The sequence below is a fragment of the Oncorhynchus clarkii genome, unplaced genomic scaffold (assembly GCF_045791955.1).
Source record: "Oncorhynchus clarkii lewisi isolate Uvic-CL-2024 unplaced genomic scaffold, UVic_Ocla_1.0 unplaced_contig_10520_pilon_pilon, whole genome shotgun sequence".
Classification (NCBI taxonomy): domain Eukaryota; kingdom Metazoa; phylum Chordata; class Actinopteri; order Salmoniformes; family Salmonidae; genus Oncorhynchus; species Oncorhynchus clarkii.
In genome coordinates, this window is record NW_027258065.1 from 99,304 (window position 1) to 167,488 (window position 68,185).

At 44.3% G+C, this 68,185-nt stretch overlaps 3 protein-coding genes across 5 annotated transcripts in view; all 3 read left to right on the plus strand.

Annotated features, from left to right (window-relative positions):
• LOC139394713 (bromodomain-containing protein 9-like) overlaps nucleotides 1-10,038 on the plus strand; it is a 16,782-nt gene extending 6,744 nt beyond the window's left edge. Inside the window, exons 8-19 of one of the 2 annotated variants that reach the window (XR_011629844.1) lie at nucleotides 1,211-1,347; nucleotides 2,739-2,871; nucleotides 5,133-5,208; nucleotides 5,476-5,571; nucleotides 6,307-6,439; nucleotides 6,679-6,790; nucleotides 7,150-7,203; nucleotides 7,347-7,452; nucleotides 7,968-8,144; nucleotides 8,609-8,689; nucleotides 8,740-9,089; nucleotides 9,190-10,038. Coding sequence is in view for 1 of the 2 variants with exons in the window: in XM_071142813.1 (XP_070998914.1) it covers nucleotides 1,151-1,347; nucleotides 2,736-2,871; nucleotides 5,133-5,208; nucleotides 5,476-5,571; nucleotides 6,307-6,439; nucleotides 6,679-6,790; nucleotides 7,150-7,203; nucleotides 7,347-7,452; nucleotides 7,968-8,144; nucleotides 8,609-8,709 (1,188 nt within the window). In the remaining variant the exon portion in view is untranslated. The other variant, XM_071142813.1, reaches the window with a different exon arrangement.
• Nucleotides 10,039-13,307: 3,269 nt separating this feature from the next.
• On the plus strand, nucleotides 13,308-29,836 carry LOC139394710 (zinc finger DHHC-type containing 11). Of its 2 annotated transcripts, XM_071142810.1 has the most exons (12): nucleotides 13,308-13,710; nucleotides 13,908-13,941; nucleotides 21,681-21,908; nucleotides 22,833-23,011; nucleotides 23,241-23,342; nucleotides 23,633-23,757; nucleotides 26,906-27,061; nucleotides 27,490-27,608; nucleotides 27,834-27,892; nucleotides 28,240-28,300; nucleotides 28,473-28,551; nucleotides 29,198-29,836. In XM_071142810.1, exons 3-12 carry the CDS (start codon nucleotides 21,681-21,683, stop codon nucleotides 29,290-29,292), a joined length of 1,203 nt encoding a protein of 400 aa, XP_070998911.1. In that variant the 5' UTR covers nucleotides 13,308-13,710; nucleotides 13,908-13,941; the 3' UTR covers nucleotides 29,293-29,836. The 2 variants fall into 2 exon arrangements, with proteins under 2 accessions (XP_070998911.1, XP_070998910.1); XM_071142809.1 differs by having other exon boundaries at nucleotides 13,350-13,941.
• An 11,052-nt stretch (nucleotides 29,837-40,888) lies between these two features.
• LOC139394711 (tubulin polymerization-promoting protein-like) lies at nucleotides 40,889-60,659 on the plus strand. Its single transcript, XM_071142811.1, has 5 exons — nucleotides 40,889-40,914; nucleotides 41,434-41,547; nucleotides 46,634-46,978; nucleotides 58,651-58,804; nucleotides 60,381-60,659. Exons 2-5 carry the CDS (start codon nucleotides 41,501-41,503, stop codon nucleotides 60,657-60,659), a joined length of 825 nt encoding a protein of 274 aa, XP_070998912.1. The 5' UTR covers nucleotides 40,889-40,914; nucleotides 41,434-41,500.
• Nucleotides 60,660-68,185: the final 7,526 nt, after the last annotated feature.

Genomic DNA, 68,185 nt, shown 5'->3' on the forward strand with positions numbered 1-68,185 from the left:
GTGGAGTCCTGTTTCCCCTTGTCTTGTCCTTTCCTGTGCCAGATGTCTTCGCTGGTGGAGTCTTGTCTTGTCCTTTTCTGTTCTCTCTCTGTCGTTTCACATGTTGGTCATTCTTCTTCCTCTCTGGCTTTGTGAAACAGATTTGCCTCTGTGTGGTTTTACTTCAGACACACCACACTGTAACATCCTTGTATATTTCTTTATCGGAGCATTCAGGAGACTGTAGAACAACTAAGCAGATAGAAGGCAGATGTGTGACTCAAGATGTTTGATCAATGTTTTCCCTCCTAACAATCATCACCATCGCAGTTAGACTCACCACCACCATCCCATCCAGCCATCCCACCAGCCATCCCATCCTGACATCCCATTCCGTCACCATCCCACCAGCCATCCCATCCTGACATCCCATTCCATCACCATCCCATCTAGCCATCCCACCAGCAATTCCATCCCACCAGCCATCCCACCACCATGCCATCCCACCAGACAATCCCATCCACCAGCCATCCCACCAGCCATCCCATCCAGGCATCCCACCAGCCATCCCACCACCAGCCATCCCATCCACCAGCCATCCCACCAGCCATCCCACCACCAGGCATCCCACCAGCCATCCCACCACCAGCCATCCCACCACCAGCCATCCCACCAGCCATCCCACCACCAGCCATCCCTCCAGCCATCCCACCAGGCATCCCACCACCATCCCACCAGTCATTCCAACCTGCCATCCCACCAGCCATCCTATCCCACCAGCCATCCCATCCCACCACCATCCCACCAGCCAACCTGTCCTACCAGCCATCCCATCCCACCACCATCCCACCAGTCATCCCATCCTGCCATCCCACCAGCCATCCCATCCCACCAGTCATCCTACCAGCCATCCCATCCCACCAGCCATCCCACGAGCCATCCCGGCATCCCATCCAGCCATCCCATCCCACCAGTCATCCTACCAGCCATCCCACCAGCCATCCCATCCCACCAGCCATCCTATCACTCTCTGGCTGAGTTGTGGCAGATGGAGTATAAAGCAATTCCCTTTGGTTCTCTTTCTGTGGTTCTCTCTCTCTCTCTGGCTCTTTTTCTGTGGTTCTCTCTCTCTCTCTCTGGCTCTTTTTCTGTGGCTCTGCTCTGTTTACAGGAGCGGCTGTTAGCACTGAAGCGCAGCATGTCTTTCATGCAGGACATGGATTTCTCTCAGCAGGCGGCCATTTTAGGGGACGAGGACTTGGCGTCTGAGGAGCCCCCTCCGGAGGTCATCTCCATGCCCGTGGAGTCGGCGTCGGCCAAGAAATCCAAGAAACCCAAAGACATCAAAGATATGAAGGAAGTCATCAGGTAGAATGGACTGGCCTACTCTCTAGTCCAGTGTCTTGACTTCGGTAGATGTTGATCTCATGTACTCCGTGTACTTCATCCCCTTCTGTTATCCCAGGCTTGGTACAATGTGATGGATGAGGCCCATAAACCACTGCTGTATGGTGCTCATTGTAGGACTTGTGTATCCTACATGTTCCATCCAACATGCAACATAACCAGGAACTGTAGAGTAACAGTGTGTATCTCTGTGGTCCCAGCCAGGGCCGGCCCGCTCATTAGGCAGGATTAGGCAGCCGCCTATGAGTTTAGCAATTTCTGAGCTAAACTGACCAAGGCGCATTTACAACAACACATAATTCTGCCCCAAAATAATGACAATTTCTCTCAGCCAGTGTCCTAAGGGCTTTTTAGGTGAGAGCTGATGCCACCCTATGATAAGCAGTGCCCACTTTGACAAAGGAAGAGACTCAAAATATTTATCTTGTCCATTCCTGGCGCGCCTCTCCAGGGTGCTGTCGGAGAGACGCATCGCTGCAGCACACCACCAACATTCTGTCAATAAAGTCATCTACCACCATGTAACAGATATAGATAGAAATAGTAGGTGCCCTTTTCTGTAGCCTACAGGCTGGAGATAAAATGGATGACAATGTAATGAGATGGAAACGTTTTATACCGTACAGGTTTCTCCCATCAAAGAGCCTAAATGATGCCTCGTCAAAATAGAAAGGTGCTGGCATGTTAACGAACAACACATCCTAACAACAGGACAGGTCAAAGTCAAATGGACAATCAGGCTACTCACAACTTTTGTCCAGGAGTTTCATCCCGTGGGCTAAATTGTCATGATCAGTGGTTTCAAGTTTGTATCCATCAATTTTTTTACGAGCTGATCATAGCGAAAACATGAAATACTTGTGCATTTCCCGATGTGTAAACACACTGCAAATAGGCTCAGGATAACAACTCCTCCTGATGGAGTTGAGTAGCTGATATTCAGAGCTTAAAGAGACAAGTTGATTAGTGACAGGAATCAGGATGAATAAAGCCACTGTACCTCAGTAAGCACGGACCGACGCTGACGTCTTTTTTTGATTTGGCCTTGATTTACACGGACGTTGTATTCTAGTCCAATCCGGATCAACTCTGAACCCATCAGACACTTCTGTTTGTTTCAGATTTTGTCCGGTCTGGACTAGCCTTGATTTGGCCCAAAATTATATGTCTATTAATTAAATCATCTTTTCAACTTTTCTTTGCAGAAAAAAATACCTATTTTAGACGTCTTTTCAACGTAATTTTGCTTTCTGGGGCTATTCTTGTAGGGGCGGCAGAATGTGGTCCCAGGAGTTACCTGTATTAACAGGTGATCTGTGGAGTGACCGTGTGCATCTCTGTGGTCCCAGCAGTTACCTGTATGAGCCAGAGGGGAACGCCTGCAGCCTGACTGACAGCACAGCGGAGGAACACGTTCTGGCCCTGGTGGAGCACGCTGCAGATGAAGCACACGACCGCATCAACCGATACATGCCCAACTCCAAGGTATATATATATATATATATATATATAGTACCAGTCAAAAGTTTGGACACATCTACTCATTCCAGGGTTTTTCTTTCTTTCTTTATTTGACTATTTTCTACATTGTAGAATAATAGTGAAGACATAAAAACTATGAAATAACACATATGGAATCATGTAGTAACCAAAAAAGTGTTAAACAAATTGATATTCTTCAAATAGCCACCCTTTACCTTGATGACACTCTTGGCATTCTCTCAACCAGCTTCACCTGGAATGCTTTTCCAACAGTCTTGAAGGAGTTCCCATATATGCTGAGCACTTGTTGGCTGCTTTTCCTTCACTCTGCGGTCCGACTCATCCCAAACCATCTCAATTTAGTTGAGGTCGGGTGATTGTGGAGGTCAGGTCATCTGATGCAGCACTCCATCACTCTCCTTCTTGGTAAAATAGCCCTTACACCGCCTGGAGGTGTGTTGGGTCATTGTCCTGTTGAAAAACAAATGATAGTCCCACTAAGCCCAAACCAGATGGGATGGCGTATCGCTGCAGAATGCTGTGATAGCCATGCTGGTTAAGTGTGCCTTGAATTATAAATAAATCACAGACAGTGTAACCAGAAAAGCACCCCCACACCATAACACCTCCTCCATGCTTTACAGTGGGAAATACACATGCTGAGATCATCAGTTCACCCACACCATAACACCTCCTCCTCCATGCTTTACAGTGGGAAATACACATGCAGATATCATCAGTTCACCCACACCATAACACCTCCTCCTCCATGCTTTACGGTGGGAAATACACATGCTGAGATCATCAGTTCACCCACACGGCGTCTCACAAAGACACAGTGGTTGGAACCAAAAATCTCCAATTTGGACTCCAGACCAAAGGACAAATTTCCACCGGTCTAATGTCCATTGCTCGTGTTTCTTGGCCGAAGCAAGTCTATTCTTCTTATTGGTATCCTTTAGTTGTGATTTCTTTGCAGAAATTCGACCATGAAGGCCTGATACCCACAGTCTCCTCTGAACAGTTGATGTTGAGATGTGTCTGTTACTTGAACTCTGTGAAGCATTTATTTGGGCTGCAATTTCTGATACTGGTAACTCTAATGAACGTATCCTCTGCAGCAGAGGTAACTCTGGGTCTTGCTTTTCTGTGGCGGTCCTCATTAGAGCCAGTTTCATCACAGCGCTTGATGGTTTTTGTGACTGCACTTGAAGAAACGTTCAAAGTTCTTTACATTTTACGTATTGACTGACCTTCGTGTCTTAAAGTAATGATGGACTGTCGTTTCTCTCTGCTTATTTGAGCTGTTCTTGCCTTAATATGGACTTGGTCTTTTACTAAATAGGGATATCTTCTGTATAGCCCCCCCACCTTGTCACAACACAACTGATTGCCTCAAACACATTAAGAAGGAAATAAATTCCACAAATTAACTTTTAAGAAGCGGCACCTGTTAATTGAAATACATTCCAGGTGACTACCTCATGAAGCTGGTTGAGAGAATGCCAAGGGTGTGCAAAACTGTCATCATGGCAAAGGGTAGCTACTTTGAAGAATCTCAAATATAAAATATATGTTGATTTTGTTTAACACTTTTTTTGGGATTACTACATGCTTCCATATGTGTTATTTCATAGTTTTGATGTCTTCACTATTATTCTACAATGTAGAAAATAGTACAAATAAAGACAACCCCTTGAATGAGTAGGTGTCCAAACTTTTGACCGGTAGTGTACACATTACCAAGTTTCTTTATGTGGGTTTGTCTTTATTGTTACTGTTTTCTACATTGTAGAATAATAGTGAAGACATCAAAACTATGAAATAATACACATGGAATCATGTAGTAACCAAAAAAGTGTTAAATCAAAAATAAACACTGTATATAATGATCAGCTGCTATATGCCCAGGTCCAAGGTACTGTACTCAATACAACAGTGTGTTTTAATCAGATACGACTGCTAGCCTAGAGGTTAGAGAAGCGGAGGGTTGCTGGTTCGAATCCCTGGCTTTGAGTCAGGTTTAATAGATGGATATTTAAAGTGGATGCCAGGGTTGATCTATGTTTAGTTATCCCGGTGACCACATGGTTCTAGTGTCCCAGTGACCACATGGTTCTAGTGTCCCGGTGACCACATGGTTCTAGTGCCCCAGTGACCACATGGTTCTAGTGTCCCGGTGACCACATGGTTCTAGTGCCCCAGTGACCACATGGTTCTAGTGTCCCAGTGACCACATGGTTCTTGTGTTCCTGTATTTTCAGATGGGTTACCTGAGGAAAGAGCCTGATGGTAATCTGTTGTACACTGTAGTGAATCAGCTGAATCCAGAAGCAAAAGGTTTGTTCCCTACTTTTCTCGGGTATTATCCAGTGGGAAACTCACAGTCCCAAATGGCAGCCTATTCCCTATATAGTACACTACTTTTGACCAGAGCCCTATGGACCCAATGGACCCTGGTCAAAAGTAGTGCACTACATAGGGAATAGGCTGCCATTTGGGACACAGCTATAGAACCTGTATAGATGTACTGTATCAGATAAATGTCCAAGATGTTCTGTACCATGTGACACAGAGGGAAGTACCTGTTCTGTCTCTGCTTCCCAGAGGAGGAGACCCACCCTGTGGACCTGAGCTCTCTGTCCAATAAGCTCCTTCCTGGATTAACAACACTGGGTTTCAAAGATGACAGGAGACACAAGGGTATGTACAGAAAGTACAAAGCTGCTTAGCGGTTAGCTAACACGTTTGATACATGTCCTAACCATGTAAAAAAGTCAATGTGACCTCCTGCTGCTTAGCGGTTAGCTAACACTTTTGATACATGTCCTGACCATGTAAAAAAGTCAATGTGACCTCCTGCTGCTTAGCGGTTAGCTAACACGTTTGATACGTCCTGACCATGTAAAAAAAGTCAATGTGACCTCCTGCTGCTTAGAGGTTAGCTAACACGTTTGAGACATGTCCTGACCATGTAAAAAAGTCAATGTGACCTCCTGCTGCTTAGCGGTTAGCTAACAGGTTTGAGACATGTTCTGACCATGTAAAAAAGTCAATGTGACCTCCTGCTGCTTAGCGGTTAGCTAACAGGTTTGAGACATGTCCTGACCATGTAAAAAAGTCAATGAGACCTCCTGCTGCTTAGCGGTTAGCTAACAGGTTTGAGACATGTCCTGACCATGTAAAAAAAGTCAATGAGACCTCCTGCTGCTTAGCGGTTAGCTAACAGGTTTGAGACATGTCCTGACCATGTAAAAAAGTCAATGGGACCTCCTGCTGCTTAGACGTTCTAGATTCTGTCTTTCATAATGTTGGCTATGATGAGAGAGAGAGAATTTCTTCCAAGGCTTCCTTCTTCTGCTCGTTGTGTGTGTGTGTGCGCGTGTGTGTGTGTGTGTGTGTGTGTGTGTGTGTGCATGCATGCGTGTGTGTGTGTAGTGACGTTCCTGAGCAGTACCTACAACACCCAGACCCTGCAGAACAACTCCATCTATCCAGACCTGCTGCCTGATGAGATGGACCTGCTCTACTCAGCCTACGGGGATGAGACTGGGGTGCAGTGTGCTCTCAGGTTAGTCGATGCTGTAGCAGCACTGGTATCATTACTGGAGTTCGGGTTCCCATTGGACCGTTCCTGGAATCAGGATGCAATAATAAGGAAATCTAGGAATCCTGGGATTTCTGGGAATTTTGGGGGAAATTTACCACAATTTTGCTACCCTTCCTGCTGTGCACATCTAACGTGCTGTATGAGAAAGCCTTAACGTTGTAGTATATACTGTGTAAATGCTGTCTCCTTCCTCATTCCAGTATTCAGGAGTTTGTTAAAGGTTGTGGGAACGTTACTAAGCGTTTGGTTGACGGTCTGCTGGATAAGATGACTGCAGGGGACCACTCTAAGGCTGTCTACCAGATCAGACAGGTCTGTACCCCATTAACACACTCATACAGGCTGGGCCCCCTATGCCCTATCTAGGACTCTACCTTTGACCCGGGCCATCTGGGAGGGGACACCATCACATATAACTTCCTAATGCACACCGTGTGGGTCCCGTCTGGGGGAGGGGGGGGACAGTCACACATATGACTTCCTAAAGCACACCGTGGGGGTCCCGTCTGGGGGGGACAGTAAGTCCTGTGTTAGAGGGGGCATGTGTTGCGTGGGTATTTACAAATAGATTATTTTTCCTGCTACTTTTATGTTAACTAGTTTTAACTAGTGGTAGAAGCTGGGTTTAACATTATGTTAATGTGGTACTAACATGTCGTCTTGTGTTTCAGAAAAGAAACATGGCGTTACCAGACGAAACCAAGAGCAACATTTACGATATGCAGGTAAAGTATTTTACAGCTGTTCAATTGAATATGCTTACAGTGATTTTGTTTAGTGGTTGGTGTGCGTGCGCGCGCGCGTGTGTGTGTCCATCCTGCTTGCCCAACATGGTTGACCCTCCAGATGTGTGTGTTTATTTGCCCAGATGGCTGATGGGACAGGTCTGGGAGAGGGCAGCTCAGTGCTGGACTTCATGTCCATGAAGAGCTACTCTGACATGTCTCTGGAGATGTCCATGCTCAACTCTTTAGGTGAGAATCCTACCTGCTTGTAAATCAGTAGTATCGCTTCCATTATCTTAACCACCTGTGTGTTTACCACCACCCCTCATACAGACATATAAACACACACACACACACACACACACACACACACACACACACACAGGCACACACAGAAACACACAGAAACAGACACACACACACAGGCACAGACACACACACACAGGCACAGACACACACACACACACACAGAAACACACACACACACACACACACACAGACACACACACACACAGGCACACACAGGTACACACAGACACAGGCACACACAGGTACACACAGACACACACACACACAGGCACACACACAGGCACACACACAGGCACACACACACAGACACACATAGTCTTTATAGTGATTGTATACCATAGCCCTAAAGTAGTGCACTATACAGGGAATAGGGTGCTGTTCGGTATGCAGACCCTGTCATCTTCACCACTTGTATGACTGTAATGGTCTTCCCCGTGTCCCTCCTCTGCTCTCAGGGAAGTCAGTGAAGAAGGAGCCAGGGCATGAAGACGGGGTCAGCCAGCAGCACTTTGAGGAGGCAGCCAAGCTGCTGCAGGAGTTCCAGGAGGGCCAGGTGGAGAGGGGAGGCTCCAGACCCTCCTCTAACCTCTCCTCCCTGTCAGGGACCTCCGACAGGGACCAGCACCACCTGGGTAAGGACTGCAGGACAACACTGTCTGGAGCTCATCCACTTACCTGGCTGTATCAGTTTGTAAGTCCCAAATGACACCCTATTCCCTATATAGTGCACTACTTTTGACAAGAGCCCATAGAGCTCTGGTCAAAAGTAGTGTGCTATGTATGGAATAGGGTGCCATTTGGGACGTAGAAAGGTGCTCCTCCACCTGCCTCGCTGAGCCAGTGTCAGAAACATGCAGGATTTGGTCTGTCTGTGCCAGTTGCCATTTTGTGCCTTGTTGACACTTACAGGCTCGGTATATCCCATCAGTCACTTAAAACTGTAAGGACAGACGGTCTGGATAAGATCTTCTGCCAAATTCATAAATATCATGTAAAATGTTATGAGACATGAGTTTCAACGTTTCAAAGGCTTTATAGACATGTAATTTATGTGCTTTGTTTCAATGACCGTTGGTTTTTCTATGTTCCTCCTCAGGGAGTCCCTCACACCTGGGTGTTGGTGACCAGTCTGAGATGGTTCATGACCCCTATGAGTTCCTCCAGTCTCCAGAGCCAGGCTCCACATCCAACAGCTGACCTATGAGTTCCTCCAATCTCCTGAAACAGGCTCCGCATCCAACAGCTGACCTATGAGTTCCTCCAGTCTCCAGAGCCAGGCTCCACATCCAACAGCTAACCTATGAGTTCCTCCAGTCTCCAGAGCCAGGCTCCGCATCCAACAGCTGACCTATGAGTTCCTCCTGTCCCCAGACCCAGGCTCCACATTCAACAGCTGACCTATGAGTTCCTCCAGTCTCCAGACCCAGGCTCCACATCCAACAGCTAACCTATGAGTTCCTCCAGTCTCCAGAGCCAGGCTCCACATCCAACAGCTAACCTATGAGTTCCTCCAGTCTCCAGAGCCAGGCTCCACATCCAACAGCTGACCTATGAGTTCCTCCAGTGTCCAGACCCAAGCTCCACATCCAACAGCTGACCTATGAGTTCCTCCAGTCTCCAGAGCCAGGCTCCACATCCAACAGCTGACCTATGAGTTCCTCCAGTCTCCAGAGCCAGGCTCCACATCCAACAGCTGACCTATGAGTTCCTCCAGTCTCCAGAGCCAGGCTCCACATCCAACAGCTGACCTATGAGTTCCTCCAGTCTCCAGAGCCAGGCTCCACATCCAACAGCTGACCTATGAGTTCCTCCAGTCTCCAGAGCCAGGCTCCACATCCAACAGCTGACCTATGAGTTCCTCCAGTCTCCAGAGCCAGGCTCCACATCCAACAGCTGACCTATGAGTTCCTCCAGTCTCCAGAGCCAGGCTCCACATCCAACAGCTGACCTATGAGTTCCTCCAGTCTCCAGAGCCAGGCTCCACATCCAACAGCTAACCCACACACTGACAAGTTGCCTCTAACTGGGGTAGCTCTGGTCACAATACCAGTATCACTATACTATGATACTCAACTTTCCAAGACAAAAAAGGAAACAAAACTGTTTAAACTCTTTAAAAACATGCTTTATCTAAAATATTGTTTTCTGTAGCTTGAAAAACAAACACATGTGTTTTTGATGTATCCAACATTAAGACTTCTGAGTATTGCGATACTGTTATTGAGAAACTACTAGGGAGATGGTAGAAGATGCCTCTAACTACTGGTCTGGGGTCAGACATTGTTTGATGGGTAATCTGATCCTAGATCTGTGGTTTAGAGGAAACTTCTACTCAGAGCTGATCTGACGTCCTGTATTTAACCACACTGGTTGATTTGTTGTCTGACTCTGTGCTCTCAACACACCGGGGACAACGAGAGAGAACCTCAGACATGTTGTGGAAGGTCATCATGATTGTACAGATTATTTGTATGTGTGCTATACTTAAGAGAATAAAGTCGCCACAGGTTGTGTTTTTACACAGTACTGTGTCATCAGGTTGTGTTTTTACACAGTACTGTGTCATCAGGTTGTGTTTTTACACAGTACTGTGTCATCAGGTTGTGTTTTTACACAGTACTGTGTCATCAGGTTGTGTTTTTACACAGTACTGTGTCATCAGGTTGTGTTTTTACACAGTACTGTGTCATCAGGTTGTGTTTTTACACAGTACTGTGTCATCAGGTTGTGTTTTTACACAGTACTGTCATCAGGTTGTGTTTTTACACAGTACTGTGTCATCAGGTTGTGTTTTTACACAGTACTGTGTCATCAGGTTGTGTTTTTACACAGTACTGTGTCATCAGGTTGTGTTTTTACACAGTACTGTGTCATCAAGTTGTGTTTTTACACAGTACTGTGTCATCAAGTTGTGTTTTTACACAGTACTGTGTCATCAGGTTGTGTTTTTACACAGTACTGTGTCATCAGGTTGTGTTTTTACACAGTACTGTGTCATCAGGTTGTGTTTTTACACAGTACTGTGTCATCAGGTTGTGTTTTTACACAGTACTCACAGTCATTCGTTTTCCTTTAAATGGTTTGGGCACTTCAGGGATTGATATGATACAGTGGAGTCTGATCTCGTACTTTTCAAGAGGGCAGATATCAGAGCAGTATAAATGGGCTCCCGGGTGGCTCAGCGGTCTAAGGCATTACTACAGACCCTGGTTCGATCCCGGGCGGTATCACAACCGGCCGTAATTTGGGAGTCCCATAGGACAGTGCACAATTGGCCCAGTGTTGTCCGGCTTAGGGGAGGGTTTGGCCGGGGAAGGCTGTCTTTGTAAATATGGATTTGTTCGTATCTACTTGCCTAGTTAAATAAAGGCCGGGGCGGCAGGGTAGCCTAGTGGTTAGAGCGTTGGACTAGTAACCGGAAGGTTGCGAGTTCAAACCCCCGAGCTGACAAGGTACAAAATCTGTCGTTCTGCCCCTGAACAGGCAGTTAACCCACTGTTCCCAGGCCGTCATTGAAAATAAGAATTTGTTCTTAACTGACTTGCCTGGTTAAATAAAGGTTAAAAAAAAAATAAAATAAAAAAAATAAAAAAGGATAAATAAAGGTTCAAAATAAGCTCAGGGACCATATGTATCAACCATCTCAGTGTAGGAGTGCTGATCTAGGATCAGACTCCCCCTGTCCATGTAATCCTGTTCATTGTTATCTAAATGGCTAAACTGATCCTAAATCAGCAGTCTTTTACTCTGAGACACTTGATATATAATAAGGCCCCAGGAGCCTACCAACTTTCCTCCTTGTGAAGTCCTCCTCTCATAAAGGATGTTATCACGCAGGTTGTGTTGGTCCGCTGTGAAAAGGACCCTGTGTTTACATGGCTGCCCACTGTTAGTGAGAAAAGGACTTGTCCCTGTGTTTACATGGCTGCCCACTGTTAGTGAGAAAAGGACTGGTCCCTGTGTTTACATGGCTGCCCACTGTTAGAGAGAAAAGGACTGGTCCCTGTGTTTACATGGCTGCCCACTGTTAGAGAGAAAAGGACTGGTCCCTGTGTTTACATGGCTGCCCACTGTTAGAGAGAAAAGGACTGGTCCCTGTGTTTACATGGCTGCCCACTGTTAGAGAGAAAAGGACTGGTCCCTGTGTTTACATGGCTGCCCACTGTTAGATAGAAAAGGACTGGTCCCTGTGTTTACATGGCTGCCCACTGTTAGAGAGAAAAGGACTGGTCCCTGTGTTTACATGGCTGCCCACTGTTAGAGAGAAAAGGACTGGTCCCTGTGTTTACATGGCTGCCCACTGTTAGAGAGAAAAGGACTGGTCCCTGTGTTTACATGGCTGCCCACTGTTAGAGAGAAAAGGACTGGTCCCTGTGTTTACATGGCTGCCCACTGTTAGAGAGAAAAGGACTGGTCCCTGTGTTTACATGGCTGCCCACTGTTAGAGAGAAAAGGAACAAGCATGTTGGAGTGGAGTCTCTTACAGGCCACCCAAGAGCTATTGTTCCTAAGCTACATGTCCAACCCACCAGTTTTAGCTGGACTGTGTTCTATTTAAGGACAATTCTAGAATGGACTCTTGTATTCATGGAAAGGTAACACAGTTGTTCCGTCACAATGTTCCGTCTCTTCTCACAGCCACTGTACCTCTGTGGCTGTGAGGAAAGAGACTATGTAATGTTGAGTTTGAAACATCACACTGAAATGAATGTCAATGTTGTTAGTAGGTCTGTGCTGGTTTATGCCCATCAAGTTATGAAAAGGGTTCATTCAGACCATTAGGGACAGGTAAGAAACAGGGTACAAAGGAACAATATACACTATATATACAAAAGTATGTATGTGGACAGCCCATCAAATTAGTGGATTCAGCTATTTCAGCCACACCCATTGCTGACAGGTGTATAAAATCGAGCTCACAGCCATGCAATCTCCATAGACAAACATTGGCAGTAGAATGGCCTTACTGAAGAGCTCAGTGACTTTCAAGGTGGCACCGTCATAGGATGCCACCTTTCCAACAAGTCAGTTTGTCAAATTTCTGCCCTGCTAGAGCTGGCCCGGTCAACTGTAAGAGCTGTTGTGAAGTGGAAACATCTAGTAGCAACAACGGCTCAGCCGCGAAGTCGTAGGCCACACAAGCTCACAGAACGGGACAACCGAGTGCTGAAGTGTGTAGGGCATAAAAATCATCTGTCCTCGGTTGTAAAACTCATTACTAGAGTTTCAAACTGCCCCTGGAAGCAACATCAGCACAAGAACTGTTTGTCAGGAGCTTCAAGAAATGGTTTTCCATGGCCGAGCAGCCGCACACAAGCCTGATATCACCATGCGCAATGCCAAGCATCGGCTGGAGTGGTGTAAAGCTCGCCGCCATTGGACTCTGGAGCAGTGGAAATGCGTTCTCTTGAGTGATGAATCACGCTTCACGATCTGGCAGTCCGACAGACGAATCTGGGTTTGGCGGATGCCAAGGAGAGCCCTACCTGCCCCAATGCATAGTGCCAACTGTAAAGTTTGGTGGAGGAGGAATAATGGCCTGGGGCTGTTTTTCATGGTTCTGGCAAGGCTCCTTAGATCCAGTGAAGGGAAATCTCAACCCCATCGAACACCTTTGGGATGAACTGGAACAGACTTATACTTTAAAGGCTGCATCCCAAATGGGCCCTGGCACAAAGTGCACTATAAAGGGAACAGGGATCCATTTAGGATGCAAGCTTTAAAGTATGTGTAGGAGTCTGTTAAGAAAGCAGAAGTTTCACTGACATAGTATGTCCTACCTGGTTTCAGTTCCCGTTATTCTGTGGAGGCTATAAATGGTGTAGCATAATAACTGTAAAGTCAATTGCTCCAAAAGAAACAAACAAGTCATGGAAAGGAATCTCCCTAATTAGGCTACATGAAGTTGGATGCAATGCCGAGGTCATAGGGCTAGAGTTACACACATATTTCATTTTTATTTTAAAAAGTATAATGTTTTAGGTATGCAAAATACTCAAACTTGGTTGTGCAGTCAGCCTGGTTAAAAGGCATCCTTTTAGAGGGAGTTCTATTATGACCGTGTACGGGGCATGCGCGTTTCTCCAAGGCCAGTTTCCATAGCAGTGGTCGCACCGCGAGATAAGTTCTCCAAGTTATGATGATTGACTGACACGCACCGTGCGAGTTCCTTTGATATGGATCTTACTATGGACTTACGTACGTTACATTTTATATAGCCTAGTAGCCTTCCTAATTGTTGCCTGACCAATTGATTCAGTGCGCTTTTGCGTTTTGGCAAGAGACTGTAGCTGAGACAAAAGTCCGACTGATTGGGTAAAACAAACAATTATGGGCAATCAAGACGGTGAATTATGCTTCTTAATTTGAGCTAATATTTATTTTTGTCATCACAGTGTGCTTTTCGTTTTTGAACGCCATCCGACAAAAGTAAGTAATTTTCTAATAATTTTGAATACACTTTACAGATGTAAAAAGGTACACTTCAATAGCTTATTTGATGTGTTATGATATGTGTATAATCAGTGTATGTATTTTATGTTTGCAGCTGTGCACGTTGGTGTTTTGGAAAATGGTTAGTTCTGATTGTGGTGTTTGCTAGCGTTGTTGAGTGTGTGACTGACAGATGATGAAAACAAAACGCATCATGGAACATTCGCAGTTTAACGTCCGGTTGGTGCATTTTGTTATGGCTTCTATATATTAAAGCCATTTGACTCACTATACATTTTCCTGTCTCGATTTATGTTTCAACTATTGTGGGAACTAGGGCTACATTATTTGCCTAGCAAAACAGTGTAGTCGGAGAAACCATCCGATTGGCAGGAGCGCAAATAAGAAGCCTGGGTCCTATTCATTAGTCCACACCGGAGCAAAACGTTTTGCAACTGCAAACGAAAACGAGGGTTTAGTCCAGACTAGTCTTTCCCAGTTTCAGTACATTTTCTTCCGTATGGCGCTTAATGAATACACCACAGGGATTTATTACTGAATTTGCTAGGCAACTGAATTTCAACCCCTGTCAATGAACTCAGGAGGCAGACAGGATCATACGCCCATGTCAAAGCGCTGGCTCAATGCCCAGGTGTGCCAAATTTAAGATGACGACAAAACGATTAGCTCTACAGCATCATCATTTTTCATGCACTAACATTCTGACAATTGAATTTTGAGAATAAAGAGAAAGGTCATTATGATTTTGACAGCTTAGTGGAGAAGGTAAGACGAGGAAGGGACCATTTTAAGTCAGATATAACGATAGAAACATCGTGGCATAGGAGGTGTTTGTCCGCGTAAATGTCATAGAAAAAGTTCAGCTTTGATTGGGAAAGGTTAAAATGTTGTGCCTGCCTGACTGCTCAAAGCAATATCCTCCTTGTGAAACGAACTTCTGTTTTTAAAAACCCGATAGTCCAAAGAAAAGGAAGTAGATTTGTTTTCATCTTAACCAAAACCGTCCAGAAGGGTTGGATATTATGACCACAGTTGAGTCCGTCCCAAACGGCACCCTGTTCTTTATATAGGGCACTACACTCGACTAGAGCGCTATGGGTCCTGGTCAGAAATAGTGTAATATATAGGGAATCGGGTGCCATTTGGGACGTCGGCCCAGAGTGTTTAGATATTATGCTGAACCGCTATGGACACTGTGAGAAAAGCTGTTAATACAGGATGGTTGTGGGGGATGGTAACGATGCCGTCATGCTCCAACTCAACTAATTTCCCTGGCAAATGTAACCGCAGCCTACCAAGTGTGGCATCATGCATTCTAAAAGAGACACAAAACATCCTTTCACTTTTGGTGTGATGATGGAAGGGGGGGGGAATGAAGAACTTTGGATCCTAGTCATCATAGACTATAACCAGGGTCCTAGTTATCATAGTCTATAACCAAACCAGGGTCCTAGTCAATATAGTCTATAACCAGGGTCCTAGTCATCATAGTCTATAACCAGGGTCCTAGTCATCATAGTCTATAACCAGGGTCCTAGTCATTATAGTCTATAACCAGGGTCCTAGTCATTATAGTCTATAACCAGGGTCCTAGTCATTATAGTCTATAACCAGGGTCCTAGTCATTATAGTCTATAACCAGGGTCCTAGTCATCATAGACTATAACCAGGGTCCTAGTTATCATAGTCTATAACCAAACCAGGGTCCTAGTCAATATAGTCTATAACCAGGGTCCTAGTCATCATAGTCTATAACCAGGGTCCTAGTCATCATAGTCTATAACCAGGGTCCTAGTCATTATAGTTTATAACCAGGGTCCTAGTCAGCATAGTCTATAACCAGGGTCCTAGTCATCATAGTCTATAACCAGGGTCCTAGTCATCATAGACTATAACCAGGGTCCTAGTCATCATAGTCTATAACCAAACCAGGGTCCTAGTCAATATAGTCTATAACCAGGGTCCTAGTCATCATAGTCTATAACCAGGGTCCTAGTCAGCATAGTCTATAACCAGGGTCCAAGTCATCATAGTCTATAACCAAACCAGGGTCCTAGTCATCATAGTCTATAACCAGGGTCCTAGTCAGCATAGTCTATAACCAGGGTCCTAGTCATCATAGTCTATAACCAGGGTCCAAGTCATCATAGTCTATAACCAAACCAGGGTCCTAGTCAATATAGTCTATAACCAGGGTCCTAGTCATCATAGTCTATAACCAGGGTCCTAGTCAGCATAGTCTATAACCAGGGTCCTAGTCATCATAGTCTATAACCAGGGTCCTAGTCATCATAGTCTATAACCAGGGTCCTAGTCATCATAGTCTATAACCAGGGTCCTAGTCATCATAGACTATAACCAGGGTCCTAGTCATCATAGTCTATAACCAAACCAGGGTCCTAGTCAATATAGTCTATAACCAGGGTCCTAGTCATCATAGTCTATAACCAGGGTCCTAGTCAGCATAGTCTATAACCAGGGTCCAAGTCATCATAGTCTATAACCAAACCAGGGTCCTAGTCAATATAGTCTATAACCAGGGTCCTAGTCATCATAGTCTATAACCAGGGTCCTAGTCATCATAGTCTATAACCAGGGTCCTAGTCATTATAGTTTATAACCAGGGTCCTAGTCATTATAGTCTATAACCAGGGTCCTAGTCATTATAGTCTATAACCAGGATCCTAGTCATTATAGTCTATAACCAGGGTCCTAGTCATCATAGACTATAACCAGGGTCCTAGTCATCATAGTCTATAACCAAACCAGGGTCCTAGTCAATATAGTCTATAACCAGGGTCCTAGTCATCATAGTCTATAACCAGTGTCCTAGTCAGCACAGTCTATAACCAGGGTCCTAGTCATCATAGTCTATAACCAAACCAGGGTCCTAGTCAATATAGTCTATAACCAGGGTCCTAGTCATCATAGTCTATAACCAGGGTCCTAGTCATCATAGTCTATAACCAGGGTCCTAGTCATCATAGACTATAACCAGGGTTGTAGCCTATAACCAGGGTTGTAGTCTATAACCAGGGTTCTAGTCTATAACCAGGGTCCTAGTCATCATAGACTATAACCAGGGTTGTAGCCTATAACCAGGGTTGTAGTATAACCAGGGTTGTAGTCTATAACCAGGGTCCTAGTCAGCATAGTCAAAACCAGGGTCCTAGTCAGCATAGTCTATAACCAGGGTCCTAGTCATCATAGTCTATAACCAGGGTCCTAGTTATCATAGACTGTAACCAGGGTCCTAGTTATCATAGTCTATAACCAAACCAGGGTCCTAGTCAATATAGTCTATAACCAGGGTCCTAGTCATCATAGTCTATAACCAGGGTCCTAGTCATCATAGTCTATAACCAGGGTCCTAGTCATTATAGTTTATAACCAGGGTCCTAGTCATTATAGTCTATAACCAGGGTCCTAGTCATTATAGTCTATAACCAGGGTCCTAGTCATCATAGACTATAACCAGGGTCCTAGTCATCATAGTCTATAACCAAACCAGGGTCCTAGTCAATATAGTCTATAACCAGGGTCCTAGTCATCATAGTCTATAACCAGGGTCCTAGTCAGCACAGTCTATAACCAGGGTCCTAGTCATCATAGTCTATAACCAGGGTCCAAGTCATCATAGTCTATAACCAAACCAGGGTCCTAGTCAATATAGTCTATAACCAGGGTCCTAGTCATCATAGTCTATAACCAGGGTCCTAGTCAATATAGTCTATAACCAGGGTCCTAGTCAGCACAGTCTATAACCAGGGTCCTAGTCATCATAGTCTATAACCAGGGTCCAAGTCATCATAGTCTATAACCAAACCAGGGTCCTAGTCAATATAGTCTATAACCAGGGTCCTAGTCATCATAGTCTATAACCAGGGTCCTAGTCATCATAGTCTATAACCAGGGTCCTAGTCATCATAGACTATAACCAGGGTTGTAGCCTATAACCAGGGTTGTAGTCTATAACCAGGGTTCTAGTCTATAACCAGGGTCCCAGTCATCATAGACTATAACCAGGGTTGTAGCCTATAACCAGGGTTGTAGTATAACCAGGGTTGTAGTCTATAACCAGGGTCCTAGTCAGCATAGTCAAAACCAGGGTCCTAGTCAGCATAGTCTATAACCAGGGTCCTAGTCATCATAGTCTATAACCAGGGTCCTAGTTATCATAGACTATAACCAGGGTCCTAGTTATCATAGTCTATAACCAAACCAGGGTCCTAGTCAATATAGTCTATAACCAGGGTCCTAGTCATCATAGTCTATAACCAGGGTCCTAGTCATCATAGTCTATAACCAGGGTCCTAGTCATTATAGTTTATAACCAGGGTCCTAGTCATTATAGTCTATAACCAGGGTCCTAGTCATTATAGTCTATAACCAGGGTTCTAGTCATCATAGACTATAACCAGGGTCCTAGTCATCATAGTCTATAACCAAACCAGGGTCCTAGTCAATATAGTCTATAACCAGGGTCCTAGTCATCATAGTCTATAACCAGGGTCCTAGTCAGCATAGTCTATAACCAGGGTCCTAGTCATCATAGTCTATAACCAGGGTGCAAGTCATCATAGTCTATAACCAAACCAGGGTCCTAGTCAATATAGTCTATAACCAGGGTCCTAGTCATCATAGTCTATAACCAGGGTCCTAGTCAGCATAGTCTATAACCAGGGTCCTAGTCATCATAGTCTATACCCAGGGTCCTAGTCATCATAGTCTATAACCAGGGTCCTAGTCATCATAGTCTATAACCAGGGTCCTAGTCATCATAGACTATAACCAGGGTCCTAGTCATCATAGTCTATAACCAAACCAGGGTCCTAGTCAATATAGTCTATAACCAGGGTCCTAGTCATCATAGTCTATAACCAGGGTCCTAGTCAGCATAGTCTATAACCAGGGTCCAAGTCATCATAGTCTATAACCAAACCAGGGTCCTAGTCATTAGAGTCTATAACCAGGGTCCTAGTCAGCATAGTCTATAACCAGGGTCCTAGTCATCATAGTCTATAACCAGGGTCCAAGTCATCATAGTCTATAACCAAACCAGGGTCCTAGTCAATATAGTCTATAACCAGGGTCCTAGTCATCATAGTCTATAACCAGGGTCCTAGTCAGCATAGTCTATAACCAGGGTCCTAGTCATCATAGTCTATAACCAGGGTCCTAGTCATCATAGTCTATAACCAGGGTCCTAGTCATCATAGTCTATAACCAGGGTCCTAGTCATCATAGACTATAACCAGGGTCCTAGTCATCATAGTCTATAACCAAACCAGGGTCCTAGTCAATATAGTCTATAACCAGGGTCCTAGTCATCATAGTCTATAACCAGGGTCCTAGTCAGCATAGTCTATAACCAGGGTCCAAGTCATCATAGTCTATAACCAAACCAGGGTCCTAGTCAATATAGTCTATAACCAGGGTCCTAGTCATCATAGTCTATAACCAGGGTCCTAGTCATCATAGTCTATAACCAGGGTCCTAGTCATTATAGTTTATAACCAGGGTCCTAGTCATTATAGTCTATAACCAGGGTCCTAGTCATTATAGTCTATAACCAGGGTCCTAGTCATTATAGTCTATAACCAGGGTCCTAGTCATCATAGACTATAACCAGGGTCCTAGTCATCATAGTCTATAACCAAACCAGGGTCCTAGTCAATATAGTCTATAACCAGGGTCCTAGTCATCATAGTCTATAACCAGGGTCCTAGTCAGCACAGTCTATAACCAGGGTCCTAGTCATCATAGTCTATAACCAGGGTCCAAGTCATCATAGTCTATAACCAAACCAGGGTCCTAGTCAATATAGTCTATAACCAGGGTCCTAGTCATCATAGTCTATAACCAGGGTCCTAGTCATCATAGTCTATAACCAGGGTCCTAGTCATCATAGACTATAACCAGGGTTGTAGCCTATAACCAGGGTTGTAGTCTATAACCAGGGTTCTAGTCTATAACCAGGGTCCTAGTCATCATAGACTATAACCAGGGTTGTAGCCTATAACCAGGGTTGTAGTATAACCAGGGTTGTAGTCTATAACCAGGGTCCTAGTCAGCATAGTCAAAACCAGGGTCCTAGTCAGCATAGTCTATAACCAGGGTCCTAGTCATCATAGTCTATAACCAGGGTCCTAGTTATCATAGACTGTAACCAGGGTCCTAGTTATCATAGTCTATAACCAAACCAGGGTCCTAGTCAATATAGTCTATAACCAGGGTCCTAGTCATCATAGTCTATAACCAGGGTCCTAGTCATCATAGTCTATAACCAGGGTCCTAGTCATTATAGTTTATAACCAGGGTCCTAGTCATTATAGTCTATAACCAGGGTCCTAGTCATTATAGTCTATAACCAGGGTTCTAGTCATCATAGACTATAACCAGGGTCCTAGTCATCATAGTCAATAACCAAACCAGGGTCCTAGTCAATATAGTCTATAACCAGGGTCCTTGTCATCATAGTCTATAACCAGGGTCCAAGTCATCATAGTCTATAACCAAACCAGGGTCCTAGTCAATATAGTCTATAACCAGGGTCCTAGTCATCATAGTCTATAACCAGGGTCCTAGTCAGCATAGTCTATAACCAGGGTCCTAGTCATCATAGTCTATAACCAGGGTCCTAGTCATCATAGTCTATAACCAGGGTCCTAGTCATCATAGTCTATAACCAGGGTCCTAGTCATCATAGACTATAACCAGGGTCCTAGTCATCATAGTCTATAACCAAACCAGGGTCCTAGTCAATATAGTCTATAACCAGGGTCCTAGTCATCATAGTCTATAACCAGGGTCCTAGTCAGCATAGTCTATAACCAGGGTCCAAGTCATCATAGTCTATAACCAAACCAGGGTCCTAGTCAATATAGTCTATAACCAGGGTCCTAGTCATCATAGTCTATAACCAGGGTCCTAGTCATCATAGTCTATAACCAGGGTCCTAGTCATCATAGACTATAACCAGGGTTGTAGCCTATAACCAGGGTTGTAGTCTATAACCAGGGTTCTAGTCTATAACCAGGGTCCTAGTCATCATAGACTATAACCAGGGTTGTAGCCTATAACCAGGGTTGTAGTCTATAACCAGGGTCCTAGTCAGCATAGTCAAAACCAGGGTCCTAGTCAGCATAGTCTATAACCAGTGTCCTAGTCATCATAGTCTATAACCAGGGTCCTAGTCATCATAGTCTATAACCAGGGTCCTAGTCAGCATAGTCAAAACCAGGGTCCTAGTCAGCATAGTCTATAACCAGGGTCCTAGTCATCATAGTCTATAACCAGGGTCTATAACCAGGGTCCTAGTCATCATAGTCTATAACCAGGGTCCTAGGCACCATAGTCTATAACCAGGGTCCTAGTCATCATAGTCTATAACCAGGGTCCTAGTCATCATAGTCTATTACCAGGGTCCTAATCATCATAGACTATAACCAGGGTCCTAGGCACCATAGTCTATAACCAGAGGTTTTCCTGGTCAGGTATTGTGTTCAGGAGAAATGCCTGGGATGTGTCCCAAATGGCACACTTGTCTCTATATAGTGCACTACAGACAGAGCACTATGGGTCCTGGTTTAAAGTAGTGCACTGAATGGGGCGGCAGGGTAGCCTAGTGGTTAGAGCGTTGGACTAGTAACCGGAAGGTTGCAAGTTCAAACATAGGACCTTGATCCTATGTGTCGCTGTCTTCTGTGTTCCAGATGAGCTGTTTTGGGCGGGGGCTGAGGCGGACGGCCCCTGCACGCGGCAGCAGCAGGAATGAGCTGGTGACCCCCTCGACAGCATCTCTCTCCAGGGTTAACGGCTGGGCCTGTCCCCCTCACTCCTTCCAGCTGGTGGGATGGACAATATACAGCTACATGGCTGTAGTTGGCTTCGGGATCTATATCCCACTACTACCTTCACCCTGGAGCCACATGGCCTACTCTGTAACCTTTACTCAAGGAGTCAAGGACTCTGGGTCGAAAGCAGAGGTTGAAGAGGTTTCAAGGGGGCCTGGGGTCAAACACTTTCAAATACTTGGGCTGCACTCAATTTACTTTGCCTGGTACAAGTAGAACCAATAAAATTAGTTTTCCAGGTACAAGTAGAACCATTTGATTTAGTTTTCCAGTTTTCCAATAGAATAGTACCAAAAGTCATTCTCAACTCAAATAAGTGTAAATATTTGACCGAGGGGTTCAGGTCAGATGTTTTCTGCGAGATGTCTTGCTTGGTTTCAGTTCCTGAAATATTTCTGCTTTGAGTGAAGAGCAAGACCTATAAATTGCCCAGAAGGCTTTGGTGTTGCCTTGCGTCCCAAAATGGCACCCTATTCCCTACACAGTACACAACTTTTGACCTAAAGTAGTGCACTATGTAGGGAATAGGGTGCCATTTGGGATGTAAGCCACTGTCATCACAGCTCTTTTGTCTTGATTTGACTGCAGTATGATGTCAGCTGCACCTCTTGTTTAAAGACTAGCAGGTTGATGGCAGAAACAGAAAGGGTAGATTTATTCAGACTTGGCACTACTACTCCTCCTCACATAGAGAAGCTTTTGTGTACCTCGATGGCTCTCCTAAAGGCCCCGTTTCTTATGTGTGGCTCCTCCACACACAATGGAATCTTCTGTGAGAAGATCATGAATGAGTTGAATGTTATATTATTCACTAGTATACCGTATAGTCATTTGAAGTCACTGTGAGGTCTGTGAAAATGACATCTGGACTGAGAGTGGACACTATGTCATACGTCGATACTGAATCAGATATTCAAGCTGGTTTGGATTCTAATATGGTTCATGCTGTGGCTATTTGATCAATCGTATCAATATTTCCCTTGTTAGTCCCTTGACCTTTCCACTATGCAGCTGACTGGTATAGCCTTCATTGTGCACCTGGTCAGCCATCTAGCTGCCGTGTCTATAGACCCAGCAGAGGCAGGCGTCCGTGCCAAGAAGAGCTACTCCAACCCACTGCCTGTCTTCGACAAGAAGAAACAACCACATGTTATCCACAACCTACACTGCTACCTGTGTAAAATCAATGTGTATGTATCTCACACAAGTCTCGTTAAAAAGGGCAATCTGGAATTGGTCAAATGTTTTCATTCACTTTTAAAAGTGGCGGCCGGACATTTGGTTCTGGTTTGAATTCAGGATTACCCCTTTAAAAGTATATATTTCTGGCCTGTTGCATTATACTATAAAATATTATACTGTTTTTTTTCTCATTGAAGAAATCAACAAGGTTGATGTGGTGTCTGTGTCTTTCTCTAGGGACCCGAAAGTGAAACACTGTGGTGTGTGCAACAAGTGTATTGAAGACTTTGACCACCACTGTAAATGGCTGAACAACTGTGTGGGGGGGCAGAACTACTGGTAAGAGGAAGCATGGGAGGATGGGAGGATGGGAGGATGGGAGGATGGGAGGATGGCCCATTTCAGTCAACGTTGACTACTAAGAGTTTGAGGAAATATTGTTTTGAGTATCGTTCTTTTTAAATGTAGTTTATTTCAGCCACTTTGCTTTAGCTTCTGCTTTGCTTGCTCTTTGGGGTCTGGGCCGGGTAACTGGAAAGCACTTTGTGGCTCATATAAAAAGGACAAGGTTAAATCCAATACATTTGATTGAGATCAAAGCCACATTTCTCTATGTTTCTCCTCCTCAGGTACTTCTTTGTGACGGTGTTGTCTGCTACACTGGGCGTCCTTGTGCTTCTCATGGTCGTCCTGTTCATCTTCATCCAGCATTATATGGACCCTGCCAGTCTCCGCACCGCACCACAGTTTACCAGTGAGTTTATCTCCGCACCGCACCACAGTTTACCAGTGAGTTTATCTCATCATCGCACCACAGTTTACCAGTGAGTTTATCTCAGCACCACAGTTTACCAGTGAGTTTATCTCCGCACCACAGTTTACCAGTGAGTTTATCTCCGCACCGCACCACAGTTTACCAGTGAGTTTATCTCTGCACCGCACCACAGTTTACCAGTGAGTTTATCTCTGCACCGCACCACAGTTTACCAGTGAGTTTATCTCTGCACCGCACCACAGTTTACCAGTGAGTTTATCTCTGCACCACAGTTTACCAGTGAGTTTATCTCCGCACCACAGTTTACCAGTGAGTTTATCTCCACACCACAGTTTACCAGTGAGTTTATCTCCGCACCGCACCACAGTTTACCAGTGAGTTCATCTCCACACCACAGTTTACCAGTGAGTTTATCTCCGCACAACAGTTTACCAGTGAGTTTATCTCCGCACCTCAGTTTACCAGTGAGTTTATCTCCGCACCGCACCACAGTTTACCAGGGAGTTCATCTCCGCACCACAGTTTACCAGTGAGTTTATCTCCGCACCGCACCACAGTTTACCAGGGAGTTCATCTCCGCACCACAGTTTACCAGTGAGTTTATCTCCACACCACAGTTTACCAGGGAGTTCATCTCCGCACCACAGTTTACCAGTGAGTTTATCTCCGCACCACAGTTTACCAGTGAGTTTATCTCTGCACCACAGTTTACCAGTGAGTTTATCTCCACACCACAGTTTACCAGTGAGTTTATCTCCGCACCACAGTTTACCAGTGAGTTTATCTCCGCACCACAGTTTACCAGTGAGTTTATCTCCACACCACAGTTTACCAGGGAGTTCACCTCCACACCACAGTTTACCAGTGAGTTTATCTCCGCACCGCACCACAGTTTACCAGTGAGTTTATCTCCGCACCGCACCACAGTTTACCAGTGAGTTTATCTCCGCACCGGACCACAGTTTACCAGTGAGTTTATCTCCACACCACAGTTTACCAGTGAGTTTATCTCCGCACAACAGTTTACCAGTGAGTTTATCTCCGCACCGCACCACAGTTTACCAGTGAGTTTATCTCCACACCACAGTTTACCAGTGAGTTTATCTCCGCACAACAGTTTACCAGTGAGTTTATCTCCGCATCACAGTTTACCAGGGAGTTTATCTCCGCACCACAGTTTACCAGTGAGTTTATCTCCGCACCGCACCACAGTTTACCAGTGAGTTTATCTCCGCATCGCACCACAGTTTACCAGTGAGTTTATCTCCACACCACAGTTTACCAGTGAGTTTATCGCCGCATCACAGTTTACCAGTGAGTTTATCTCCACATCACAGTTTACCAGTGAGTTTATCTCCGCATCACAGTTTACCAGTGAGTTCATCTCCACACCACAGTTTACCAGTGAGTTTATCTCCGCACCGCACCACAGTTTACCAGTGAGTTCATCTCCACACCGCACCACAGTTTACCAGTGAGTTTATCTCCACACCACAGTTTACCAGTGAGTTTATCTCCACACCACAGTTTACCAGTGAGTTTATCTCCACACCACAGTTTACCAGTGAGTTTATCTCCGCACCACAGTTTACCAGTGAGTTTATCTCCGCACCACAGTTTACCAGTGAGTTTATCTCCACACCACAGTTTACCAGTGAGTTTATCTCCGCACCGCACCACAGTTTACCAGTGAGTTTATCTCCGCACCACAGTTTACCAGTGAGTTTATCTCCGCACCGCACCACAGTTTACCAGTGAGTTTAATTCCGCACCACAGTTTACCAGTGAGTTTATCTCCACACCACAGTTTACCAGTGAGTTCATCTCCACACCGCACCACAGTTTACCAGTGAGTTTATCTCCGCACCGCACCACAGTTTACCAGTGAGTTTATCTCCGCACCACAGTTTACCAGTGAGTTTATCTCCGCATCGCACCACAGTTTACCAGTGAGTTTATCTCTGCACCACAGTTTACCAGTGAGTTTATCTCTGCACCGCAGCACAGTTTACCAGTGAATTTATCTCCGCACCGCACCACAGTTTACCAGTGAGTTTATCTCTGCACCACAGTTTACAAGTGAGTTTATCTCCACACCACAGTTTACCAGTGAGTTTATCTCCACACCAGAGTTTACCAGTGAGTTTATCTCCGCACCACAGTTTACCAGTGAGTTTATCTCCGCACCGCACCACAGTTTACCAGTGAGTTTATCTCCACACCACAGTTTACCAGTGAGTTTATCTCTGCACCACAGTTTACCAGTGAGTTTATCTCTGCACCACAGTTTACCAGTGAGTTTATCTCCGCACCACAGTTTACCAGTGAGTTTATCTCCACACCACAGTTTACCAGGGAGTTTATCTCAGCACCACAGTTTACCAGTGAGTTTATCTCCGCACCACAGTTTACCAGTGAGTTTATCTCCACACCACAGTTTACCAGTGAGTTTATCTCCACACTACAGTTTACCAGTGAGTTCATCTCCACACCACAGTTTACCAGGGAGTTCACCTCCACACCACAGTTTACCAGGGAGTTCACCTCCACACCACAGTTTACCAGGGAGTTCACCTCCACACCACAGTTTACCAGGGAGTTCACCTCCACACCACAGTTTACCAGGGAGTTCACCTCCACACCACAGTTTACCAGGGAGTTCACCTCCACACCACAGTTTACCAGGGAGTTCACCTCCACATCACAGTTTACCAGGGAGTTCACCTCCACACCACAGTTTACCAGGGAGTTCATCTCCACACCACAGTTTACCAGTGAGTTCATCTCCACACCACAGTTTACCAGTGAGTTCATCTCCACACCACAGTTGTGTGATGAGTAACGGGATGGGGCTGGTCTTCCTGTCTGTAGGTGTGTTGAGTAACGGGACGTTGCTGGTCTTCCTGTCTGTAGGTGTGTTGAGTAACGGGACGTTGCTGGTCTTCCTGTCTGTAGGTGTGATGAGTAATGGGACGTTGCTGGTCTTCCTGTCTGTATGTGTGATGAGTAACGGGATGTGGCTGGTCTTCCTGTCTGTCTGTAGGTGTGATGAGTAACGGGACGTTGCTGGTCTTCCTGTCTGTAGGTGTGATGAGTAACGGGACGTTGCTGGTCTTCCTGTCTGTAGGTGTGATGAGTAACGGGACGTGGCTGGTCTTCCTGCCCCTGGCACCCATGGAGACAGGGTCAGGGAGTCTCCTGGTTGTCGCCTTCCTCACGGTCATGTTGGCTACTGGCTCTCTACTGCTGCTGGTTCACCTCCTGGGCTTCCACATCTATCTCTGTGAGTTACAAACTGGTCCAAGGGCTGTATGTATCAAGTGTCTCAGAGTAAAAGTGCTGATCTAGGATCAGGTTCCCCCCTGTCCATATAAGCGTTGTCATTATGATCTGAAAGGCAAAACTGATCCTCGATCAGCAGTTCTGTTCTGAGACTTTGTGAATACGGGCCCAGACCTGGTTAGAATATTGTACATATGTGAAAATACTTTTGAATACCTTCCAAATACTAGATGTTATCTTGATTTAGTACAGTGGAACCGATGCAATAGTGTATCTGTGTGTGAGTTGGCATGACAACACTTAATGTTTCTCTCTGAGGATGTTTGTCTTGCAGTGTTCTAACACTACACAAGGTCATCACAACCAGACGCTACATACTGCATGTCTTCCTTCCTTCATTACTGTCTTCTCTTCCTCTGGTCTCTGCAGTGTTCAACAAAATGAGCACGTATGACTACATTATAACAAGACGTCGTAAACAGGCCAGCCAGCAGGACATAGAGATGGGTTTTCCCCAGTCATCTGACAGCAACGGCAACGCAGGACAGGTCAGATCCTTTGTTTCACTACTCCTATCTGGCCGTGGTGATTAACCAACCAGGATTTCTGGAAAAACTTGGCATTTTGGGAAAGTTACTGGAATTTTGCAACTCTAATTCCAATAGTTGCATGCAAACTGTTTTTTTTCAATCCCACAGCCATGAGTTTGGTACAAGTGAGACTACACAATCATGTATTCTCAGGATCGATATGTTGATTTGATTGTTTTTTAGAATCATCCGCAAATGGAGCCCTCCATCGATTGTGATGCGTTGTTGTCAGACAGTGTCAGGTAGGTAATCCCACTAGGAAATCATGATACCGATGCATTTGGTTTGGCATACAGACACAGGTGCTGGAAGTTCTGCTATGCAGCTGTGAAATTGTAATCTTCCAAAGTGTAAAAGTTATCTCAAAGATAGACTTGTAGAATCACACATTATTGTAGTTATCGCAAAGATAGACTTGTAGAATCACACATTATTGTAGTTATCTCAAAGATAGACTTGTAGAATCACACATTATTGTAGTTATCTCAAAGATAGACTTGTAGAATCACACATTATTGTAGTTATCTCAAAGATAGACTTGTAGAATCACACATTCTGCATGGCACCTCCTTGTTTTTTCCTGTGGTAGCTGCAAGAATCAGGAAACGGGAACTATTGCAAGTCGACCTTCTGGATCTTTCTGTACTGAGGTCAGTTACCCTAACCAAATGAAAGGTTATCACTAAACTACTTTCGTCATCGTATTCTAAAGTAATATTTGGGGTATTGTCTGTATGGAGGTCTTTTGTTTCAGAACTATCAGTTAGGACCATTTTGCAAGAAAATATTATAATAAAATAAGTCAATATGTTCTTGTTCTAGTTGGACAACTTTACTAAATCATCAGAAAAGGAAAATGGCTTTTACTATGGCACAGAGCTACCCACCCAGATTATACCAGGTGAGTTTACCCACCCAGATTATACCAGGTGAGTAAACCCACCCAGATTATACCAGGTGAGTTTACCCACCCAGATTATACCAGGTGAGTAAACCCACCCAGATTATACCAGGTGAGTTTACCCACCCAGATTATACCAGGTGAGTAAACCCACCCAGATTATACCAGGTGAGTAAACCCACCCAGATTATACCAGGTGAGTAAACCCACCCAGATTATACCAGGTGAGTAAACCCACCCAGATTATACCAGGTGAGTTTACCCACCCAGAGTATACCAGGTCAGTATACCCACCCAGATTATACACGGGGAGTTTACCCACCCAGATTATACCCGGGGAGTTTACCCACCCAGATTATACCCGGGGAGTTTACCCACCCAGATTATACCCGGGGAGTTTGAGCAGACATTTTCAATTCAGCATGAACTTTTTTTAAACGGGTCTTTCCTATTTAGCAAGAGCTGTGTCCCAAATGACACTCTGTTCCCTATTTAGTTCACCACCTTTGACCAGCCCCCAGTGAATATGGGTCCTGGTCAAAAGTAGTGCACTGCATAGGGAATATGGTGCAATTTGGGACACAGCCCTAGGTGATTATGGCTGTGATTTTCCTCACTGACATGTTTTAAATGTTCTGTCTGGAAGGTGAAGTGGTGATGGATGACCCCTTGGGCTGGAGGTTGGGTGGAGGTGGAGAGGGCCCCAGAGCAGGCCCGTGTGAGGGGGGTCCCTTGCACTGACAGAGCTCATCAGTAGCTGGTCTCTGATGCTCTGCAGGTGGCCACACACATTACCTGAGGAACTAAAGGCATTGACACGCCATAGTGACTGTCGGCCGTGTGCAGTACAGTAGATCACCTACTGGATGTTGACTAACTGCGGTCGATACAACATGTCAAATCTTTGGGAAATGAACAAACAATGACAGTTGATGTTGTCTGGTCAGAAGCCATGGAATCGTCCACCGGCAGCAGTATTGACCCAGCACAACACTGGGGAACAAATAGAATGTTCATGCTGGACTGAAACCATTGTGATGCGTCCTGCTGTTGCCTATGACGATCACCACTTGAAACTGGAAATGGACATTCATAATTGACTATTTTAATCGGATGTTTACACTGAGTGACGGGAAGGACATTTATATTGCAGCAATTGTATGTATTTTATCTGGGGATTTAAATAATTGTTTTACCTGTGTTGTATGAGTTAATTTAGCCATATCAGATCATAATGTTCTTGCCTGAATTTAAAAAAATTAAATGTGTAAACATACCGTACAAACTCTTGACTGAAATGTTCCATTCCCTAGTTAACCACACAGTGGCGCTACTGAGACTCCTTGAACTACAATTGAACTACAATAAATCTCATTCATTTATACCCTATGTATTATCCAGGCAAGGAAGTGACAGAGCATTTGTCATTCCTAAGAAACATTTCCTGGAGCTGTAAATTGAGTGTCTTGGATAATCCGTGAGTGCTGTACAGTGGTGGCTGGTAGCACTTTAAATGGGGAGGACACGGATCATAGTAATGGATGAAAAGGAATGAATGTATTTTGTTTGATACCATTCCGTTCACTCCATTCCAGACATTATTATGAGGTGTCCTCCTCTCACCAGCCTCTGGTGCTGTTTCACCACCAGCCTGCCTGGCCCCAGTGGACACTGCGTTATATCATCTCCAGTTCTCCATGTTAAATCATTACCACTAGTTGTATAACCCTTTAAAGAGGTTTATGCCGTGAGTGGACAAGATCAGAGAATTAACCATACCTAGAAATCAAATGACCCACAGAGGTTAGATGGGGGGCAGAGTGATACAATTACAGAGACGTTGAGACTTTGATTTTCAAGTCCCATGTGTGTTCCAAGCAGAACTGTTGACGTTGAAGGAAGGAGAGGGTTCTGTCCTAATCTCTATCTTTTAGGGAATATCTTATTTCCCTAGAGAGAGGATGCGTCTCAAATGACACCCTATAAGCCCTGGTTAACAGAAGTGCACTAAAGGAATAGGGTGCCATTTGGGATGCAAATTGTATCTTTGAGGAAAATCTTCTTTCCCTAGAGAGAGAATCCCACAGGCCATGTGTTGACCAGCCCACACAAGACATCCTGTACCCGGACTAGAGCCAGGGTGTATTTCCTGGAGAAAATATGTTTTTATTTTCTAATCTTTTTATATACATGTCATGACCTTTGACCTTGGACCTTAGTGTTGTGCTACTGCTTTCTCACTCTGCCTGTACTGTCTCTTTATTGTGGAATACATTTCACTCAGAATGTATATTCTGAAGTATTACATTATTGGATGGGAGTACAATTGATTGATTAGCAGCAGCTACTACAGGTGAAAGTACAATCACCTCACTGGCTGATCTAACATTTGATAGATGGTTTAGAAGCCCCCCCGAATACGCCATACTGCAAAAGAGCATGACAGAACAGAGATTCCCACGGAACGGAAGGAATTCACTTATCCTATTATGGATAAAACAAAACAACGCCCTGCGTCACCTTCATGAGAATAGATTGATGTTTACACGAGTGGTAGGAGTGCTGCAGCCAATCAGTGGCCTGGATTTCTCCCCGCATTTCTTTCTGGGAGGCGAACAGCAAGACAGGCATTTGAGATTCTATATAGCGGGAGAATATAGTGTTGGCAACGCTCTTTCAACCTCCAACATTCCTCGACATGCAGTTATGATTTTGTGGAATTGACAACAAAGAACAGTGGATTGGAGAAGGATTGAGATATCAGGTAAATGGGTTATTTTACAGAGGTGGTAAAATATTTTTGGCAAAAGAACAGCTATTGATGTTGACAGGTTATTTGTTTTGGTGTTCGTTTATTTTGACACTGACACAGTCCGGTTCAATGCCTTTTTATAAATATGCAACTTGATAGCTACAAATGTAAATGTATTTCAATATTTCATTGCACTAAATGATGTTGTGCATTATATGCAGGAAGTCGCTTGATTGTCAAATATGCTTTCGTTTTCCCCTCATTTGAAAGCTTCTGGTCTTTTACGCCGTTTGGTTCTGGAATTATGCCTTGCATAACGGTGTATCGTTTACTGAATTGTAGACGCTGTCAATGGTGTATACGCATATTCAATGTATTGCCAGGTATTGCGTTATGCACTGGCAAGTGGCAATAGAAGAGCGGCGACTGCAGCCTGTGCATGGCCACAATAACAATGGTCACGTGCCACCGTGGACTATTCCAGAGACCACTACTGGAGCATGCATTTCTGCACATTTGCAAGTTTATGTAACCAGTCTCGCGCATGAAACACGCTCATACTGCATTACACAACTTCCGTACTGTCAACTTAAACAAAACCATAGTATAGTCTATGTCGTTTGTTCTCCCGACGTTTTACATGTGTTGTTGTTACCTTCTCCCTACTACCTCAAGGTCCGTGATGACATAGGAGATCCTCTTGAAACTGTAGGACAGATCGTTTGTATCGAACCCTGCGCTGCCTTCTAATGCATGACTATTACATCATGTCGCCTGGACAGCCTAGAAGGGAAATAGTTGAAGGAAGCTTTTTTGGAATTATAATATTATCATACATACAAACTACCGCAAGGATGCATGACGCCCATTTACCCAGTTCTCTTCCTTATTCTGTTTCTGTACTCTTTAGGCGTACGTCGATTTTATTGCGTCAAAGATTCTACCTATATCTTGTAACATGATGATGGTATGGTAGTGTAGCTGATGGTATGGTCATGTATGTTAATGGAAATGACAGATGCTTGGCAGGCAGCACTACACGTGTTGTTCTTACATACAGTATCTAGTGTTTCACAGTCAAGAGAGTTAAATGAGAGCATTTGCCAATCAGTCTTTGCTTTTGTCGGACTCAAGCATTATATAAGTAAAGCACTACTGTAATTAAAACGTTGACCTAATTGCAAACGTAGGTCAGATTCTACAAATAAATGGCCCAGTATTTTGTTCATAGCACTTCTGATTTACATGTGCGTTAGCCTTGTTTATCGCCATATGTTGTATTAGGTACGCACGAGGAGAGAATGCAGTCATCCACTGACTATGCCCCAGATTTCTCTCTTGGCTCTAGGTTGCAGTGCACTCTGGTCCGGAGAGCCACTGGATCCAGTCATAAACGATTACCGTCACGATGTAAATTAGTCTGTTTTGTTTTTCCATTCGTTCATATTCAGGACAGTGTGGTGTTATGAACGGTTATGTTTTTGGTAAAAAGCCACCTTATGAAAGTGTGTTGTCTGCATGGTCAGTGAAAAAAGCCAAAGAGGTGGTCTAGTAGTCAAAGCTTTAAGCCGCCTCCTCAGATGCACATGTACGATGTACCGCTGTCAACATGGGTTTGAACCCGGACGACTGCTCTTTAAGCCGCCTCCTCAGGAGCACATGTACGATGTACCGCTGTCAACATGGGTTTGAACCCGGACGACTGCTCTTTAAGCCTCCTCCTCAGGTGCACATGTACGATGTACCGCTGTCAACATGGGTTTGAACCCGGACGACTGCTCTTTAAGCCTCCTCCTCAGGAGCACATGTACGATGTACCGCTGTCAACATGGGTTTGAACCCGGAAGACTGCTCTTTAAGCCTCCTCCTCAGGAGCACATGTACGATGTACCGCTGTCAACATGGGTTTGAACCCGGAAGACTGCTCTTTAAGCCTCCTCCTCAGGAGCACATGTACGATGTACCGCTGTCAACATGGGTTTGAACCCGGAAGACTGCTCTTTAAGCCTCCTCCTCAGGAGCACATGTACGATGTACCGCTGTCAACATGGGTTTGAACCCGGACGACTGCTCTTTAAGCCGGCTCTCTCCTACCTTTCACCACTATCCAACGTGGAAAAAAACTCCCCACTCTTTTTCCCCACAAAAATGTTTTTAAAAAGCCAGAGAAATTCAGCTCTTGTAGTCCTCTTAAATCATTCAGGTAATTGTTGGTGTCACTGATGATGAGTAATTAGAGGACGCTGTCTGTTTCTAATCAGCACGCTACATTTTGAAATGTTTTAGTTTTTTAAATGTTAAACTTTGCCTCTCCCAGCCGAGTGATATCAATGAAAACACGTGGTTCCAGTTTCCACAATTGACTGGTGTGTACAGTAGAATGTCAAAGGGAACCCACTTTGTTCTGCATTCCTGTTGAAGTTCAACACCTTCCACTCAGCGCTGTCGGATGAACACATCCCAAATGGCACCCTATTCCCTATATAGTGCACTACTCTTGACCAGAGCCCATGTCGTGTACTGCATAGGGAATAAGGTAGCATTTGAGCCACAGCCCAGGCCTCTCTCCGTGACAGACAGGACCACTGCTGCTCTCATTGGGATCATTCAGCCAATGGGGTTGAATAAGGATCCTCTCTTTCATTACTCTGCCTTGTATCTTAATATGGCTTGTTGTTATGACCACAATAAGAACTGAGCAGAGATATAGTGTGACATATTGTTTCTGAAGCACAATACATTTGTGTCTGACACCAGAGGGGGGGATGGAGGGAGGGAGGGATGGAGATGTAACAGTATAACTTTAGACCGTCCCCTCGCCCATACCCGGGCACGAACCAGGGACCCTCTGCACACATCAACAACAGTCACCCACGAAGCATCGTTACCCATCACTCCACAAAAGCCGTGGCCCTTGCAGAGCAAGGGGAACAACTACTTCAAGGTCTCAGAGCAAGTGACGTCACCGATTGAAACGCTATTTAGCGCGCACCACCGCTAACTAAGCTAGCCGTTTCACATCCGTTACAGAGACACACAAACTCTAGTGATGGGGGAAGAAATCAATAGTTACACTTCGCAATATTATTCTTAGACGATATTATATCGATATTTGACTCCAAGTATCGATTTGTAAAACATATTTACTTTAGTTTAGAACTGTAGGTTGCGTTAGCTAGCGCTAGTCAGCTGTACCTGAGCCAAAACTCCAGTATTTTTACTCTTATAGCTTGTTCTCCATCTTCTTCTTAAATAGTGAACATGTTTTCAGCACTTTAATTTCCCTAACTGATCAAAACTACTTTTCTCATGGCTCTCTCTTGTCTCTCTGCAGCAGACATGCAGTGAGGGGGAAAGTATTTGATCCCCTGCTGATTTTGTAGGTTTGCCCACTGACAAAGAAATGATCCGTCTATAATTTTAATGGTAGGTTTATTTGAACAGTGAGAGACAGAATAACAACAAAAAAATCCAGAAAAACGCATGTCATAAATTGATTTGCATTTTAATGAGGGAAATAAGTATTTGACCCCCTTTCAATCAGAAAGATTTCTGTCTCCCAGGTGTCTTTTATACGGGTAACGAGCTGAGATTAGGAGCACACTCTTAAAGGGAGGGCTCCTAATCTCAGTTTGTTACCTGTATGACAGACACCTGTCCACAGAAACAATCAATCAATCAGTTTCCAAACTCTCCACCATGGTCAAGACCAAAGAGCTCTCAGAGGATGTCAGGGACAAGATTGTAGACCTAGACAAGGCTGGAATGGGCTACAAGACCATCGCCAAGCAGCTTGGTGAGAAGGTGACAACAGTTGGTGCGATTATTCGCAAATGGAAGAAACACAAAAGAAATGTAAAGAGGAGTGGGACAAAATCCCTCCTGAGATGTGTGCAAACCTGGTGGCCAACTACAAGAAACGTCTGACCTCTGTGATTGCCAACAAGGGTTTTGCCACCAAGTACTAAGTCATGTTTTGCAAAGGGGTCAAATACTTATTTCCCTCATTAAAATGCAAATCAATTTATAACATTTTTGACATGTTTTTCTGGATTTTTTTGTTGTTATTCTGTCTCTCTTTTTAAATAAACCTACCATTAAAATTATAGACTGATCATTTCTTTGTCAGTGGGCAAATGAACAAAATCAGCAGGGGATCAAATACTTTTTTCCCTCACTGTATGGTGAGCAATATGTTTGGAACATCAAATCGCAGTATAGAATCCCAATATGTTATGTAATCATGAGAATGCAGTCGGCACCTAAGTATGGTGATAAAATCATATTGTGAGGTCCCTGGCATTTCCCCAGCCCTAACAAACTGCAGCAAGAGACACAGACCAACAACAGTGAGTGACTTCAGACCCATGGGGCAGTAGGGTGATGGTGTAATGCACTCTGGGATAGCTGGATGGATGGAGGGGAGGGGGTTTATGCGCCTAAATATTTTGATGTGTGACCTGGAATTTTAATTTAGGAAAATGAAGGATTCTAGTTTTATTACATCATATTTGTGTGAGCATACATTTAGGTTGCACACATGCTCCTTGTAAAAAAGGTTAGTGTAGAGCCCTGGGCAAGACTGGGTGACTAAGAGTGTCACCATGGTAGACAGACTACTTTGATGTGGTAGAGAGGTTTGGTAGAGCTGTATACACAGGGAAGAGTTGGTCTGACTGGTGGACTCGGTTCAGTGATTAGTGGTACAATGGCGGACTGGGACCCAGATCGATATTGCTTTATGTATGGGATTGGCAGTGCTAGTTAGAGCTGGGACCAGGCTACCCCATAATGATCTGGGACCAGGCTACTGTAACGGATGTGAAATGGCTAGCTAGTTAGCGGTGTTCGCGCTAAATAGCGTTTCAATCGGTGACGTCACTTGCTCCGAGTCCTTGAAATAGTAGTTCCCCTTGCTCTGCAAGGGCCGCGGCTTTTGTGAAGCGATGGGTAACGATGCTTCGTGGGTGACTGTTGTTGATGTGTGCAGAGGGTCCCTGGTTCGCGCCCGGGTATGAGCGAGGGGACGGTCTAAAGTTATACTGTTACATTGATGCTGTTGACCCGGATCACTGGTGGTATAGAACTGGGTAGACTAGGGGTCATAGTGGTATAGAACTGGGTAGACTAGGGGTCATGATGGTATAGAACTGGGTAGACTAGGGGTCATAGTGGTATAGAACTGGGTAGACTAGGGGTCATAGTGGTATAGAACTGGGTAAACTAGGGGTCATAGTGGTATAGAACTGGGTAGACTAGGGGTCATGATGGTATAGAACTGGGTAGACTAGGGGTCATGGTGGTATAGAACTGGGTAGACTAGGGGTCATGATGGTATAGAACTGGGTAGACTAGGGGTCATGATAGTATAGAACTGGGTATAGAACTGGGTAGACTAGGGGTCATGATGGTATAGAACTGGGTAGACTAGGGGTCATGGTGGTATAGAACTGGGTATAGAACTGGGTAGACTAGGGGTCATGATGGTATAGAACTGGGTAGACTAGGGCTCATGGTGGCATTGTACCACACATTCTGTTCTGATTGGCTGACAAGGCCACATTCAAGAGCAGTTGGCTGGGACTGATCTAGATGGAGAGCAGATGGGTTCACCACGGCATGCCCAGTGACACAAACACACATACAGGCACTCATACGAATGCTTGAATGAACGAACACACGAGTGCTCGCTCACAAGCAAACATGTACTCATTCATTCACTCACTCACTCACACACACACACACACACACACACACACACACACACACACACCTCAAGTTGTTAAGTGTGTGGTATTCTCATCATTTTTACGATTGGCTGTCTGCTTATTGTCTTGTGCTGACTATTCCCCCTCTCTGAAGAACAGATAGAATGTTCTTACCATGGCGTGTTGTGTTGCTATAAATACCAGAGTTCAAAATGGGCCCATTTCTATAGTAAAGCAGTCATCTGTGAGCAGCAATGCATGGCCAGAAGGAGAGTATATGTAAGCAGGCCGTCATCCAGTACAGGTTTATCTCTTGAGATCTGGACTTAACCAAATGGCTTTTGTCCTTTGTAGTGGGACAGGAAACAGGCCTAAGACAGTCTGTAGTACGGTCTTCTCTCTGTCTATCTGGCCAATGTGTCAGCACGGACTATACTCCACACTGTTGGGGGTTACTATGCCCAGTGCCTGGTTAATGCCATGGTAATTAACCTTTCATATGCATATGAGATCCAAGCCACACCAACTGTCATTTCTGACAGTTATAATTGATGTAATATATTCATCACTGTAATCCACTCATCATCAATCACATGATCATCCAATCATGTTTACTAAAATGTAAGGTAATAATTTATTCTGTATTCATGGACTAAATGAGACCTAAACCTGCAATATGTTCCTTTTTTTTTTTGTTGACCTGACCAAATTCACATAGAAATGTGTGCTATAGATCTGTCATGCTTATTGAAAGCAAGTCTAATACGCGGTAGATTTGTTCTATGTGAGCTTCACCTTCTTAACTTTTAGTTTTTGAGTCTTTTACTTTGGGTTTTGTACACCAGTTTCAAACAGCTGAAAATACAATATTTTTGCTTATTGAAAATACATTTCACAGTGGTTTAGATGTTACAATGATTCTCTACACTAGCTTGTTTTGCCACATAAACTGAAATTAGGTGAGCTATTAGAATTGTAGCAACCAGGAAATGGCAGAGCGGTTTGTGCATATTGCACCTTCAATAGACACAATGCTTGGAAACACTCCCCATGTAAAAGTACTAACATAGTTTCTCTGCTTATATTTTCCACACCATCCAGTCTTAATTGTTAACATGAGGGTTTTGTTGACTGAATTAACTCTTGGGTGTGTTTCCCCAATGGCACCCTATTCCCTACATAGTGCACTACTTTAGACCAGAATCCAATAAGTAGTGCACTATATAGGGTGTCAGTTGGGATGCATCCTCTCTCGCTAGCCTCTCTATTATCCTTAGTCTTGAACGTGATGGGTTTTTGAGGAGTCTGGCTGTATAGAGACTGGCAGTTGAACACTTGAGACTTCACTGTCTATAAGACTAGAGAGTGAAAAGACTCCTTTGTTCCAGATGGATTCTGCTGTAGTCATCAGGGCACACAGGGTGTCACAGAGCACTCTATCGTAGGGATGAGGGTGTCACAGAGCACTCTATCGTAGGGATGAGGGTGTCACAGAGCACTCTATCGTAGGGATGAGGGTGTCACAGAGCACTCTATCGTAGAGATGAGGGTGTCACAGAACACTCTATCGTAGGGATGAGGGTGTCACAGAGCACTCTATCGTAGAGATGAGGGTGTCACAGAGCACTCTATCATAGAGATGAGGGTGTCACAGAGCACTCTATCGTAGAGATGAGGGTGTCACAGAGCACTCTATCGTAGAGATGAGGGTGTCACAGAGCACTCTATCGTAGAGATGAGGGTGTCACAGAGCACTCTATCGTAGAGATGAGGGTGTCACAGAGCACTCTATCATAGAGATGAGGGTGTCACAGAGCACTCTATCGTAGAGATGAGGGTGTCACAGAGCACTCTATCATAGAGATGAGGGTGTCACAGAGCACTCTATCGTAGAGATGAGGGTGTCACAGAGCACTCTATCATAGAGATGAGGGTGTCACAGAGCACTCTATCGTAGAGATGAGGGTGTCACAGAGCACTCTATCATAGAGATGAGGGTGTCACAGAGCACTCTATCATAGAGATGAGGGTGTCACGGTAAATAAACAGCCTAAAGGCTTCGCCAAACACCAGTATGTGCACAGAGGGAAGCCAAGTCTGTCTGTCAGTACATGTAGATGGTTCCAGAGAAATTGGAGTGAATTTGCTGGGAAAGTCTTGTTTGGCAGGATGCAAGCTGAAACAAGATTGTGTGAAAGTTTCACATAGATCATCCAAGGTCCTGTACCACCGGTAGCTGGAATGTTGTGATATCAAATCACATTTGATTGGTCATATACACATATTTAGCAGATGTTATTGCGGGTGTAGCGAAATGCTTGGTCATATCACTGTTTTTATTCATTTGCGGAAGAGAGAAGCTGTTAAACTCTATGTGTTCTCTATCACACAGTTGTTTGTTTATTGCTGAAGTTGGGAGTTCAGTAGTTGAATGGTCGGTCACTAGATCTGTTTAGGTTTCAAGGGTAACTGTTTAAATACTTACCAAGTTAGAGCTATAACAGTTAACTTAACAAGTCCCAAAAGTCACCCTATTCCATATATAGTGTACTACTTTTCACCAGGGCCCTATATAGTGCACTACTTTAGACCAGAGCTGTATTGGCCCTAGTCAACACTAAGTCATGCACTATATAGGGAATAGGGTGGAATTTGGGATACTGTATTGGCCAGAGTCCTGGATGACCCATGCCACCACCTCAACCCCCCTAACACCAACGGTAGCACCCAGCGACGTCACCCACCATGTGTGTGTGTGTGTGAAGAGATGGCCATGGGACTCAGAACCAGACAGAGCTGTCACAGTGCTGTCACAATGGCTCCCCAGTGTCCCTCCATCTCAATGACATGATTGATAGACATTAATAAGGGCTTGTTTACCCTGTAAGAATGGACCTGTGAAACATAATGCCTTTACTCAGGGTCCATCTGGGCTTTTCTGTACTTACAGTTCATTTTGTGTGGTTGATTTGTAGCTGTGTCTTGTCAACAAAACCCCTGTTCTGCCACACACGGGGCCGTACCACCCATGTAGTGCTGAAGGGAGCTGGGGGTGCATTGAATGACAGCAACTATCCAGTCTTCACTCCTGTATATTTTAGAGAATCAGAGTGACAGTTGAAATCAGTTGGAGAAGAAGTTTAAGACTGAAATGTTCTGGAATATAAAAGTTGTCTGTCCGTATTCCGGACCTCTAGAGAGATATCAGAACTGCTCTCTGGGAGCAGTCAGAACTGACACGCTGCGTGTGTCGGAGGGGAGGGGGGGCTCTTTGCCGTGGCAACACGGGTTCTGCGAGGCTGCTGAGTGGTTACTGTAGTTCACCATGGGAACGACTTGGTGAGCACAGTCCTTATTTACTTCGGTAGAACAACGTTATCAGTAAGTCATCAGTATCTTCCTAAAACACATCTGATACCTGTCATTGGTTACGCTTTTAAAATCTACACGAGGTATTTAAATGAGACTTGTAAACATGGAATAAAATACCTGTGTGTGTCTTTATTAATGTAGATGTGATCTGTGATCCAGGAGTGTTTTATGCCTTGTTTATCTGAATGCTGCTTGTCTTGCTGTGTGTAGACACAAATGGTGATGACTATGATGTGTTTGAAGAGGGCTCCTGCTCCTCAGACTGACTGAAAGCATCTGGAAGAGGGAGGTTGTGTCCCAAACGGCACCCTGTTCTATATAGTGCATTACTTTTGGGACGTAGCCAGAGAAAGACTGTTGTAAAACAGGTCCTTAACAGGAGAGGGGCTCGGCTATAGCCAGCCTTTAAAAGGGAAGGCAGTCAGGTTTTATCAGTTGGGTTGAAGAAATGAGAAACAGGAGGTAAGACAGCTGTGGCAGGACATGACTTTGTTGTCTGTTAGGGTTTTAACTATAATACTGAACAATACGGTATGTATTTGTTTTTCATCTAAACTAGAAGTATTTATGTTATACTATAAGGTGTTATTCGTATTGACATGCTATTACTAGTTTAGTGCTTTGGATTTGGTGCCAAGTACATAATGAAATATGTCTTCATCCCAAATGGCACCCTATTCTCTAAATAGTGCACTACTTTTGACCAGAGCTTTATGGGTAAGTAGTACCCTATACAGGGAATAGGGTGCCGCTTGGGACGTGGTTGTTATCACTGGATGGGTCATAAATATGAGGACAGTAGAAGAAGGGTGATTAATGAGTCTGAAGGCCTCACAATGTGAAAGTAGGAGCACTCACAGTCCCGGACTTTGCACTTAGTTTTCCGACTTTGATGAACAATGGACTATCACTTTGTCCACTTTCGTTCTTGTTCACACACACACACACACACACACACACACACACACACACACACACACACACACACACACACAGAGAGAGAGAGAAAGACATTACTCACTTACAATGTCCATTGAATCTTTTTCACAGTAGAAAGAAACTAAGAGAGTCACCTACTCCAAGCAGTGTAGAGGGGGAAACCAACTACTGCAGCGCCATGGCTGACCCAATAAAGCTGGCTGACCCAAAGCTGGCTGAACTAAGGTAAGTAGTAACGAATGTCTCTGAATATGCTGTTGTATCAACATCAATGCCCAACATTTCTTCAAGCATTCTGCCTCTCTCTAAACTGTTCTATGACCTCAGGATCACAGTGAAACACAGCGGTTTGAAACAGTAGAAATACTGGCTGTGTGTGTGTGTGTGTGTGTGTGTGTGTGTGTCGGCCTGACTGACTGTCCGTCTGCTCTCCTGGCACAACCATGGCTCTTCTCTTGAATACCAGAGATCTATTAATAACCATCACCTCCATGCCAGAACACTTACGACATCTGCCCATTCACAGTCAGCCTGGGCTCACACCACTGACAACTAGCTGAGCTAAAGCTCTGCCTCCAGCCTCCAGCTAGCACACTGAGTTAGCAGTGAGTGAGAGAGAACCAGAGCCAATGAAACAAGCCTTGTGTTAGAGACAGTGTGTTTTCACAGGGGAACAAGAGGACTCAAGTCAAACCCCTACGGCTGTCTGTACAGCTGTCCTAACATTGTCCCCAGGCTAAGCCCTTGTCCAAAATGGGACCCTATTTTCTACATAGTTCATGACCCGTAGGGTCTGATGAACAAGATTAGATCTGACCCTACAGTCATCTCTTTCACCTACAGTCAACTCCTTCACCTACAGTCATCTCCTTCACCTACAGTCATCTCCTTCGCCTACAGTCATCTCCTTCGCCTACAGTCATCTCCTTCACCTACAGTCATCTCCTTCACCTACAATCATCTCATTCACCTACAGTCATCTCCTTCACCCATTGTCATCTCCTTGACCTACAGTCATCTCCTTGACCTACAGTCATCTCCTTGACCTACAATCATCTCCTTGACCTACAGTCATCTCCTTGACCTACAGTCATCTCCTTGACCTACAGTCATCTCCTTGACCTACAGTCATCTCCTTGACCTACAGTCATCTCTTTCACCTACAGTCAACTCCTTCACCTACAGTCACCTCCTTCGCCTACAGTCACCTCCTTCGCCTACAGTCACCTCCTTCACCTACAGTCACCTCCTTCACCTACAGTCACCTCCTTCGCCTACAGTCACCTCCTTCACCTACAGTCACCTCCTTCACCTACAGTCATCTCCTTCACCTACAGTCATCTCCTTCTCCTTCGCCTACAGTCATCTCCTTCTCCTACAGTCATCTCCTTCGCCTACAGTCATCTCCTTGACCTACAGTCATCTCCTTGACCTACAATCATCTCCTTCACCTACAGTCATCTCCTTGACCTACAGTCATCTCCTTGACCTACAGTCATCTCCTTGACCTACAGTCCTCCTTCGCCTACAGTCATCTCTTTCACCTACAGTCAACTCCTTCACCTACAGTCATCTCCTTCACCTACAGTCATCTCCTTGACCTACAGTCATCTCCTTGACCTACAGTCACCTCCTTCGCCTACAGTCATCTCCTTCTCCTACAGTCATCTCCTTCTCCTACAGTCATCTCCTTCTCCTACAGTCATCTCCTTGACCTACAGTCATCTCCTTGACCTACAGTCATCTCCTTCACCTACAGTCATCTCATTCACCTACAGTCATCTCCTTCACCCATTGTCATCTCCTTGACCTACAGTCATCTCCTTGACCTACAGTCATCTCCTTGACCTACAATCATCTCCTTGACCTACAGTCATCTCCTTGACCTACATTCATCTCCTTGACCTACAGTCATCTCCTTGACCTACAGTCATCTCCTTGACCTACAGTCATCTCCTTCGCCTACAGTCATCTCCTTCGCCTACAGTCATCTCTTTGACCTACAGTCATCTCTTTGACCTACAGTCATCTCCTTGACCTACAGTCATCTCCTTGACCTACAGTCATCTCCTTGACCTACAGTCATCTCCTTGACCTACAGTCATCTCCTTCACCTACAGTCACCTCCTTCACCTACAGTCATCTCCTTCACCTACAGTCATCTCCTTCACCCATTGTCATCTCCTTGACCTACAGTCATCTCCTTGACCTACAGTCATCTCCTTGACCTACAATCATCTCCTTGACCTACAGTCATCTCCTTGACCTACAGTCATCTCCTTGACCTACAGTCATCTCCTTGACCTACAGTCATCTCCTTCGCCTACAGTCATCTCCTTCACCTACAGTCATCTCCTTCATCTCTATCACTGCTAAAGTGAAAGTCATCCTCTCTTGGGGAATGCTGCTTTTTAGTTAGCTTTGCGACAGTATCAAAAAGGAATTTCGGATTGTTCTTATTTTCCTCAATTAAGTTAGAAAAATAGGATGATCGAGCAGCAGTAAGGGCTCTTCGGTACTGCACAGTACTGTCTTTCCAAGCTAGTCGGAAGACTTCCAGTTTGGTGTGGCGCCATTTCCGTTCCAATTTTCTGGAAGCTTGCTTCAGAGCTCTGGTATTTTCTGTGTACCAGGGAGCTAGTTTCTTATGAGAAATGTTTTTTGTTTTTAGGGGTGCAACTGCATCTAGGGTATTGCGCAAGGTTAAATTGAGTTCCTCAGTTAGGTGGTTAACTGATTTTTGTCCTCTGGCGTCCTTGGGTAGACAGAGGGAATCTGGAAGGACATCAAGGAATCTTTGTGCTGTCTGTGAATTTATAGTACGACTTTTGATGATCCTTGGTTGGGGTCTGAGCAGATTATTTGTTGCAATTGCAAACGTAATAAAATGGTGGTCCGATAGTCCAGGATTATGAGGAAAAACATTAAGATCCACAACATTTATTCCATGGGACAAAACTAGGTCCAGCGTATGACTGTGACAGTGAGTGGGTCCAGAGACATGTTGGACAAAACCCACTGAGTCGATGATGGCTCCGAAAGCCTTTTGGAGTGGGTCTGTGGACTTTTCCATGTGAATATTAAAGTCACCAAAGATTAGAATATTATCCGCTATGACTACAAGGTCCGATAGGAATTCAGGGAACTCAGTGAGGAACGCTGTATATGGCCCAGGAGGCCTGTAAACAGTAGCTATAAAAAGTGATTGAGTAGGCTGCATAGATTTCATGACTAGAAGCTCAAAAGACGAAAACGTCATTTTTTTTTTTTGTAAATTGAAATTTGCTATCGTAAATTATCCTAGTGAGATTGCTAAGGCGAACACCGCCATGTTTAGTTTTGCCCAACCTAGGTCGAGGCACAGACACGGTCTCAATGGTGATAGCTGAGCTGACTACACTGACTGTGCTAGTGGCAGACTCCACTATGCTGGCAGGCTGGCTAACAGCCTGCTGCCTGGCCTGCACCCTATTTCATTGTGGAGCTAGAGGAGTTAGAGCCCTGTCTATGTTGGTAGATAAAATGAGAGCACCCCTCCAGCTAGGATGGAGTCCGTCACTCCTCAGCAGGTCAGGCTTGGTCCTGTTTGTGGGTGAGTCCCAGAAAGAGGGCCAATTATCTACAAATTCTATCTTTTGGCAGTCATCTCCTTCGCCTACAGTCACCTCCTTCGCCTACCGTCACCTCCTTCACCTACAGTCATCTCCTTCACCTACAGTCATCTCCTTCACCTACAGTCATCTCCTTCTCCTACAGTCATCTCCTTCACCTACAGTCACCTCCTTCGCCTACAGTCATCTCCTTCTCCTACAGTCATCTCCTTCGCCTACAGTCATCTCCTTGACCTACAGTCATCTCCTTGACCTACAGTCATCTCCTTGACCTACAGTCATCTCCTTGACCTACAGTCATCTCCTTGACCTACCGTCATCTCCTTCTCCTACAGTCATCTCCTTGACCTACAGTCATCTCCTTGACCTACAGTCATCTCATTGACCTACAGTCATCTCCTTCGCCTACAGTCATCTCCTTGACCTACAGTCATCTCCTTGACCTACAGTCATCTCCTTCACCTACAATCATCTCATTCACCTACAGTCATCTCCTTCACCCATTGTCATCTCCTTGACCTACAGTCATCTCCTTGACCTACAATCATCTCTTTCGCCTACAGTCATCTCCTTCACCTACAGTCATCTCCTTCACCTACAGTCATCTCCTTCACCCATTGTCATCTCCTTGACCTACAGTCATCTCCTTGACCTACAATCATCTCCTTCGCCTACAGTCATCTCCTTCACCTACAGTCACCTCCTTCGCCTACAGTCATCTCCTTCTCCTACAGTCATCTCCTTCTCCTACAGTCATCTCCTTCGCCTACAGTCATCTCCTTGACCTACAGTCATCTCCTTGACCTACAGTCATCTCCTTCACCTACAATCATCTCATTCACCTACAGTCATCTCCTTCACCCATTGTCATCTCCTTGACCTACAGTCATCTCCTTGACCTACAGTCATCTCCTTGACCTACAATCATCTCCTTGACCTACAATCATCTCCTTGACCTACAGTCATCTCCTTGACCTACAGTCATCTCCTTGACCTACAGTCATCTCCTTGACCTACAGTCATCTCCTTCGCCTACAGTCATCTCCTTCGCCTTCAGTCATCTCCTTCGCCTACAGTCATCTCCTTCGCCTACAGTCATCTCCTTGACCTACAGTCATCTCTTTGACCTACAGTCATCTCCTTGACCTACAGTCATCTCCTTGACCTACAGTCATCTCCTTGACCTACAGTCATCTCCTTGACCTACAGTCATCTCCTTCGCCTACAGTCATCTCCTTCGCCTTCAGTCATCTCCTTCGCCTACAGTCATCTCCTTCGCCTACAGTCATCTCCTTGACCTACAGTCATCTCCTTCACCTACAGTCATCTCCTTCACCTACAGTCATCTCCTTCACCTACAGTCAGGATCACAGCATGATGCAGTAGAGATGAGAATTCCCCTTTTCTGCTCCAGACCTGTTATGTCCCAGTCCACCTGTACTAACACAGTGGTTTAACACAGGAAACAGAGCTGGTATTATGTCCCAGTTCACCTGTACTAACACAGTGGTTTAACACAGGAGACACAGAGCTGGCATTATGTCCCAGTCCACCTGTACTAACACAGTGGTTTAACACAGGAGATATTATGTCCCACATACTTAACTCATGTACAGTATGTAAATCTGTTTCACATAAACAGGGAAACCACACATCCTGGCTCTTCAGATAATAGTGTCGGTCTCTTTCCTCTTCCTCAGAGACAGCATGGCAGATTTTACAGTTCAGACGGCCAAGCACTCCAACTCTCCAATCTCCTCCACTCCCCTGCGGCCGCCCAGCGAACAGCAGTCCAAGGACCGGGCCTCCAAAAGGCTTTCCTCCGAGTCCAACGGGACCAGCGAGGGTGGGGCAGGGTCGCGGACGCCCGTGGAGATAACCGCACTGGAGGAGTCGTTCCGGCGCTTCGCCATCCACGGCGATACACGTGCCACAGGAAAGGACATGCATGGCAAGAACTGGTCCAAGCTGTGCAAGGACTGTGGCGTCATCGACGGAAAAACTGTCACCCTCACGGACGTGGACATCGTCTTCACTAAAGTCAAGTAAGGAAATCTTTTCTAGTAGGCTGTGTCCCAAATGGCGTAGTAGAAATCTTGCAGCGCCAATGGCACCCCATTCCCTAAATAGTGCACTACTTTTGACGGGAAGGGAGGAGAGTGTAGGGAGGAGAGGAGAGCGAGGAGAGTGTGGGGAGGGGAGGAGAGAGGAGAGGGGAGGAGAGAGGAGAGGGGGGAGAAGAGGAGAGGGGAGGAGAGAGGAGAGGGGGGAGAAGAGGAGAGGGGGGAGAAGAGGAGAGGGGGGAGAAGAGGAGAGGGGGGAGAGGAGAGGAGTGGAGTGGAGTTGAGTTGAGTTATCTTCCTTTCTGTTTCTTTCATCCTCATTGTAATGGTGAAATGCATTTCATTGAATCAACTGTTGTCTCAGTATAAAGGGATGACTGGTAGAGATCCATTAGTAGGACCCTCCTGTTATATAATAGTTATGTAAAGCAGACAGATACAGAGAGATAGTAGGATCCTCCTGTTATATAATAGTTATGTATAGCAGACAGCTACAGAGAGATAGTAGGGTCCTCCTGTTAAATAATAGTTATGTAATGCAGACAGATACAGAGAGATAGTAGGATCCTCCTGTTATATAATAGTTAGTGCCTTGCGAAAGTATTCGGCCCCCTTGAACTTTGCGACCTTTTGCCACATTTCAGGCTTCAAACATAAAGATATAAAACTGTATTTTTTTGTGAAGAATCAACAACAAGTGGGACACAATCATGAAGTGGAACGGCATTTATTGGATATTTCAAACTTTGTTAACAAATCAAAAACTGAAAAATTGGGCGTGCAAAATTATTCAGCCCCTTTACTTTCAGTGCAGCAAACTCTCTCCAGAAGTTCAGTGAGGATCTCTGAATGATCCAATGTTGACCTAAATGACTAATGATGATAAATACAATCCACCTGTGTGTAATCAAGTCTCCGTATAAATGCACCTGCACTGTGATAGTCTCAGAGGTCCGTTAAAAGCGCAGAGAGCATCATGAAGAACAAGGAACACACCAGGCAGGTCCGAGATACTGTTGTGAAGAAGTTTAAAGCCGGATTTGGATACAAAAAGATTTCCCAAGCTTTAAACATCCCAAGGAGCACTGTGCAAGCGATAATATTGAAATGGAAGGAGTATCAGACCACTGCAAATCTACCAAGACCTGGCCGTCCCTCTAAACTTTCAGCTCATACAAGGAGAAGACTGATCAGAGATGCAGCCAAGAGGCCCATGATCACTCTGGATGAACTGCAGAGATCTACAGCTGAGGTGGGAGACTCTGTCCATAGGACAACAATCAGTCGTATATTGCACAAATCTGGCCTTTATGGAATAGTGGCAAGAAGAAAGCCATTTCTTAAAGATATCCATAAAAAGTGTTGTTTAAAGTTTGCCACAAGCCACCTGGGAGACACACCAAACATGTGGAAGAAGGTGCTCTGGTCAGATGAAACCAAAATTGAACTTTTTGGCAACAATGCAAGACGTTATGTTTGGCGTAAAAGCAACACAGCTGAACACACCATCCCCACTGTCAAACATGGTGGTGGCAGCATCATGGTTTGGGCCTGCTTTTCTTCAGCAGGGACAGGGAAGATGGTTAAAATTGATGGGAAGATGGATGGAGCCAAATACAGGACCATTCTGGAAGAACCTGATGGAGTCTGCAAAAGACCTGAGACTGGGACGGAGATTTGTCTTCCAACAAGACAATGATCCAAAACATAAAGCAAAATCTACAATGGAATGGTTCAAAAATAAACATATCCAGGTGTTAGAATGGCCAAGTCAAAGTCCAGACCTGAATCCAATCGAGAATCTGTGGAAAGAACTGAAAACTGCTGTTCACAAATGCTCTCCATCCAACCTCACTGAGCTCGAGCTGTTTTGCAAGGAGGAATGGGAAAAATGTCAGTCTCTCGATGTGCAAAACTGATAGAGACATACCCCAAGCGACTTACAGCTGTAATCGCAGCAAAAGGTGGCGCTACAAAGTATTAACTTAAGGGGGCTGAATAATTTTGCACGCCCAATTTTTCAGTTTTTGATTTGTTAAAAAGGTTTGAAATATCCAATAAATGTCGTTCCACTTCATGATTGTGTCCCACTTGTTGTTGATTCTTCACAAAAAAATACAGTTTTATATCTTTATGTTTGAAGCCTGAAATGTGGCAAAAGGTCGCAAAGTTCAAGGGGGCCGAATACTTTCGCAAGGCACTGTATGTAAAGCAGACAGATACAGAGAGATAGTAGGATCCTCCTGTTATATAATAGTTATGTAAAGCAGACAGATACAGAGAGATAGTAGGATGGATGGTTTGACCTGGGACTGGGAACAAGGGTGCCAGTATCTAGATCAAGCTCAATTTGCTGATCGATGGACTTGGAATTTGAATTACACATACTAACTACTGCTTCCTGACAATATGGCATGTCAGTGTCTGTTGATATAAAACTATCAGCATTGGGACAGATATAGAAATAGATATAGATATGACATTCATAGGTAGGTTCTGTATCCACAGGATACTATGTTACGTGTCTATATTATATTCATGGGACATAGACACTATTCCATTCCAAGAGATAGAATACTATATAAAATACTGTTTTCTAAGAATATACTGTATAAAAGGAAAGAAAGTCTCACTCGATATAGACTCCCAACAGTTGAATAGGAAAACCCCTCAGTAACAGTCATGTTGTGTGGTGTTGTTGCCCTCAGTAACAGTCATGTTGTGTGGTGTTGTTGCCCTCAGTAACAGTCATGTTGTGGGGGGTTGTTGCCCTCAGTAACCGTCATGTTGTGGGAGGTTGTTGCCCTCAGTAACAGTCATGTTGTGTGGTGTTGTTGCCCTCAGTAACAGTCATGTTGTGTGATGTTGTTGCCCTCAGTAACAGTCATGTTGTGGGGGGTTGTTGCCCTCAGTAACCGTCATGTTGTGGGGGGTTGTTGCCCTCAGTAACAGTCATGTTGTGGGGGGTTGTTGCCCTCGGTAACAGTCATGTTGTTGCCCTTGGTAACAGTCATGTTGTAGGGGGTTGTTGCCCTCGGTAACAGTCATGTTGTGGGGGGTTGTTGCCCTCAGTAACAGTCATGTTGTGTGGTGTTGTTGCTCTCAGTAACAGTCATGTTGTGGGGGGTTGTTGCTCTCAGTAACAGTCATGTTGTGTGGGGTTGTTGCCCTCAGTAACAGTCATGTTGTGTGGGGTTGTTGCCCTCAGTAACAGTCATGTTGTGGGGGGTTGTTGCCCACAGTAACAGTCATGTTGTGTGGTGTTGTTGCTCTCAGTAACAGTCATGTTGTGGGGGGTTGTTGCCCTCGGTAACAGTCATGTTGTTGCCCTTGGTAACAGTCATGTTGTAGGGGGTTGTTGCCCTCGGTAACAGTCCGGGGGCAGGATTGTTCACTCTGCTGTTTCCCCAGATGCCTGAGGCAGTCGCCATCCTCTACTGCCACAGGGTCCAGGTCATTTCTAGTAGAATGACCTCAATAACAACCCAACACACACTGACTGAACCGTGCTTGTTGTGGGGTTCTGTGTTCGTATGTTCTGTGTTGGGTATTGAATGGTTAAGGTATATGTTCTGTATGCTTTGAAAGGCATGGGGGTGTATGTCTATCGTGTTGATCATGAGCATTGTGCTCTAAATGCAGGTGAAGGAAGGTGTATCTACAAAGCATGAAGCTAAATGACAGGACAGGGCAGTCTGTTTTACAGACTGTAGCCATATTTGTTTTTTGGGGGGGGGGTTGCTGTTTGCTCCAGTATGAAGCTTTAATGAAGTGATTTGTTTCATCCTGACTGAGCCCTGAGAGTAGAGATGATTCTGCTAGACAGCGTCAGAACAGACCAGTGCTGTAGCTGGAGGGAGGGGAGAGAGCAGTTCATTCACGACCACACTGACAACTGAAAATTCACAAAACAATGAATTCCAGTATTCATTTAGTTTTTTATGTTTCAGCAACAAAGAAACACGGCATCAGCCATTTGCAAAATGTATAAAAATGCAGGAAACTAGCTCCACGGCCGAAATGAAATGTACTTTAAAACTGCAACATTTTCTCTCAGCTACATGGCATAATGTGTACATTTGCAGGAAATTAGCTTTAAAACTGAGAAAAAAAAATTGAAGGCTGCTGTTGTCAGTTGTGTGTTCAGTAGAGCAGTGATGTAGGCCTACAGTAGAATGTGCATATGCTAGAGAGAGAGAGAGAGAGAGAGAGCAGAGTTTTGTGGGGGAGGGAATGTGTTCTGAGCTGTTTCTGAGGCATGAGCAGAGCTGAGCTGGGGAGGCGTGCGTGCCACCATGCCAGACATGATGTAGATGGAGCCTTTCTTTTAATCAGAGAGTCAGAGCTCACACAGCGCTAGCAAGGACATGAAGAATTCAACGGCTTTATGGCCACTGTCTGATGACTATATGGCTTCGTTAAATCCACATTTATTCAGGGGGGAAGTTGTCTACTGTACCCCTGGGTTTCTCTGCCATGCTATAGCCTATGTAACGAGTCTCTGTTGTCGTGCCATTTCATGCTATAGCCTATGTAACGAGTCTCTGTTGTCGTGCCATTTCATGCTATAGCCTATGTAACGAGTCTCTGTTGTCGTGCCATTTCATGCTATAGCCTATGTAACGAGTCTCTGTTGTCGTGCCATTTCATGCTATAGCCTATGTAACGAGTCTCTGTTGTCGTGCCATTTCATGCTATAGCCTATGTAACGAATCTCTGTTGTCATGCCATTTCATGCCAGTGATGATCCTTCCCTCTCACTGACTAGACAACCTGGACTCAGAGCATTTTGTATTATTCTGTACGTAAAGCCGAGACACTCCATTTAATATGATGTTTCATTTCGTATGGTATTTATTATTTGTGGATGTCCATCACCCATTTCATATGATACACTACAGTACATGACCAAAATAATGTTGACACCTGCTTGTCGAATTATCTCATTCCAAAATCATGGGCATTAATATGGAGTTGGTTCCCCCTTTGCTGCTATAACAGCCTCCACTCTTCTGGGAAGGCTTTCCACTAGAAGTTGGAACATTGCTGCAGGGACTTGCTTCCATTCAGCCACAAAAGCATTAGTGAGGTCGGGCGCAGATGTTGGGCGATTAGTCCTGGCCTGCAGTCAGCGTTCCAATTCATCCCAAAGGTGTTGGATGGAGTTGAGGTCAGGGCTCTGTGTAGGCCAATCAAGTTCTTCCACACCATCTCAACAAACCACTTTGGGCTAGGTGGCATTAACATGCTGAAACAGGAAAGGCCCTTCCCCGAACTGTTGCCACTAAGTTGGAAGCACAGAATCATCTAGAATGTCATTGTATGCTATAACATTAAGATTTCACTTCACTGGAACTAAGGGGCCTATCCTGAACCCTTATTCCTCCTCATCTAAACGTTACAGTTGGCACTATGCATTAGGGGAGGTAGCGTCTCGTTTCTTTGCATTGGATATATTTACCATATCATATGGAGACAGAAACAGAAACCTTTTACTGTATCATAAATAGACATCATTGCAAATGATTAAATCCTTCTAATGGAAAACATATATATATATATATATATATATATATATATATATATATATAATTTAGTTACGAATTGAACTTTAATTAAATGAGTTGACTCTTCACATGATATGATTTCACTGAACAACAAAAGAAAGGGAATATCTAATGATCCCCAATAATCCATCTCATCTCCCAGAAATGTTTTCAACATATATCTGTAAAATGATAGTCTAGAAACTAAAGCTTTGGTTGTCTTCCTCTCAGGCTTCCATGTCTTCTCCCTGGACCTCCTCAATGTCCACCTCTTGAACATCAGACTCATCTCCACTGTCACTTTCCAACCTTGTTGAGGATGGCTAGTTGTCAGGCTCAAAAAGCCTCACATTTGCCCGGATGGCCACCAATTTTTCAACCCTTGTATTGGTCAGCCTGTTGCGTGCTTTGGTGAGTGTGTTCCCAAACACAAGGACAAATTGCGCTCTAAGGCGGCTGATGTTGGTGGAATTTGGAGGATGATGGAGGCAACAGGGGAAAGGGTCTCAGATCCACAAAGTCCCTTCCACCAGGTGGCTGATGAGATATGTTGGCACGACTGCCATATTGCATCTCCATCCCAAAGCCCTTGCTTGAAAGTGTACTTCACCAGACTACCAAGAACCTTGCCCTCCTCCAGGCCAAGGTGGTGAGACACAGTAGTGATGACACCATAGGCCTTGTTGATCTCTGCATCAGACAGGATGCTCTTGCCAGCAGACTTGAGGTCCAACATCTACGCTGCGGCGTGTATGGGCTTCAGGCAGGAGTCTTCACGCTTTTTGATGTATTTCAGACTGCAGTTTCCTCTGCTTGGAGCAACAGTGAAGTGGGCAGGGCAGTACGGATTTCTTCTCGAACATCTGCAAGCAGAGTCTGAACATCAGACAGGATGACATTGTCTCTCTCAATCAGTGCAATGGCTACTGCTACAGGTTTCAGGAGTTTCAGGCTGCTTACCACTCTCTCCTAAAATACACCATCCAGGAGGATCCTCTTGATGGGGCTGTCCTTAGCGGCAGACTGTGATATGGCCATTTCTTGGAGAGACTCCTTCCCCTCCAGGAGACTGTCAAACATGATGACAACACCACTCCAACGGGTGTTGCTGGGCAGCTTCAATCTGGTGGTCTTATTCTTACACTTTGCTTGGTGAGGTAGATGGCTGCTATAACTTGATGACCCTTCACATACCTAACCATTTCCTTGGCTCTCTTGTAGAGTGTATCCATTGTTTTCAGTGCCATGATGTCCTTGAGGAGCAGATTCAATGCATGAGCAGCACAGCCAATGGGTGTGATGTGAGGGTAGGACTTCTCCACTTTAGACCAAGCAGCCTTCATATTTCGCAGTATTGTCTGTCACCAGTGCAAATACCTTCTGTGGTCCAAGGTCATTGATGAAATCTGAAATGTAGAGACTGGTGTGTCTATCATCCCTTGTGTCTGTGCTCTTGTAGAATACTGGTTGAGGGGTGGATATGATGTAGTTAATTATTCCTTGCCCATGAACATTCAACCACCCATCAGAGATAGTGGAATAGTCTGCTTTCTCTATGATTTGCATGACCATCAATTGAACTCTGTTGAACTCTGCATCCAGCAAATTAGTAGATAATGCATGTCTGGTTGGAGGGGTGTATGCTGGGAGAAGAACATTCAGAAATCTCTTCTAACACACATTGCCAGTGAGCATCAGAGGTGAACCAGTTTGCATACACAGCTCGAGTAAGATATTCATCAGCATTTCTCTGAGTCATTGAGTCAACAAAACTTCTAATTCCAGGAGGACCATGAGCTGTTGCTATCGATAAGGTGTCTGATTCATAATTTTCACCTCAAATAGAAGTAGAGGGACTTTTGTCAGATGTTGCTTGTTGTGAGCGCTGAGGGAACTTTATGCACTTGGCCAGATGATTCTGCATCTTTGTTGCATTCTTTACATATGATTTGGCACAGTATTTGCAAATGTACACAGCTTTTCCTTCTACATTAGCTGCAGTGAAATGTCTCCACACATCAGATGTGGCATTTCCCTGTAAAATAAAACAAAAATAAAATTCCATGAAGAGATAAATAGTTAAGCAGTTAGATTAAACAACTCCTTTGTAAGATAAATGATTATGGAAACAGGCGAATTAACACTCCTTAGTTAGCAGGCTCAAGCAAGCTAAAACCCACATGGTAGCAAAAACTAACTAGCAGAAATGGTTAACAAGTTAGAAATGATTTAAACACACTTTGCTGTAGGCTACTATTTACTAGCTAACAAAAAAAATAATGTATGTCATATAAAATATATTCACCCCACCCAGTATTGCAATCTAAACTTACCAGAAAGCATGTAGTCCTTGGCTCAGACAGTGTAGTAGTGTGGGCTCATTAGCATCTCATTAGTGTGCGAGATCTTGAGAATCAGCTGTACAGAATGCGCTGTGCATGCAGAGGGTTGCAATTCCATTGAATTGGGGATAGTTTAACCAAAATATGCCACAAGACCTAGATTTGCCGTTTGTGTATCCCACAAAAAAAGGTTCACTGTTATAAGCTAACTTTTTTGATGAATTTAAACAAAATTCCTGGGCTTGACTTCCCATGGAAAATTTCCGGAAAGTTTCCGACCCTTTGCAGCCCTACTTAACCAATGATTTTTACGCTCTACGCACTTCAGCGGTCCTGTTCTTCGAGCTTGTGTGGCCTACCACTTCGCAGCTGAGCCGTTGCTGCTCCTAGACGTTTCCACTTCACAATAACAGCACTTACAGTTGACCGTTGCAGCTCTAGCAGTGCAGAAATTTGACAAACTGATTTGTTGGAAAGGTGGCATCCTATGACGGCGCCATGTTGAATGTCACTGAGCTCTTCAGTAAGGCCATTCTACTGCCCATGTTTGTATATGGAGATTGCATGGCTGTGTGCTTGATTTTATACACTTGTCTGCAACGGGTGTGGCTGAAATATCCGAATCCAATCATTTGAAGGGGTGTCCACATACCTTTGGCCGTGTAGTGTATGTTACAATTCTTATTATATGTTACAAATGTGCAAAGTGTACAATATGTTATCGAATTTGCAAAACGTAGGATGTGCTACGAATTCTAGATAGGTGGCTAACTTTAGCTAGCTGGCTAACATTAGCTCGGCTAGGGATTAGGGTTAAAGTTAGGTTAAAGGGTTAAGGTTAGGGGAAGGGTTAGCTAACATGCTAAGTAGTTGCAAAGTAGCAAAAAAGTAGTAAGTCGTTGAAAAGTTGCTAAAGTTATTGGTGATGAGATTCGAACTCGCAACCTTTGGGTTACTAGATGTTCGCGTTATACACCCACCCATCTACCCCGACCAAACCACCCTACTTTCATTTTTGCCTTAAGTAATCATCTGTCTTATGTAACCATACCAAACAACATATCATACTAATTTGAGTGTCACGGATTTACCTTTACTATGTTACGTCTAGTCTATGAGACCAGGCTGGACCTGCTGTAGTTCAGTTCTATGGTGTCTACTGCCTACCCCAACCCCAACCCTACTGTGGTGAGCCAGGCAGCTGGATATATGTTTTTTTCTCCAGTAAAAACATAAGAAAGTAAAAAATTAAGTCCCATCCCATCTTTAACACGGTATAACAACTATATCCGCACAGTCTAGAACCGAAAGGCTTACCAAACGGCTAGCCACTCAATGATTTGTCCCAACCAGCCCCCACCACAGATCCAGAGCTGTGTGTCAAGCTTCACAGTGTAGGAGTGCTGATCTAGGATCAGGTCCCCCCCCTGTCCTTATTTGTTAGAGCAGCTCACAGATCACTGCTCCTGCACATAGCCCATAGCCCATTTGTAAATAGCCCATCCAACTACCTCATCCCCATGGGGCGGCAGGGTAGCCTAGTGGTTAGAGCGTTGGACTAGTAACCGGAAGGTTGCGAGTTCAAACCCCCGAGCTGACAAGGTACAAATCTGTCGTTCTGCCCCTGAACAGGCAGTTAACCCACTGTTCCCAGGCCGTCATTGAAAATAAGAATTTGTTCTTAACTGACTTGCCTGGCTAAATAAAGGTAAAAAAAAAAAAAAAAAAAAAAAAAATACTGTTATTTATTGATTTATTTATTTAGCTCCTTTGCACCCCAGTATCTCTACTTGCACATTCACCTTCTGCACATCTACCATTCCAGTGTTTAAATGCTATATTGTAATTACTTCACCACCTTCGCCTATTTATTGCCTCATCTCCCTTATCCTCCCTCATTTGCACTCACTGTATAAAGACGTTTTCTACTGTATTATTGACTGTATGTTTGTTTATTCCATGTGTAACTCTGTGTTGTTGTTTGTGTCGAACTGCTTTGCTTTATCTTGGCCAGGTCGCAATTGTAAATGAGAACTTGTTCTCAACTTGCCTACCTGGTTAAATAAAGGTGAAATAAATCAAAAAAGGAAGTTATCTAAAAGGCTAAACTGATCCTAAATCGGCACTCCTACGCATTGTAGATGCTGTTTGATATGTCTGATTCCTTAGCAAGCTCCTGACAGGGTCATTTTAATTGGTTTCCAGAGGACACAGAGCCCTCCTCCTCCTCCTCTCCTCAGACACAACGTGCCAGCTGGAAGTCCTATGTCCCATCTGACATTAGACAGCATGGAACAGGCAACGGAGGAATGGAGCTCTCAACTGTTCAACACTGACGGATCGCCCAAACAAAATCAGTCACTGAAGGAGTCAATTTAATAATAAACCCCAAACACGCCTGTTTACTGTAGCTTGTTGCTATGACAACATGTTACCCGGGGAGACTGTTTGGCTTTACAGCCTTTTGTTTAGCAGATTTATCACCACAGCAATGGTTGTTTGTATTTGTGTTACCATGCACGACGACGTCTGAACGGAGAAGCAGAATGGTGTATAGTCAGTTTAAACAGCCGTACGCATGGCCCCTTGGAGGGGTGGATGTGATTGGCTGAGCTATAATAACACCTGACATCATGTTGATGACTACTAGGCTGCGTACCAATTGGACCCTGGTTGAAAGTAATGCATCATTTAGGGAATAGGGTGCTATTTGAGGGTGCCATTTGGGACACAGCCCTAGTAGAAAGCAGAACACGGAACACCAGAAAATCTAAAAACTCTGTAGCCGAGAAGTTCACTTTCACACATAAACACATCGTCTGTCTCTGTCCAGGCAGTGCCTAAGATGCTTCTCCCTGTGTCTGTCTCTGTCCAGGCAGTGCCTAAGATGCCTCTCCCTGTGTCTGTCTGTAGAGCACACCATCACACAGCAGGGCCATCAGATAGCTGATATGTTGATGCTATCACACAGCAGGGCCATCAGATAGCTGATATGTTGATGCTATCACACAGCAGGGCCATCAGATAGCTGACATGTTGATGTTATCACACAGAAGGGCCATCAGATAGCTGATATGTTGATACTATCACACAGCAGGGCCATCAGATAGCTGATATGTTGATACTATCACACAGCAGGGCCATCAGATAGCTGATATGTTGATGCTATCACACAGCAGGGCCATCAGATAGCTGACATGTTGATACTATCACACAGCAGGGCCATCAGATAGCTGACATGTTGATGCTATCACACAGCAGGGCCATCAGATAGCTGACATGTTGATGCTATCACACAGCAGGGCCATCAGATAGCTGATATGTTGATGCTATCACACAGCAGGGCCATCAGATAGCTGACATGTTGATGTTATCACACAGCAGGGCCATCAGATAGCTGACATGTTGATGCTATCACACAGCTGTGCCATCAGATAGCTGACATGTTGATGCTATCTCATGGCTTTGTATACAGTGTGGTCGATTCTCCTTTGACGCTCTCAAACTGTGATGAGGGGCATTAAAATGACAAGCCAAATCATGTCTCGAATGGCACCCTGTTCCTTTTTATAGTGCACTACCTTTGACCAGGATACTCCAATAGGAAAAAGGGTGTGATTTGGCACATCCCCATGTTTATGATGTAACATGGAGACAGAGGTCAACAGCAGTAGAATTCTCTCACTGAGTTCCACAGACTCTTCACTCTGTGACATCGGTAGTTTTGACATTTCTAAGTGGCTGGTTGGTTGTTTCTACATTTCAGGAAGAAATCCTGTCGCACCATCACGTTTGACGAGTTCAAGGCAGCGGTGGGAGAGCTGGCCAGCAAGAGATTCAAGGAGAAAACGGGAGAGGAGGCGGAGGGGGAGGTCTTCAGGATGATTGAGGGGAAGAAACCGGTCATTAAAGGAGTCACGGTAAGGTCCCGAAGCAGCAGGAAATTACATCCAATAGTACTGACGCTAAAACCAGATATGAATGAATACACGTATACAGACTCAGTGCATTCGGAAAGTATTCAGACCCCTGGACTTTTTCCACATTTCGTTACCTTACACTTATTCTAAAATGGATTAAAATAAAATCCTCAATCTACACACAATACCCCATAATGACAAAGCAAAAAACAGGTTTTTAGAAATTTTTGCAAATGTGTGTGTATATATTTGCTATGAGACTTGAAATTGAGCTCCAGTGCATCCTGTTTCCATTGATGATCCTTGAGATGTTTCTACAACTTGATTGGAGTCCATCTGTGGTAAATTCAATTGTTTGGACATGATTTGGAAAAGGCACACACCTGTCTATATATGGTCCCACAGTTGACAGTACATGTCAGAGCAAAATTCAAGCCATGAGGTCGAAGGAATTGTCAATAGAGCTTCCGAGACAGGATTGTGTAGAGGCATAGATCTGGAGAAGGGTACCAAAAAAATTCTGCAGCATTGAATGTCCCCAAGAACACAGTGGCCCCCATCATTCTTAAATGGAAGAAGTTTGGAACCATCAAGACTCTTCCTAGAACTAGACGCCCAGCCAAACTGAGCAATCTGGGAAGAAGGGCCTTGGTCAGGGAAGTGAACAAGAACCAGATGGTTCCTTTGTGGGGATGAGAGAACCTTCCAGAAGGACAACCATCTCTGCAGCACTCCACCAATCAGGCTTTTATGGTAGAATGGCCAGACAGAAGCCACTCCTCAGTAAAAGGCACGACAGCCTGCTTGGAGTTTGCCAAAAGGCACATAAAGGAAACAAGATTCTCTGGTCTGATGAAACCAACATTGAACTCTTTGGCCTGAATGCCAAGCGTCGCATCAGGAGGAAACCTGCCACCATCCCTACAGTGAAGCATGGTGGTGGCAGCATCATGCTGTGGGGATGTTTTTCAGCGGGAGACTAGTCAGGATGGAGGGAAAGATGAACAGAGCAAAGTACAGAGAGATCCTCGATGAAAACCTGATCCAGAGCACTCAGGACCTCAGACTGGGGAGAAGGTTCACCTTCCAACAGGGCCTCGACCCTAAGCACACAGCCAAGACAACACAGGAGTGGCTTCAGGACAGGTCTCTGAATGGCCTTGAGTGGCCCAGCCAGAGCCCGGACTTGAACCCGATCAAACATCTCTGGAAAGACCTGAAAATAGCTATGCAGCGACACTCCCCATCCAACCTGACAGAGCTTGAGAGGATCTGCAGAGAACAAAGGGAGAAACTCCCCAAATACAGGTCTGCCAAGCTTGTAGCGTCATACCCAAGAAGACTGGAGGCTGTAATCGCTGCCAAAGGTGCTTCAACAAATTACTGAGTAAACGGTCTGAATACTTATGTAAATGTGATATTTCAAAAATATGCACTACTTTTGACCAGGGCCCATAGGGTAGTGCACTACTTTTGACCAGGGCCCATAGGGTGCTATTTGGGATGGATTCTCAGAACAAACTCAAGTCGTCATCATGCATGTCATTTTTTTATGTAACTTTCTTTCTGTCCACAGAGAGCGGTGGCTTCTCCGACCGTGTCTCGTCTGACGGACACGACCAAGTTCACTGGGTCACACAAGGAGCGCTTTGACGAGAGTGGCCGTGGGAAGGGGAAGGCAGGTCGCGTGGACATGGTGGACACATCCGGGTACGTCGCAGGATACAAACACCTCGGGTCATATGAGAAGAAAGTCACCAAGCCCACCGGGCCCCCTGGAGCCGGGCACTCTGGAGGAGGGCACTCTGGAGGAGGGCCCCCTGGAGGAGGGCCCCCTGGAGCCAAACCAGTGTGAAGATAGGATAATAATTTTCTAAAGAAAGAACTCCATGAAAGCACAACAAAAAGATAGGATTTCATATGTTCTCACCCATCTTGTTTTCTTTTCGCGAGTGGGATGTTTTGAGTTCCTGTCTTTTTTTGTTATGTGTGAGAACTGGACAACTGTTTACATCCATTTTTACAGCTGGTACATTCCTGACAGATCGCAAGTTACTGCCAAATGTTCACATGAACCCACCAACCAACAAGGGAAACAACTGTTTTGCTCTGCATTTTTTTGAAACCTCTTCATGATGATAGGCGTCTTCACATATGTATTATAAGCACTATGAATAACACCATGCCAAGAAAAACAAAACAAGAGGGAAGAAAGGGTTTTCCAAATGATTTAACAAGATTGCACTTTGCTTTAGATGGGCCATAGCTTCTTTTCCTCTTTTTAGTTGAAGAAAAACATCCTTCATTTCATACGTTTTAGTTAGTTTAATGTCTATTGGCACAAACTGGTGAAGTAGATATACTGGTAGGTTGTTATATTGATCAAATCATCTTCAATATCAACTTTCTGCCTTTCCTCTGGTCAATGAAGTCTGCTGTATGAGTCTTCATCTACCGGCTGTCTGTTCTCCTTTATACTGCATCATAGTTTACACATATTGACGACAACATCGTTTGCCTTCAATTGTTCTTAAAATAACTAAACCTTTTGAACAGGATATGTAGAAGTTCTGAGTCTTCCTGTCTTTAGCTACGTAATATCATATGAATGATAACATTTTATTTTTGTTCATTCTACTGGCAGATATCAAGTTTGTTATCTATATGAGTTTTAACTTCCCTTCCTTGTGAATCTTGCTTTTCTAAACGTTCTGTGAAGTCATATCGATACTGTACCTTTATGTATTTACAACACAAGGAGAAGAATAACACTAGAATTATTTAATATCCTAAGACCACGTCTTGTCTGGTTCATCCTGAAACCCTCATCAATTATTTACACCCAACATATTAAACAAGATAATAGGTAAATGACCCTGAAATTATTATCTCTAATCATTCATCTAAATCACACACACACCAAGTTGATAAGGCTCCACAGTTTGTTCCACACTATGTCCGGTTGTATTAGCTGGACCTCTGAAACTAAGAGGTGAGCTGGGTTGTTCAGGTTTGTATTTTTCAATATTTAACTGATATGATACTGCCGTCAGATGTCTATAGTTGTAATATATTGGTGGTAAGAGTGTGTGTATTTCTAAACATGCGGCCGCATGGCTTCATTTAAGACGCTGACCTGCGTTTGTTTCTCTTGTCTTGCTGTATCTTATGCATGAAGTAATGGAATGCTACTACTTTACCATTAACGACATGAAACAGACGACATATTTCAGAGGTCTCATTTCAACTGCTGTGTTTAGTGACTCGGCTATAGTGACTTGCTCTGCTCCTACGTTCTGGCAGAGTAGTGATACCAATGGAATTAAAACTAAAACAACTTCACTTTGACAGGAGGACCAAGTTGTGGTTACATTGTGAGTGTACAGAGACCATAGAGATCCTATAAATGACTATGTTTAGACTAAGAATATCAAAGGGGACATTTGTGGCCAAGGAGTTGGGTGACATTATCAGGTGATATCATTGACCGTACATGCAGAAAAAAATCTATAGCTTGGTGGAACCAGCCTGATCGTTACGTTCACCATGAAAGCGAATGATGAACCAGCCTGATCGTTGCGTCCACTATGAAAGAGAATGATGAACCAGCCTGATCGCTGCGTCCACTATGAAATGGAACCATGAAAGAGAAATGATGAACCAGCCTGATCGCTGCGTTCACTATGAAAGAGAATGATGAACCAGCCTGATCGCTGCGTCCACTATGAAAGAGAATGATGAACCAGCCTGATCGCTGCGTCCACTATGAAATGGAACCATGAAAGAGAAATGATGAACCAGCCTGATCGCTGCGTTCACTATGAAAGAGAATGATGAACCAGCCTGATCGCTGCGTCCACTATGAAAGAGAATGATGAAAGAGAAATGATGAACCAGCAATCAGGCTGGTTCCACCAGGCTACAAAATCAAATGTCAGCAATTTGAATTGTATCAAATGGATGCACATCAAACTAGAAGGTTTTACATTCTAAATGAAAAAGACTCCTATGCCATAGATACTACAGGTAGGTAGGTACATATGACTAGTGACTTCATCAGTATTGTTTGTGACCCTTGAACTCTTGTCTTTGAAGAAGTTTTAGAGAAACCTTTTTAGTGTAAACACTGTTATCCTGACACTTTCTACGGCACACATTCAACAGAATACAAAAGGCAGGGTAATATAGTACTGTGATATTTGATGGACATACTGTATGAGGTGAAGAGGATGAACAAAGAAGTAGACTTTTGTAGGACATATTTTTCCAGCATAATGACATACTGTTGCTTTCATACTGGCCACCCTACCTTAGCCTCTGCTGACCAATAAGAATTCATGCGTTGATTGAGATCAACACCTGTTAACTAGTTGAATCGTAATCACTTTAGTACGATTTGTCTTGTGTGCTTAATGCCAAATACTGTGCACCTTTTCGTGTGGAGAAGCAAATCCTTCTTATTTTTCAAAAAAATAACTTGTTAATGTACGATTATTGTGACCTGGTGCATGCTTTGTGTTTTGGTTCTTGTTCTCGAGACCTGTGTGTTCATGATTTGTAGCATTGTTGAAAATAAAAATTCCCCATCCTGAAGAATTATTGGTGTGTTTCTAATCTCCTCTACTGATCTGATTACTTATTGAGAGGATCAGTTGTCTCCTCTACTGATCTGATTACTTATTGAGAGGATCAGTTGTCTCCTCTACTGATCTGATGACTTATTGAGAGGATCAGTTGTCTCCTCTACTGATCTGATGACTTACTGAGAGGATCAGCTGTCTCCTCTACTGATCTGATGACTTATTGAGGATCAGCTGTCTCCTCTACTGATCTGATTACTTATTGAGAGGATCAGTTGTCTCCTACTGATCTGATTACTTATTGAGAGGATCAGTTGTCTCCTCTACTGATCTGATTACGTATTGAGAGGATCAGTTGTCTCCTCTACTGATCTGATTACTTATTGAGAGGATCAGTTGTCTCCTCTACTGATCTGATTACTTATTGAGAGGATCAGTTGTCTCCTCTACTGATCTGATTACTTATTGAGAGGATCAGTTGTCTCCTCTACTGATCTGATTACTTATTGAGAGGATCAGTTTTCTCCTCTACTGATCTGATTACTTATTGAGAGGATCAGTTGTCTCCTCTACTGATCTGATTACTTATTGAGAGGATCAGTTGTCTCCTCTACTGATCTGTCTCCTCTACTGATCTGATTACTTATTGAGAGGATCAGTTGTCTCCTCTACTGATCTGATTACTTATTGAGAGGATCAGTTGTCTCCTCTACTGATCTGATTACTTACTGAGAGGATCAGTTGTCTCCTCTACTGATCTGTTTACTTATTGAGAGGATCAGTTGTCTCCTCTACTGATCTGTCTCCTCTACTGATCTGATCACTTATTGAGAGGATCAGTTGTCTCCTCTACTGATCTGTCTCCTCTACTGATCTGATTACTTATTGAGAGGATCAGTTGTCTCCTCTACTGATCTGATTACTTATTGAGAGAATCAGTTGTCTCCTCTACTGATCTGATTACTTACTGAGAGGATCAGTTGTCTCCTCTACTGATCTGATTACTTATTGAGAGGATCAGTTGTATGTTATTACATCCCGTCTGGACGGAATCCTTCCATACAATTTTATAGGGAATAGGGTGCCATTTGTGATGAACACCATGCCTGTTCTCTCCTCATTAATATGTTAAAATAATATATTATCCCCACAATATGTTCTACCAAGACAGGCTTTACTTGCTAGAACTGACCTCAAGCAGCATTGTGTTTAGTGAAGAAGCCATTTCCCCACTTCAGTTTCCATAAACACAGAGGCAGAAACAGCGTGAACACAATAAATACTTTATCATTTAAACATGTCTAGAGTCATAAATATTGAGATTCAATGTGCAGTGTAAAGGTGTGGATACAGTCAGTCAGGAACAGTGTGAAGGTGTGGATACAGTCAGTAAGGAACAGTGTAAAGGTGTGGATACAGTCAGTAAGGAACAGTGTAAAGGTGTGGATACAGTCAGTAAGGAACAGTATAAAGGTGTGGATACAGTCAGTCAGGAACAGTGTAAAGGTGTGGATACAGTCAGTAAGGAACAGTGTAAAGGTGTGGATACAGTCAGTCAGGAACAGTGTAAAGGTGTGGATACAGTCAGTAAGGAACAGTGTAAAGGTGTGGATACAGTCAGTCAGGAACAGTGTGAAGGTGTGGATACAGTCAGTAAGGAACAGTGTAAAGGTGTGGATACAGTCAGTAAGGAACAGTGTAAAGGTGTGGATACAGTCAGTCAGGAACAGTGTAAAGGTGTGGATACAGTCAGTAAGGAACAGTGTGAAGGTGTGGATACAGTCAGTAAGGAACAGTGTAAAGGTGTGGATACAGTCAGTAAGGAACAGTGTAAAGGTTTGGATACAGTCAGTAAGGAACAGTGTAAAGGTGTGGATACAGTCAGTCAGGAACAGTGTAAAGGTGTGGATACAGTCAGTAAGGAACAGTATAAAGGTGTGGATACAGTCAGTCAGGAACAGTGTGAAGGTGTGGATACAGTCAGTAAGGAACAGTGTAAAGGTGTGGATACAGTCAGTAAGGAACAGTGTAAAGGTGTGGATACAGTCAGTCAGGAACAGTGTAAAGGTGTGGATACAGTCAGTAAGGAACAGTGTAAAGGTGTGGATAGTCAGTCAGGAACAGTGTAAAGGTGTGGATACAGTCTGTCAGGAACAGTGTAAAGGTGTAAATACAGTCAGTAAGGAACAGTGTAAAGGTGTGGATACAGTCAGTAAGGAACAGTGTAAAGGTGTGGATACAGTCAGTAAAGAACAGTGTAACGGTGTGGATACAGTCAGTCAGGAACAGTGTAAAGGTCTGGATACAGTCAGTAAGGAACAGTGTAAAGGTGTGGATACAGTCAGTCAGGAACAGTGTAAAGGTGTGGATACAGTCAGTAAGGAACAGTGTAAAGGTGTGGATACAGTCAGTCAGGAACAGTGTAAAGGTGTGGATACAGTCAGTAAGGAACAGTGTAAAGGTGTGGATACAGTCAGTAAGGAACAGTGTAAAGGTGTGGATACAGTCAGTAAGGAACAGTGTAACGGTGTGGATACAGTAAGTAAGAAACAGTGTAAAGGTGTGGATACAGTCAGTAAGGAACAGTGTAAAGGTGTGGATGCAGTCAGTAAGGAACAGTGTAAAGGTGTGGATACAGTCAGTAAGGAACAGTGTAAAGGTGTGGATACAGTCAGTCAGGAACAGTGTAAAGGTGTTGATACAGTCAGTAAAGAACAGTGTAACGGTGTGGATACAGTCAGTAAGGAACAGTGTAAAGGTGTGGATACAGTCAGTAAGGAACAGTGTAAAGGTGTGGATACAGTCAGTCAGGAACAGTGTAAAGGTGTGGATACAGTCAGTAAGGAACAGTGTAAAGGTGTTGATACAGTCAGTCAGGAACAGTGTGAAGGTGTGGATACAGTCAGTAAGGAACAGTGTAAAGGTGTGGATACAGTCAGTAAGGAACAGTATAAAGGTGTGGATACAGTCAGTCAGGAACAGTGTAAAGGTGTGGATACAGTCAGTCAGGAACAGTGTAAAGGTGTGGATACAGTCAGTAAGGAACAGTGTAAAGGTGTGGATACAGTCAGTAAGGAACAGTGTAAAGGTGTGGATACAGTCAGTAAGGAACAGTGTAAAGGTGTGGATACAGTCAGTCAGGAACAGTGTAAAGGTGTGGATACAGTCAGTCAGGAACAGTGTAAATGTGTGGATACAGTCAGTAAGGAACAGTGTAAAGGTGTGGATACAGTCAGTAAGGAACAGTGTAAAGGTGTGGATACAGTCAGTAAGGAACAGTGTAAAGGTGTGGATACAGTCAGTAAGGAACAGTGTAAAGGTGTGGATACAGTCAGTAAGGAACAGTGTAAAGGTGTGGATACAGTCAGTAAGGAACAGTGTAAAGGTGTGGATAGTGGACACAGTAAAACCACAGAAGTAAAAAATGAGATCAGAGTTAGAGACCAGTTTACATGCTCAACATTCATCCCGGAGCATCATAAGAACAGTGTAAATGTTGGCAGCAGTGTATATAGAGCTAAAATAAGAGAATCTGGTGCTGGTGCTCGTTCAGCAGGACAACGTTCTGGAACGTTCAGATAGAAATGTAGAACAAACATTCCTCTCTGACATCATGTAGAGTAAGGAATTGGCTCTATTCATGACATTTCTATTTGCAATGTTCCATAACGTTTACCTGCGGAATGTGGCCCTGGTGTTGTAGTTGTGGGCCTGCTAGTTGTTGTAGTTGTGACGTGTAGCTCCTCAGAGCCGTCTCCTAGTCTCCTCCAGTTCTCTAGTTGTTGTAGTTGTGACGTGTAGCTCCTCAGAGCCGTCTCCTAGTCTCCTCCAGTTCTCTAGTTGTTGTGATGTGTAGCTCCTCAGAGCTGTCTCCTAGTCTCCTCCAGTTCTCTAGTTGTTGTAGTTGTGACGTGTAGCTCCTCAGAGCCGTCTCCTAGTCTCCTCCAGTTCTCTAGTTGTTGTGATGTGTAGCTCCTCAGAGCTGTCTCCTAGTCTCCTCCAGTTCTCTAGTTGTTGTAGTTGTGACGTGTAGCTCCTCAGAGCCGTCTCCTAGTCTCCTCCAGTTCTCTAGTTGTTGTGATGTGTAGCTCCTCAGAGTCGTCTCCTAGTCTCCTCCAGTTCTCTAGTTGTTGTAGTTGTGACGTGTAGCTCCTCAGAGCCTTCTCCTAGTCTCCTCCAGTTCTCTAGTTGTTGTGATGTGTAGCTCCTCAGAGTCGTCTCCTAGTCTCCTCCAGTTCTCTAGTTGTTGTAGTTGTGACGTGTAGCTCCTCAGAGCCGTCTCCTAGTCTCCTCCAGTTCTCTCTAGTTGTTGTAGTTGTGACGTGTAGCTCCTCAGAGCCGTCTCCTAGTCTCCTCCAGTTCTCTAGTTGTTGTAGTTGTGACGTGTACCTCCTCAGAGCCGTCTCCTAGTCTCCTCCAGTTCTCTAGTTGTTGTAGTTGTGACGTGTAGCTCCTCAGAGCCGTCTCCTAGTCTCCTCCAGTTCTCTCTAGTTGTTGTAGTTGTGACGTGTAGCTGCCCCTCCCTCTCCTACTCAGAGCCGTCTCCCAGTCCTCTCCAATTCACTCAGCAAATGCTCATTAGTTGCAACCAGTGACCTGAAGCACAAACACAACACCATTTAGTCACAAACACTAAAAAGCACTTTCTTCACCCATTGGGGTCTGGTTTTTTATCTTTATACTAGAACAAATAATCTGGCATCTCCTGTAATGAATATCTCATTAGGTTGCTTTTAGTCAGACCGTGTTAAGATTTGTATTATCCCAAGAGTCAAGGACTTTTATTGTCCCTAGAGTGGTT

Bases quoted from the DNA above. Each gene is read 5' to 3' on its own strand.
- LOC139394710 (XM_071142810.1), top strand. From the start codon at position 21,681: ATGAGCTGTTTTGGGCGGGGGCTGAGGCGGACGGCCCCTGCACGCGGC. The intron at 27,609-27,833 runs GTCAGATCCTTT...ATTGTTTTTTAG, and splicing joins GCAACGGCAACGCAGGACAG to AATCATCCGCAAATGGAGCC. The intron at 28,301-28,472 runs GTCAGTTACCCT...TTCTTGTTCTAG, and splicing joins CTGGATCTTTCTGTACTGAG to TTGGACAACTTTACTAAATC.
- LOC139394711 (XM_071142811.1), top strand. From the start codon at position 41,501: ATGGCTGACCCAATAAAGCTGGCTGACCCAAAGCTGGCTGAACTAAG. The intron at 41,548-46,633 runs GTAAGTAGTAAC...CCTCTTCCTCAG, and splicing joins CCAAAGCTGGCTGAACTAAG to AGACAGCATGGCAGATTTTA. The intron at 46,979-58,650 runs GTAAGGAAATCT...TCTACATTTCAG, and splicing joins ATCGTCTTCACTAAAGTCAA to GAAGAAATCCTGTCGCACCA.